The sequence below is a fragment of the Arachis stenosperma genome, chromosome 10 (genome assembly GCF_014773155.1).
Source record: "Arachis stenosperma cultivar V10309 chromosome 10, arast.V10309.gnm1.PFL2, whole genome shotgun sequence".
In the NCBI taxonomy this organism is placed as follows: Eukaryota; Viridiplantae; Streptophyta; class Magnoliopsida; order Fabales; family Fabaceae; genus Arachis; species Arachis stenosperma.
The window spans coordinates 134247784-134319872 of record NC_080386.1 but is presented as its reverse complement, the minus strand read 5'-3'; the positions used below and the strand labels follow the sequence as shown (position 1 = coordinate 134319872).

General features: G+C 38.6%; 1 protein-coding gene across 1 annotated transcript; it reads right to left on the bottom strand.

Moving 5' to 3' along the window:
• Positions 1-28454: 28454 nt before the first annotated feature.
• LOC130954287 (cytochrome P450 76A2-like) lies at positions 28455-55507 on the bottom strand. Its single transcript, XM_057881023.1, has 2 exons — positions 54530-55507; positions 28455-29489 (listed from the first exon to the last, which is right to left on the bottom strand). Exons 1-2 carry the CDS (start codon positions 55445-55447, stop codon positions 28863-28865), a joined length of 1545 nt encoding a protein of 514 aa, XP_057737006.1. The 5' UTR covers positions 55448-55507; the 3' UTR covers positions 28455-28862.
• Positions 55508-72089: the final 16582 nt, after the last annotated feature.

Here is a 72089-nt window from a genome sequence, read left to right as displayed (position 1 = left end):
AATTTGGCTTCAGTGGAATTCTTATTTGCAATTGTGTAAATCTCACAAGCAATCACATGATGCACCTCCACTGCTTTTCCAAGCATAATGCAGTGAATCATCACTGCTCTCTTGATGGTTACCTCAGAACGGTTGCTAGTGGGCAATATGGAACGCCCAATAAAGTCTAGCCAACCTCTTGCAATTGGTTTGAGGTCTCCCCTCTTGAGTTGGTTTGGGACACCCTTAGAATTGGTTATCCATTTAGTTCCAGGGAGGCATATGTCCTCTAGAACCTGATCCAACCCCTTATCTACTCTCACCATCCTCCTATTAAAGGAATCAGGATCATCTTGTAGTTGAGGCAACTTGAATATTTCTCTTATTTTGTCCAGATGGAAGTATATAACTTTCCCTCTGACCATGGTTCTATGGGTATGGTAAGCAGTTCCAGTCATTCTCTGCTTATCTGTTAGCCACAGATTTGAGTAGAATTCCTGAACCATGTTCCTTCCAACCTTTGTCTCAGGATTGGTTAGAACTTCCCATCCTCTGTTTCGAATTTGCTCTTGGATCCCCGGATATTCATCTTCTTTCAGATCAAATTTAACTTCCGGGATCACTGACCTCAGACCCATTATTTTGTGATAATGGTCTTCATGTTCTTTGGTTAAGAACTTCTCTTCATTCCAAAGATTCTTTGGATTGGTCTCTTTCTTTCCTCTTGAGTTGGTTTGTTTTCCCTTAGGAGCCATGATATTGATGAATCTTGGCTTAGTGATCACGGAAAAGCACACCAAACTTAGAGGTTTTGCTTGTCCTCAAGCAAAAAGAAAAGAAAGAAGATAAGAGAGGGAGAGAGGAGGAGAAAATTCGAATGGTGTGAGGAAGGAAGGGTGTGGAACGTTCATTTATAGAGTGGGGGGAGGAGAATTTCGAAAACAAAAGAGAGATTTGAAAGGAAATTTGAAAAGATATGAAAAATATTTGAGAAAAGGGTGAGTTTTTGAAGAAGATTTGAGATTATTTTGAAATAGATTTGAAAAATGGTTTTGATTTTTGAAGATTTGAAAGTGAATAATGAATGATTGAAGTGTGATTTTGTAGAAAAGTATGGGTGAGAAAAGGAAAGTTTGAAAAAATCTGAGTTGAAAACAAAAATGTGGTCCCCCCACCTTTCTGGCGTTAAACGCCCAGAATGGTACCCATTCTGGCGTTTAACGCCCACTTGGCACCCTTTTTGGGCGTTTAACGCCCAGCCAGGTACCCTGGCTGGCGTTAAACGCCAGAAAACCTTCCTCACTGGGCGTTTTTCTGAACGCCCAGTGATGCTGCACACCTGGCGTTAAACGCCCAGAATGGTGCCCATTCTGGCGTTTAACGCCCAGAATGGCACCATTCCTGGCGTTAAACGCCCAGAATGGTACCCATTCTGGCGTTTAACGCCCAAAATGCACCTTACTGGCATTTTTTCGCCAGTAAGCTCATTTTCTCTGCTTTTTGAGCTGAATCCTTCTGTAACTCTGTGAATTCCTTCATTTTTGATACTTGCCTCTGTAAGAACTAATCATATTCCTTCCTAATGACTGGGTTGCCACCCAGTAAGCGCTTCTTTACTGTCTTTAGCTGGACTTTTACTGAGAATCACTCTAGTCTCAGTTTTGAGCACTCCTGCTCAAAGTTTCCTTCAAGATAATGTTTGATTCTCTGTCCATTAACAATGAACTTCTTATCAGAATCAATATCCTGAAGCTCAACATATCCATATGGTGATACTCCTGTAATCACATACGGACCCCTCCACCGGAACTTGAGTTTTCCTGGAAACAGTCTGAGCCTAGAGTTGAAGAGCAGAACTTTCTGTCCTGGCTCAAAGACTCTGGTTGACAATCTCTTGTCATGCCACTTCTTTGCCTTTTCCTTATAGATTTTAGCATTTTCAAAGGCATTGAGTCTGAACTCCTCTAGCTCATTTAGCTGGAGCAGTCTTTTCTCACCAGCTAACTGTGCATCCATGTTTAGGAATCTGGTTGCCCAGTAGGCTTTATGTTCCAGTTCCACAGGCAAATGACAGGCCTTCCCATACACCAATTGGTATGGAGAGGTTCCTATAGGAGTCTTGAATGCTGTTCTGTACGCCCAGAGCATCATCCAAGCTCTTTGCCAATCCTTTCTTCGGGCCATTACAGTCCGTTCCAGGATTCTTTTTAGCTCTCTGTTAGAGACTTCAGCTTGCCCATTTGTCTGTGGATGATACGGAGTTGCCACTTTATGGCTAATTCCATATCTAACCATAGCAGAGTATAGCTGTTTATTGCAGAAATGAGAGCCCCCATCACTGATTAGCACTCTGGGGACGCCAAACCTGCTGAAAATGTTTTTCTGGAGGAATTTCAGCACAGTCTTGGTATCATTAGTGGGTGTAGCAATTGCTTCTACCCACTTAGATACATAGTCCACTGCCACCAGAATGTAAGTGTTTGAGTATGATGGTGGGAATGGCCCCATGAAGTCAATTCCCCATACATCAAACAGCTCTATCTCTAGTATCCCTTGTTGAGGCATGGCATATCCATGAGGCAGGTTACCAGCTCTTTGGCAACTGTCACAGTTACGCACAAACTCTCGGGAATCTTTATAGAGAGTAGGCCAGTAGAAGCCGCACTGGAGAACTTTAGTGGCTGTTCGCTCACTTCCAAAATGTCCTCCATACTGTGATCCATGGCAGTGCCATAGGATCCTTCGTGCTTCCTCTCTGGGTACACACCTGCGGATCACTCCGTCAGCACATCTCTTAAAGAGATATGGTTCATCCCAAAGGTAGTATTTGGCATCTGAAATTAATTCTTTCTCTGCACATAACTGTACTCTTTGGGTATGAACCTCACAGCTTTATAGTTTGCAATATCTGCAAACCATGGAGCTTCCTGAATGGCAAAGAGTTGCTCATCTGGGAAAGTCTCAGAGATCTCAGTAGAAGGGAGGGACGCCCCAGCTACTGGCTCTATTCTGGACAGATGATCAGCTACTTGATTCTCTGTCCCTTTTCTGTCTCTTATTTCTATATCAACTCTTGCAGAAGCAACACCCATCTGATAAGCCTGGGTTTTGAATCCTGCTTTGTGAGTAAGTATTTAAGAGCAGCATGGTCAGTGTACACAATCACCTTTGATCCCACTAAGTAGGATCTAAACTTGTCAATGGCATAGACCACTGCAAGCAACTCTTTTTCTGTGGTTGTGTAATTCTTCTGTGCATCATTTAGAACACGGCTAGCATAATAAATGACATGCAGAAGTTTGTTATTCCTCTGTCCCAACACTGCACCAATGGCATGATCACTGGCATCACACATTAATTCAATGGTAATGCCCAATCTGGTGCAGAGATGACTGGTGCTGTGACCAGCTTAGCTTTCAGGGTCTCAAATGCCTGCAAACACTGTGTGTCAAACACAAATGGCGTGTCAGCAGCTACAGGTTACTCAGAGGTTTAGCAATTTTCGAAAATCCTTGATAAACCTTCTGTAGAATCCTGCATGCCCCAGAAAGCTTCTGATTGCCTTAACATTGGCAGGTGGTGGTAATTTTTCAATTACCTCTACCTTTGCCTTATCCACCTCTATTCCCCTGCTTGAAATTTTGTGCCCAAGGACAATTCCTTCAGTCACCATAAAGTGACATTTCTCCCAGTTTAAAACCAGGTTAGTCTCTTGGCATCTTTTCAGGACAAGTGATAGGTGGTTAAGACAGGAGCTGAATGAGTCTCCATATACTGAAAAGTCATCCATGAAGACTTCCAGAAATTTCTCTACCATATCTGAAAAGATAGAGAGCATGCACCTCTGAAATGTTGCAGGTGCATTGCACAGACCAAAAGGCATTCTCCTATAGGCAAACACGCCTGAAGGGCAGGTGAATGCTGTTTTCTCTTGGTCCTGAGGGTCTACTGCAATTTGGTTGTAGCCTGAATAGCCATCCAAAAAGCAGTAATAATCATGGCCAGCTAGTCTTTCTAGCATTTGGTCTATGAATGGTAAAGGAAAGTGATCCTTTCTGGTGGCTTTATTGAGCCTTCTGTAGTCAATACACATGCGCCACCCTGTGACTGTCCTTGTAGGAACCAGTTCATTTTTTTCATTATGAACCACTGTCATGCCTCCCTTTTTGGGAACAACTTGGACAGGGCTCACCCATGGGCTATCAGAAATAGGATAAATAATCCCAGCCTCCAGTAATTTAGTGACCTCTTTCTGCACCACCTCCTTCATGGCAGGATTTAGCCTCCTCTGTGGTTGGACCACTGGTTTGGCATTATCCTCCAACAGGATCTTATGCATGCATCTAGCTGGGCTAATACCCTTGAGATCACTTATGGACCACCCAAGAGCTGTCTTGTGTGTCCTTAGCACTTTAATCAGTGCTTCCTCTTCCTGTGGATTTAAAGCTGAGCTTATAATCACTGGAAAAGTGTCACCCTCTCCCAGAAATGCATATTTCAGGGATGATGGTAGTTGTTTGAGTTCAGGCTTAGGAGGCTTATCCTCCTCCTGAGGAATTTTCGAAAATTCCTTTGCCTCCTCTGGCTCTTCCTGATCAGTTTGAGCATCTTTGAAGATGTTCTCAAGCTCTGATTCTAAGCCTTCAGCCATATTGATCTCTTCTACCAGAGAGTCAATAATGTCAGCGTCCATGCAGTCCTCTGGTGAGTCTGGATGCTGCATAGCTTTTACAGCATTCAACTTGAACTCATCCTCATTGACTCTCAAGGTTACTTCCCCCTTTTGTACATCAATGAGAGTTCGTCCAGTTGCTAGGAAAGGTCTTCCTAGAATGAGAGTTGCATTTTTATGCTCCTCCATTTCCAGCACCACAAAGTCAGTTGGAAAGGCAAACGGCCCAACCTTGACAATCATGTCCTCTATTATGCCTGATGGGTGTTTAATGGAGCCATCAGCAAGTTGGAGGCATATCCTGGTTGGTTTGACTTCTCCAATCAACCCAAGCTTTCTGATAGTGGATGCAGGTATTAAATTAATACTTGCTCCAAGATCACATAAGGCTACCTTGGTATAAGTGCCTTCCAATGTGCATGGTATCAGAAGCTTCCAGGATCTTGAAGCTTTTCTGGTAAGCTTTTTAGAATGACTGCACTGCATTCTTCAGTGAGAAACACTTTTTCAGTTTCTCTCCAATCCTTCTTATGACTTAAGATCTCTTTCATGAACTTAGCATAAGAAGGTATTTGCTCAAGTGCCTCTGCAAAAGGAATCTTTATTTCAAGAGTCCTTAAATAGTCTGCAAAGCGGGCAAATTGTTTATCCTGTTCCGCTTTGCGGAGTTTCTGAGGATAAGGCATCTTGGCTTGATATTCTTCAACCTTAGATGCTGCAGGTTTATTCCTTACAGAAGTGGTTGAAGAAGCCTTGTTAGAGGGATTGCTGTCAGCACTCTCAGGTGTCTGATCCTCCCTTGGCGTTTGAACGCCAGGAATGGGTGAAGTTTGGGCGTTAAACGCCAACTTCTCCCCCTTTTCTGGCGTTTGAACGCCAGAACTGGGCAGGGAATGGGCGTTTAACGCCAACTTTCCTTCCCTTTCTGGCGTTTGAACGCCAATAATATTCCTCTCTGGGCTCTTACTGTCCTCAGAGGGATTTTGAACAGTGGCTTGGTCATCCTCTGTTAACTGTTCCTTAATTGACTTCTTGCTCTTTTGAGCAGTGGCATTCAGTGTTTTCCCACTCCTAAGTTGAACTGCTTGACATTCTTCTGTTATTTGTTTAGATATTTGCTGTTTTGCTTGATTCAACTGCAGTTCTATGCTCTTGTTAGCAACCTTAGTATCATGGAGCATTTCTTTAAATTCTGCTAACTGTTCTGTCATCAGGAGCAATTGTTGATTAAGCTCATTCATTTGTTCTTGAGGATCAGGATCAGTGACTACTGCCATGACCTCTTCTTGTGGAACGAATTCCTTGCTAGAATATAAGTATTGGTTTCTAGCAACAATGTCTATAAGCTCTTGAGCTTCTTCAATTGTCTTCCTCATGTGTATAGATCCACCAGCTGAGTGGTCTAAAGACACCTGAGCTTTTTCTGTAAGCCCGTAGTAGAAAATGTCTAACTGTACCCACTCTGAAAACATTTCAGAGGGACATTTTCTTAGCATACCTCTATACCTCTCCCAGGCATCATAAAGGGATTCATTATCCTCTTGTTTAAAGCCTTGGATGTCCAGCCTTAGCTGTGTCATCCTTTTTGGAGGGTAAAAATGATTCAGGAATTTTTCTGATAACTGTTTCCATGTTTTTATGCTTGCTGTAGGTTGGTTATTTAACCACCTTTTTGCTTGATCTTTTACAGCAAATGGAAACAGTAACAGTCTGTAGACATCCTGATCTACCTCTTTATCATGTATTGTGTCAGCAATTTGTAAGAACTGTGCCAGAAACTCAGTAGGTTCTTCCTCTGGAAGACCGGAATACTGGCAATTTTGCTGCACTATGATAATGAGTGAGTTTAGCTCAAAGCTGCTTGCTTTGATGGGAGGTATACAGATGCTACTCCCATATGCAGCTGTAATGGGGTTAGCATAAGACCCCAGAGTCCTTCTGGACTGATTAATTCCACTTAAGTCCATGATGGACAAAAGGGAAATGATAATAATTGCAAAGAGATAAATTTTGTTTGTTTTTTTTTTTTTTGAAATAACCGAATAAAATAAAAAGAAATTTAAAATAAAAATTCGAAAATCAAAAGGAAAATAAAATAAAATTTCGAAAATTAAAAAGAAAATAAGATCAAAGCAAATTGAGCACTGAATCAATTAGTTAATTAAAAAGATTTTGAAAACAGCAATTAAGAAGATATGATTGAAAAATTTTTATGAAAGAGATTTGATTTTTAAAAAGAGGAAAGAGAAAAACATAAAAGACACCAAACTTAAAATTTTAGAAAATCAAACACTAAATTTTTTTCGAAAATTTTAAAGGAAAAACACAAAGAGGACACCAAACTTAGAACTTTTATGAATCAAAAAGGGCTAAGAACATGCAAAATTCGAAAATCAAAAGAAAAACAAAAGCATGCAAATGACACCAAACTTAGAATATGAAACTAGACTCAACTAAAAAGACTCTAAACCAACAAGAATAATAATAAAAAAAAATCCTAATCTAAGCAACAAAATAAACCGTTAGTTGTCCAAACTCGAACAATCCCCGGCAACGGCGCCAAAAACTTGGTGCACGAAATTGCAATAACACTTTTGCAATCCCGCACAACTAACCAGCAAGTGCACTGGGTCGTCCAAGTAATACCTTGCGTGAGCAAGGGTCGATCCCACGGAGATTGTCGGCTTGAAGCAAGCTATGGTTATCTTGTAAATCTTAGTCAGGATATCAGAAATTATCAGGATTGATTGTAAAAAGCAAAAGAACATGTAATGGTTACTTGTATTGCAGTAATGGAGAATGGGTTGAGGTTTGGAGATGCTCCATCTTCCGAATCTCTGCTTTCCTACTGTCTTCTTCATCAAACACGCATGTCTCCTTCCATGGCAAGCTCGTGTAAGGTCTCACTGTTGTCAGCAGCTACCTCCCATCCGCGCAGTGAAAGCTAATGCACACACTCTGTCACAGTGCTGCCAATCACCGGTTTGGTTCCCTCCCCTACCGGAATAGAATCACTCTTTTGCGTCTGTCACTAACGCCCAGTAGGTTACAGGTTTGAAGCACGTCACAGTCATTCATTCATTGAATCCTACTCAGAATACCACAGACAAGGTTTAGACCTTCCGGATTCTCTTGAATGCTGCCATCAGGTCCTGCCTATACCACGAAGATTCCGATTAAAGAACCCAAGAGATAACTACTCAATCTAAGATAGAACAGAGGTGGTTGTCAGGCACGTGTTCATAGTTGAGAATGATGATGATTGTCACGGATCATCACATTCATCCGGATTAAGAACAAGTGTTATCTTAGAATGGAAGCAAGCATGATTGAGTAAGAAACAGTAGTAATTGCATTAATCCATCAAGACACAGCAGAGCTCCTCACCCCCAACCATGGGGTTTAGAGGCTCATACTGTGGAAAGAAACGTGTACAAAATGTTATGAGGTCATAAGGTCCTGATTACAATGTAGAAAGGTCCTATAAGTAGTAAACTAGTATCCTAAGATTTACAGAAATGAGTAAATGACAGAAAAATTCACTTCCTGGCCCACTTGGTGTGTGCTTGGGCTGAGCAATGAAGGAAATTCATGTAGAGACCTTTTCTGGAGTTAAACGCCAGTTCTCATGCCAGTTTGGGCGTTTAACTCCAACTTTTATTCCAGTTCCGGCGTTTAACGCTGGAATTTCTGAGGCCGGATTGCTACGCGGGTTTGGGCCATCAAATCTTGGACAAAGTATGGACTATTATATATTGCTGGAAAGCCCAGGATGTCTACTTTCCAATGCCGTTGAGAGCGCGCCAATTGGGCTTCTGTAGCTCCAGAAAATCCACTTCGAGTGCAGGGAGGTCAGAATCCAACAGCATCTGCAGTCCTTTTCAGTCTCTGAATCAGATTTTTGCTCAGAACCCTCAATTTCAGTCAGAAAATACCTGAAATCACAGAAAAACACACAAACTCATAGTAAAGTCCAGAAAAGTGAATTTTAATTAAAAACTAATAAAAATATACTAAAAACTAACTAAAAGATACTAAAAATATACTAAAAACAATGCCAAAAAGCATACAAATTATCCGCTCATCACCCTCTCCTAGAAATGCATATTTCAGAGATGGTGGTAGAGGTTTGAGTTCAGGTTTGGGAGGTTTATCCTCCTCCTGAGGAATTTTCGAAAATTCCTTTACTTCCTCTAATTCTTCTTGATCAGGTTGAGCATCTTTGAAGATGTCCTCAAGCTCTGATTCTAGGCTTTCAGTCATATTGATCTCTTCTACCAGAGAGTCAATAATGTCAGCGCCCATGCAGTCATCTGGTGTGTCTGGATGCTGCATTGCTTTCACAGCATTCAACTTGAACTCATCCTCATTGACTCTCAGGGTCACTTCCCCTTTTTGTACATCAATGAGAGTTCGTCCAGTTGCTAGGAATGGTCTTCCTAGAATGAGAGTTGCACTTTTGTGCTCTTCCATTTCCAGCACCACAAAGTCAGTGGGAAAGGCAAATGGCCCAACTTTGACAATCATGTCCTCTATTATGCCTGATGGGTGTTTAATGGAGCCATCAGCAAGTTGGAGGCATATCCTGGTTGGTTTGACTTCTCCAGCCAACCCAAGCTTTCTGATAGTGGATGCAGGTATTAGATTGATGCTTGCTCCAAGATCACATAGGGCTGTCTTGGTGCAAGCACCTTCTAATGTGCATGGTATTATAAAGCTTCCAGGATCTTGAAGCTTTTCTGGTAAGCTTTTTAGTATGACTGCACTGCATTCTTCAGTGAGAAACACTTTTTCAGTTTCTCTCCAATCTTCTTATGACTTAAGATCTCTTTCATGAACTTAGCATAAGAAGGTATTTGCTCAAGTGCCTCTGCAAACGGAATCTTTATTTCAAGAGTCCTTAGATAGTGCAAAGCGGGCAAATTGCTTATCCTGTTCCGCTTTGCGGAGTTTCTGAGGATAAGGCATCTTGGCTTGATATTCCTCAACCTTAGATGCTGCAGGTTTATTCCTTACAGAAGTGGTTGAAGAAGCCTTGTTAGAGGGATAATTATCAGCACTCTCAGGTGCCTGATCCTCCTTGGGCGTTTGAACGCCAGGAATGGGTGAAGATTGGGCGTTAAATGCCAACTTCTCCCCCTTTTCTGGCGTTTGAACGCCAGAACTGGGCAAGGAATGGGCGTTTAACGCCAACTTTCCTTCCCTTTCTGGCGTTTGAACGCCAATAATATTCCTCTCTGGGCTCTTGTTGTCCTCAGAGGGATTTTGAACAGTGGTTTGGTTATCCTCTGTCAATTGTTCTTTGTTTGGCTTCATGCTCCTTTTAGCAGTGGTGTTCAGTGTTTTCCCACTCCTTAGTTGAACTGCTTGACATCCTTCTGTTATCTGTTTAGATATTTACTGTTTTGCTTGATTCAACTGCAGTTCTATGTTCTTGTTAGCACTTTAGTATCATGGAGCATTCTTTAAATTCTGCTAACTGTTCTGTCATCAGGAGCAATTGTTGATTAAGCTCATTCATCTGTTCTGAGGATTAGGATCAGGACTAATGCCATGACCTCCTCTTTTGGAACGAACTCACTGCTAGAATATAAGTATTGGTTTCTAGCAACAGTGTCTATAAGCTCTTGAGCTTCTTCAATTGTCTTCCTCATGTGTATAGATCCACCAGCTGAGTGGTCTAAAGACATCTGAGCTTTTCTGTGAGCCCATAGTAGAAGATGTCTAACTGTACCCACTCTGAAAACATTTCAGAGGGGCATTTTCTAAGCATACCTCTATACCTCTCCCATGCATTATAAAGGGATTCATTATCCTCTTTTTAAAGCCTTGGATGTCCAGCCTTAGCTGTGTCATCCTCTTGGAGGGTAGAAATGATTCAGGAATTTGTCTGATAACTGTTTCCATGTCTTTATGCTTGCTGTAGGTGGTTATTCAACCACCTTTTAGCTTGATCTTTTACAGCAAATGGAAACAGTAATAGTCTGTAGACATCCTGATCTACCTCTTATCATGTACTGTGTCAGCAATTTGTAAAAATTGTGCCAGAAACTCAGTAGGTTCTTCCTGTGGAAGACCGGAATACTGGCAATTTTGCTGCACTATGATAATGAGTTGAGGGTTTAGCTCAAAGCTGCTTGCTTTGATGGGAGGTATACAGATGCTACTCCCATATGCAGCTGTAATGGGGTTAGCATATGACCCCAGAGTCCTCTTGGACTGATTAATTCCACTTAAGTCCATAATGGACAAAAGGGAAATGAGAATGATTGCAAAGAGATAAATTTTGTTTTGTTTCTTTTTTTTTTTTGAATTTTAAACAAAAAAATTAAAATAAAACAAAAGGAAATAAAAAATAAATTCGAAAATCAAAAAGAAAATAAGATCAAAGCAAATTGAGAACTAAATCAATCAGTTAATTAAAAAGATTTTGAAAATAGCAATTAAAAAGATATGATTGAAAATTTTTATGAAAAAGATTTGATTTTTGAAAAGAGGAAAGAGAAAAACAACAAAAAGACACCAAACTTAAAATTTTTAGAAAATCAAACACTAAATTTTCGAAAATTTTAAAGGAAAAACACAAAGAGGACACCAAACTTAGAATTTTATGAATCAAAAGGGACTAAGAACATGCAATTTCGAAAAAACTAGAAGAAAAACAAAAGCATGCAATGGACACCAAACTTAAAATATGAAACTAGACTCAACTAAAAGACTCTAAACCAACAAAAATAAAACAGTCCTAATCTAAGCAACAAGATAAGCCGTCAGTTGTCCAAACTCGAACAATCCCCGGCAACGGCGCCAAAACTTGGTGCACGAAATTGCAATAACACTTTTGCAATCCCGCACAACTAACCAGCAAGTGCACTGGGTCGTCCAAGTAATACCTCGCGTGAGCAAGGGTCGATCCCACGGAGATTGTCGGCTTGAAGCAAGCTATGGTTACCTTGTAAATCTTAGTCAGGATATCAGGAATTATCAGGATTGATTGTAAAAAAGCAAAAGAACATGAAAAAGGTACTTGTTCTGCAGTAGTGGAGAATAGGCTGAGGCTTTGGAGATGCTCCATCTTCCGAATCTCTGCTTTCCTACTGTCATCTTCATCAAACACGCAAGGCTCCTTCCATGGCAAGCTGTATGTAGGGTTTCACCGTTGTCAATGGCTACCTCCCATCCTCTCAGTGAAAATACGTCCCTGATGCTCTGTCACAGCATAGGCTAATCATCTGTCGGTTCTCAATCAGGCCGGAATAGAATCCAGTGATTCTTTTGCGTCTGTCACTAACGCCCCGCCTTCAGGAGTTTGAAGCACGTCACAGTCATTCAATCATTGAGTCCTACTCCGAATACCACAGACAAGGTTTAGACCTTCCGGGCTCTCTTGAATGCCGCCATCAGTTCTAGCTTATACCACGAAGATTCCGATTAAAGAACCCAAGAGACATCTACTTAATCTAAGGTAGAACAGAGGTGGTTGTCAGGCACATGTTCATAGTTGAGAATGATGATGAGTGTCACAGATCATCACATTCATCCGGGTTAAGAGCAAGTGATATCTTAGAATGGAAACAAGCATGATTGAATAAGAAACAGTAGTAATTGCATTAATCCATCAAGACACAGCAGAGCTCCTCACCCTCAACCATGGGGTTTAGAGACTCATGCCGTGGAAGGTACAAGAAATGTGTAAAAAGTGTTATGAGGTCATAAGGTTCCGATTACAATGTCAAAAGATCCTATAAATAGTAAACTAGTATCCTAAGGTTTACAGAAATGAGTAAATGACAGAAAAATCCACTTCCGGGCCCACTTGGTGTGTGCTTGGGCTGAGCAATGAAGTAATTTCGTGTAGAGACCTTTTCTGGAGTTAAACGCCAGCTTTCATGCCAGTTTGGGCGTTTAACTCCAAGTTTTATGCCAGTTCCGGCGTTTAACGCTGGAATTTCTGATGCTGATTTGCTACGCCCGTTTGGGCCATCAAATCTTGGGCAAAGTATGGACTATCATATATTGCTGGAAAGCCCAGGATGTCTACTTTCCAATGCCGTTGAGAGCGCGCCAATTGGGCTTCTGTAGCTCCAGAAAATCCACTTCGAGTGTAGGGAGGTCAGAATCCAACAGCATCTGCAGTCCTTTTCAGTCTCTGGATCAGATTTTTGCTCAGAACCTTCAATTTCAGCCAGAAAATACCTGAAATCACAGAAAAACACACAAACTCATAGTAAAGTCCAGAAAAGTGAATTTTAACTAAAAACTAATAAAAATATAATAAAAACTAACTAAAAGATACTAAAAACATACTAAAAACAATGCCAAAAAGCGTATAAATTATCCGCTCATCACAACACCAAACTTAAATTGTTGTTTGTCCCTAAGCAACTGAAAATCAAAATAGGATAAAAAGAAGAGAATATACTATAGACTCCAAAATATCAAAGAAACATAGTTCCAATCAGATGAGCGGGACTAGTAGCTTTTTGCCTCCGAATAGTTTTGGCATCTCACTCTATCCTTTGAAGTTCAGAATGATTGGCATCTATGAGAACTCAGAACTCAGATAGTGTTATTGATTCTCCTAGTTAAGTATAATGATTCTTGAACATAGCTAGTGTATGAGTCTTGGCTGTGGCCCAAAGCACTCTGTCTTCCAGTATTACCACCGGATACATACATGCCACAGACACATAATTGGGTGAACCTTTTTAGATTGTGACTTAGCTTTGCTAGAGTCCCCAATTAGAGGTGTCCAAGGTTCTTAAGCACACTCTTTTTGCCTTGGTTCACAACTTTATTTCTTTTCTTTTCTTTTTTCTTCTCTCTCTTTTTTTTTCGAAAATATTTTTTTTCACTGCTTTTTTCTTGCTTCAAGAATCAGTTTAATGATTTTTCAGATCCTCAATAACAGTTCTCTTTCTTCTCATTCTTTCAAGAGCCAACAAATTTAACATTCTTAAAACATCAAATTCAAAAGACATATGCACTGTTCAAGCATTCATTCAGAAAACAAAAAGTATTGTCACCACATCAAACTAATTCAACTAGTTGCAGAGATAAATTTCGAAATCCTGTACTTCTTGTTCTTTTGTGATTAAAGCATTTTTCTTTTAAGAGAGGTGATGGATTCATAGGACATTCATAACTTTAAGGCAGAATACTTTAAATTTTATTAATTATGAACTAAAAACAAGACTCAAAACTAAATATAAGATTAAACTAGAAAAAAATAAAAATAGAGAACAAAATAAAAAAAATAAATAAAAAAAACGCAAAAACATAGGCTACTAATGATAGAGGTTTTCACAGAGTTAGGACTCAACAACCTTGATTTTGAGAAGTGGATGCTCCCTCAGCTTGAGAGGAGAGCTTTTGGCGTTTCAATTCTTGGATTTCACGCCCCTGCTTCTCTTGTTCCTTCAGCAATTTGCAGATCATGCAGTTCTGATTCTGCTGTTCTTCCTTCAGTTGCTCCATAGTCTCTTGCAACTTGTTAATGGATGCTTCTAGGCTGGCCCAGTAGCCAATTTCAGGGAATTCAGGGAGGAACTCATGCGCCCTCCTCTTGATAGAGTTGTCTTGCACTTGTCCTTCCATTGACTTCTTGGTGATTGGATGTTCAATGGGTATGAACTCATCTACTCCCATCTTTACCCAGCCTCTTTACAGAGCAAGGAGATCAAGCTTGGGTAGGCCAATTTGGCTTCAGTGGAATTCTTATTTGCAATTGTGTAGATCTCACAAGCAATCACGTGATGCACCTCCACTGCTTTTCCAAGCATAATGCAATGAATCATCACTGCTCTCTTGATAGTAACCTCAGAACGGTTGCTAGTGGGCAATATGGAGCGCCCAATAAAGTCTAGCCAACCTCTTGCAATTGGTTTGAGGTCTCCCCTCTTGAGTTGGTTAGGGACACCTTTAGAATTGGTTATCCACTTAGTTCCAGGGAGGCATATGTCCTCTAGAACTTGATCCAACCCTTTATCTACTCTCACCATCCTCCTATTAAAGGAGTCAGGATCATCTTGCAGTTGAGGCAACTTGAAGATTTCTCTTATTTTGTCCAGATGGAAGTATATAACTTTCCCTCTGACCATGGTTCTATAGGTATGGTAAGCGGTTCCAGTCATTCTCTGCTTATCTGTCAGCCACAGATTTGAGTAGAATTCCTGAACCATGTTCCTTCCAACCTTTGTCTCAAGATTGGTTAGAACTTCCCAACCTCTGTTTCGAATTTGCTCTTGGATCCCCGGATATTCATCTTCTTTCAGATCAAATTTTACTTCCGGGATCACTGACCTCAGACCCATTATTTTGTGATAATGGTCTTCATGTTCTTTGGTTAAGAACTTCTCTTGATTCCAAAGATTCTTTGGATTAGTCTCTTTCTTTCCTCTTAAATTGGTTTGTTTTCCCTTAGGAGCCATGATCTGAATCTTGGCTTAGTGATCACGGAAAAGCACACCAAACTTAGAGGTTTGCTTGTCCTCAAGCAAAAGAAAAGAGAGAAGAGAGGGGAAGGAAGAGGAAATTCGAATGGTGTGATGGAATGAGGGAGCCAAACGTGTATTTATAAGGTGGGGAGGGGAGTTTTCGAAAAAGAAGAGAGAAATTTGAAAGGAGATTTGAGAAGATATGGACAGAAATTGAGAAAAGGGTGAAATTTTTGAACAATGTTTGTAATTGATTTGAAATAAATTTGAAGAATGGTTTTGATTTTTGAAGATTTGAAAGTGAATGATGAATGATTGAAGTGTGATTTTGTAGAAAAGTATGGGTGAGAAAAGGAAAGTTTGAAAAAATTTGAGTTGAAAACAAAAATGTGGTCCCCCCACCTTTCTGGCGTTAAACGCCCAGAATGGCACCCATTCTGGCGTTTAACGCCCATTTGCTACCCCTTTTGGGCGTTTAACGCCCAGCCAGGTGCCCTGGCTGGCGTTAAACGCCAGAAATCTTTTGTCACTGGGCATTTTTCAGAACGCCCAGGATGCTGCACACCTGGCGTTAAACGCCCAGAATGGTGCCCATTCTGGCATTTAACGCCCAAAATGGCACCATTCCTGGCGTTAAACGCCCAGAATGGTACCCATTCTGGCGTTTAACGCCCAAAATGCCCCTTACTGGCGTTTTTTTCGCCAGTAAGCTCATTTTCTCTGCTTTTTGAGCTGAATCCTTCTGTAACTCTGTGAATTCCTTCATTTTTGATACTTGCCTCTGTAAGAACTAATCATATACCCTCCTAATGACTGGGTTGCCTCCCAGCAAGCGCTTCTTTACTGTCTTTAGCTGGACTTCTGCTAGGAATCACTCAAGTCTCAGTTTTGAGCATTCCTGCTCAATTTCCTTCAAGATAGTGCTTGATTCTCTGTCCATTAACAATGAACTTCTTGTCAGAATCAATATCCTGAAGCTCAACATATCCATATGGTGACACTCCTGTAATCACATACGGACCCCTCCACCGGGATTTGAGTTTTCCTGGAAACAATTTGAGCCTGGAGTTGAAGAGCAGAACTTTTTGTCCTGGCTCAAAGACTCTGGTTGACAATCTCTTGTCATGCCACTTCTTTGCCTTTTCCTTATAAATTTTTGCATTTTCAAAGGCATTGAGTCTGAACTCCTCTAGCTCATTTAGCTGGAGCAGTCTTTTCTCACCAGCTAACTGAGCATCCATGTTTAGGAATCTGGTTGCCCAATAGGCTTTATGTTCCAGTTCCACAGGCAAATGACAGGCCTTCCCATACACCAGTTGGTATGGAGAGGTTCCTATAGGAGTCTTGAATGCTGTTCTGTATGCCCACAGAGCATCATCCAAGCTCTTTGCCCAATCCTTTCTTCGGGCCATCACAGTCCGTTCTAGGATTCTTTTTAGCTCTCTGTTAGAGACTTCTGCTTGCCCATTTGTCTGTGGATGATACGGAGTTGCCACTTTATGGCTAATTCCATGTCTAACCATAGCAGAGTGTAGCAGTCTATTGCAGAAATGAGTGCCCCCATCACTGATTAGTACTCTGGGAACACCAAACCTGCTGAAGATGTGTTTCTGGAGGAATTTCAGCACGGTCTTGGTATCATTAGTGGGTGTAGCAATTGCTTCTACCCACTTAGATACATAGTCCACTGCCACCAGAATGTAAGTGTTTGAGTATGATGGTGGGAATGGCCCCATGAAGTCAATTCCCCATACATCAAACAATTCTATCTCTAATATCCCTTGTTGAGGCATGGCATATCCGTGAGGCAGGTTACCAGCTCTTTGGCAACTGTCACAGTTACGCACAAACTCTCGGGAATCTTTATAGAGAGTAGGCCAGTAGAAGCCATACTGGAGGACTTTAGTGGCTGTTCGCTCACTTCCAAAATGTCCTCCATAATGTGATCCATGGCAATGCCATAAGATCTTTCGTGCTTCTTCTCTGGGTACACATCTGCGGATCACTCCGTCAGCACATCTCTTAAAGAGATATGGTTCATCCCAGAGGTAGTACTTTGCATCTGAAATTAATTTCTTTCTTTGCACATTGCTGTACTCCTTGGGTATGAACTTCACAGCTTTATAATTTGCAATATCTGCAAACCATGGAGCTTCCTGAATGGCAAAGAGTTGCTCATCTGGGAAAGTCTCAGAGATCTCAGTAGAAGGGAGGGACGCCCCAGCTACTGGTTCTATTCGGGACAGATGATCAGCCACTTGGTTTTCTGTCCCTTTTCTGTCTCTTATTTCTATATCAAACTCTTGCAGAAGCAACACCCATCTGATAAGCCTGGGTTTTGAATCCTGCTTTGTGAGTAAGTATTTAAGAGCAGCATGGTCAGTGTACACAATCACTTTTGATCCCACTAGGTAGGATCTAAACTTGTCAATGGCATAAACCACTGCAAGTAACTCTTTCTCTGTGGTTGTGTAGTTCTTTTGTGCGTCATTTAGAACACGGCTGGCATAATAAATGACGTGCAAAAGCTTGTTATGCCTCTGTCCCAACACTGCACCAATGGCATGATCACTGGCATCACACATTAATTCAAATGGCAATGTCCAATCTGGTGCAGAGATAACTGGTGCTGTGACCAGCTTAGCTTTCAGGGTCTCAAATGCCTGCAGACACTCATTATCAAAGATAAATGGAGTGTCAGCAGCTAGCAGATTACTTAGAGGTTTGGCAATTTTGAAAAATCCTTTATAAACCTTCTGTAGAATCCTGCATGCCCAAGAAAGCTTCTGATTGCCTTAACATTGGCAGGTGGTGGTAATTTTTCAATTACCTCTACCTTTGCCTTATCCACCTCTATTCCTTTGCTTGAAATTTTGTGCCCAAGGACAATTCCTTCAGTCACCATAAAGTGACATTTCTCCCAGTTTAAAACCAGGTTAGTCTCTTGGCATCTTTTCAGGACAAGTGATAGGTGGTTAAGACAGGAGCTGAATGAGTCTCCATATACTGAAAAGTCATCCATGAAGACTTCCAGAAATTTTTCTACCATATCTGAGAAGATAGAGAGCATGCACCTCTGAAAGGTTGCAGGTGCATTGCACAGACCAAAAGGCATTCTCCTATAGGCAAACACGCCAGAAGGGCAAGTAAATGCTGTTTTTTCTTGGTCCTGGGGATCTACTGCAATCTGGTTGTAGCCTGAATAGCCATCCAAAAAGCAGTAATAGTCATGACCAGCTAGTCTTTCTAGCATTTGGTCTATGAATGGTAAAGGAAAATAATCCTTTCTGGTGGCTGTATTGAGCCTTCTGTAGTCAATACACATACGCCACCCTGTGACTGTCCTTGTAGGAACCAGTTCATTTTTTTCATTATGAACCACTGTCATGCCTCCCTTTTTGGGAACAACTTGGACAGGGCTCACCCAGGGGCTATCAGAAATAGGATAAATAATCCCAGCCTCCAGTAATTTAGTGACCTCTTTCTGCACCACCTCCTTCATGGCTGGATTTAGCCTCCTCTGTGGTTGAACCACTAGTTTGGCATTATCCTCCAACAGGATCTTGTGCATGCATCTAGCTGGGCTAATGCCCTTAAGATCACTTATGGACCACCCAAGAGCTGTCTTGTGTGTCCTAAGCACTTGAATCAGTGCCTCCTCTTCCTGTGGATTTAAAGCAGAGCTTATAATCACTGGAAAAGTGTCACCCTCTCCTAGAAATGCATATTTCAGAGATGGTGGTAGAGGTTTGAGTTCAGGTTTGGGAGGTTTATCCTCCTCCTGAGGAATTTTCGAAAATTCCTTTACTTTCTCTAATTCTTCTTGATCAGGTTGAGCATCTTTGAAGATGTCCTCAAGCTCTGATTCTAGGCTTTCAGTCATATTGATCTCTTCTACCAGAGAGTCAATAATGTCAGCGCCCATGCAGTCATCTGGTGTGTCTGGATGCTGCATTGCTTTCACAGCATTCAACTTGAACTCATCCTCATTGACTCTCAGGGTCACTTCCCCTTTTTGTACATCAATGAGAGTTCGTCCAGTTGCTAGGAATGGTCTTCCTAGAATGAGAGTTGCACTTTTGTGCTCTTCCATTTCCAGCACCACAAAGTCAGTGGGAAAGGCAAATGGCCCAACTTTGACAATCATGTCCTCTATTATGCCTGATGGGTGTTTAATGGAGCCATCAGCAAGTTGGAGGCATATCCTGGTTGGTTTGACTTCTCCAGCCAACCCAAGCTTTCTGATAGTGGATGCAGGTATTAGATTGATGCTTGCTCCAAGATCACATAGGGTTGTCTTGGTGCAAGCACCTTCTAATGTGCATGGTATTATAAAGCTTCCAGGATCTTGAAGCTTTTCTGGTAAGCTTTTTAGTATGACTGCACTGCATTCTTCAGTGAGAAACACTTTTTCAGTTTCTCTCCAATCCTTCTTATGACTTAAGATCTCTTTCATGAACTTAGCATAAGAAGGTATTTGCTCAAGTGCCTCTGCAAACGGAATCTTTATTTCAAGAGTCCTTAGATAGTCTGCAAAGCGGGCAAATTGCTTATCCTGTTCCGCTTTGCGGAGTTTCTGAGGATAAGGCATCTTGGCTTGATATTCCTCAACCTTAGATGCTGCAGGTTTATTCCTTACAGAAGTGGTTGAAGAAGCCTTGTTAGAGGGATAATTATCAGCACTCTCAGGTGCCTGATCCTCCTTGGGCGTTTGAACGCCAGGAATGGGTGAAGATTGGGCGTTAAACGCCAACTTCTCCCCCTTTTCTGGCGTTTGAACGCCAGAACTGGGCAAGGAATGGGCGTTTAACGCCAACTTTCCTTCCCTTTCTGGCGTTTGAACGCCAATAATATTCCTCTCTGGGCTCTTGTTGTCCTCAGAGGGATTTTGAACAGTGGTTTGGTTATCCTCTGTCAATTGTTCTTTGTTTGGCTTCTTGCTCCTTTGAGCAGTGGTGTTCAGTGTTTTCCCACTCCTTAGTTGAACTGCTTGACATCCTTCTGTTATCTGTTTAGATATTTGCTGTTTTGCTTGATTCAACTGCAGTTCTATGTTCTTGTTAGCAACTTTAGTATCATGGAGCATTTCTTTAAATTCTGCTAACTGTTATGTCATCAGGAGCAATTGTTGATTAAGCTCATTCATCTGTTCTTGAGGATTAGGATCAGTGACTAATGCCATGACCTCCTCTTTTGGAACGAACTCACTGCTAGAATATAAGTATTGGTTTCTAGCAACAGTGTCTATAAGCTCTTGAGCTTCTTCAATTGTCTTCCTCATGTGTATAGATCCACCAGCTGAGTGGTCTAAAGACATCTGAGCTTTTTCTGTGAGCCCATAGTAGAAGATGTCTAACTGTACCCACTCTGAAAACATTTCAGAGGGGCATTTTCTAAGCATACCTCTATACCTCTCCCATGCATTATAAAGGGATTCATTATCCTCTTGTTTAAAGCCTTGGATGTCCAGCCTTAGCTGTGTCATCCTCTTTGGAGGGTAGAAATGATTCAGGAATTTGTCTGATAACTGTTTCCATGTCTTTATGCTTGCTGTAGGTTGGTTATTCAACCACCTTTTAGCTTGATCTTTTACAGTAAATGGAAACAGTAATAGTCTGTAGACATCCTGATCTACCTCTTTATCATGTACTGTGTCAGCAATTTGTAAAAATTGTGCCAGAAATTCAGTAGGTTCTTCTTGTGGAAGACCGAAATACTGGCAATTTTGCTGCACTATGATAATGAGTTGAGGGTTTAGCTCAAAGCTGCTTGCTTTGATGGGAGGTATACAGATGCTACTCCCATATGCAGCTGTAATGGGGTTAGCATATGACCCCAGAGTCCTCTTGGACTGATTAATTCCACTTAAGTCCATAATGGACAAAAGGGAAATGAGAATGATTGCAAAGAGATAAATTTTGTTTTGTTTCTTTTTTTTTTTGAATTTTAAACAAAAAAATTAAAATAAAACAAAAGGAAATAAAAAATAAATTCGAAAATCAAAAAGAAAATAAGATCAAAGCAAATTGAGAACTAAATCAATCAGTTAATTAAAAAGATTTTGAAAATAGCAATTAAAAAGATATGATTGAAAATTTTTATGAAAAAGATTTGATTTTTGAAAAGAGGAAAGAGAAAAACAACAAAAAGACACCAAACTTAAAATTTTTAGAAAATCAAACACTAAATTTTCGAAAATTTTAAAGGAAAAACACAAAGAGGACACCAAACTTAGAATTTTTATGAATCAAAAAGGGACTAAGAACATGCAATTTCGAAAAACTAGAAGAAAAACAAAAGCATGCAATGGACACCAAACTTAAAATATGAAACTAGACTCAACTAAAAGACTCTAAACCAACAAAAATAAAACAGTCCTAATCTAAGCAACAAGATAAGCCGTCAGTTGTCCAAACTCGAACAATCCCCGGCAACGGCGCCAAAAACTTGGTGCACGAAATTGCAATAACACTTTTGCAATCCCGCACAACTAACCAGCAAGTGCACTGGGTCGTCCAAGTAATACCTCGCGTGAGCAAGGGTCGATCCCACGGAGATTGTCGGCTTGAAGCAAGCTATGGTTACCTTGTAAATCTTAGTCAGGATATCAGGAATTATCAGGATTGATTGTAAAAAAGCAAAAGAACATGAAAAAGGTACTTGTTCTGCAGTAGTGGAGAATAGGCTGAGGCTTTGGAGATGCTCCATCTTCCGAATCTCTGCTTTCCTACTGTCATCTTCATCAAACACGCAAGGCTCCTTCCATGGCAAGCTGTATGTAGGGTTTCACCGTTGTCAATGGCTACCTCCCATCCTCTCAGTGAAAATACGTCCCTGATGCTCTGTCACAGCATAGGCTAATCATCTGTCGGTTCTCAATCAGGCCGGAATAGAATCCAGTGATTCTTTTACGTCTGTCACTAACGCCCCGCCTTTAGGAGTTTGAAGCACGTCACAGTCATTCAATCATTGAGTCCTACTCCGAATACCACAGACAAGGTTTAGACCTTCCGGGCTCTCTTGAATGCCGCCATCAGTTCTAGCTTATACCACGAAGATTCCGATTAAAGAACCCAAGAGACATCTACTTAATCTAAGGTAGAACAGAGGTGGTTGTCAGGCACATGTTCATAGTTGAGAATGATGATGAGTGTCACAGATCATCACATTCATCCGGGTTAAGAGCAAGTGATATCTTAGAATGGAAACAAGCATGATTGAATAAGAAACAGTAGTAATTGCATTAATCCATCAAGACACAGCAGAGCTCCTCACCCCCAACCATGGGGTTTAGAGACTCATGCCGTGGAAGGTACAAGAAATGTGTAAAAAGTGTTATGAGGTCATAAGGTTCCAATTACAATGTCAAAAGATCCTATAAATAGTAAACTAGTATCCTAAGGTTTACAGAAATGAGTAAATGACAGAAAAATCCACTTCCGGGCCCACTTGGTGTGTGCTTGGGCTGAGCAATGAAGTAATTTCGTGTAGAGACCTTTTCTGGAGTTAAACGCCAGCTTTCATGCCAGTTTGGGCGTTTAACTCCAAGTTTTATGCCAGTTCCGGCGTTTAACGCTGGAATTTCTGATGCTGATTTGCTACGCCGGTTTGGGCCATCAAATCTTGGGCAAAGTATGGACTATCATATATTGCTGGAAAGCCCAGGATGTCTACTTTCCAATGCCGTTGAGAGCGAGCCAATTGGGCTTCTGTAGCTCCAGAAAATCCACTTCGAGTGCAGGGAGGTCAGAATCTAACAGCATCTGCAGTCCTTTTCAGTCTCTGGATCAGATTTTTGCTCAGAACCTTCAATTTCAGCCAGAAAATACCTGAAATCACAGAAAAACACACAAACTCATAGTAAAGTCCAGAAAAGTGAATTTTAACTAAAAACTAATAAAAATATAATAAAAACTAACTAAAAGATACTAAAAACATACTAAAAACAATGCCAAAAAGCGTATAAATTATCCGCTCATCACTTGTCATTTATCATATCTGCTCCTCATTCTCAAAACCCCGATTTACAAAACTCATAACCAATAATAAGAACATACCTCCCTGCAATTCCTTGAGAAGACGACCCGAGGTTTAATACTTCGATTATCAATTTATTTAGGGGTTTGTTACTTGTGACAACCAAAACGTTTGCACGAAGGGATTTCTGTTGGTTTAGAATCTATATCTATAACGCGAATATTTTTATAAAATTCTTTACTAGCAAAAATCCTAACGTCAGCGACACATCAAAAACGTGACACACTTAAAAGGCACATGGCCAGTGATTTCTAGAGTATTCTGGGCCCAATCCAACCAATTTCTAATGCTATTGAACTAGGAATTGAGGGGAGGATGAACCAAGTATTCATAATTGAGTTTTAACCATGTTTTAGGTTAGATTTGTAGAGAGAGAAGCTTTAACTTCTCTCTAAAATTTAGGATAGTTTAGGTCAAATTTTCTTAGATTTATGTTTTAATTCTTGTTTTAGTTCAACTCTCTTTATATTTTCTTGCTCTATTGTCTTAATTCTCATAGTTTTACTTGTTAATCTCTTTATTTTGTCAATTTTAGTTTTATGAACAATATTGTGAATTCCCTTTTCTTTAGTGCAATTTAATATTTTATGTTTTCTTGTGGTTTGATCTAGTTGTTGTTATGGATTTCTTGCAATTGGTAGTCCTAGATTTTATTATTCTTGCAATTTACCATGCCCTTCTTTTAGCCACTATGGATGCTACTTTGAGTTGTGAGTAATTCTGTTTATTTCAAATAGCATTCGGTCAGATTTGATGGAGTTTCTATATAAAAAGAGAAGAAAGTGAATGATGCTGTCAACTCTGACCTTCCTGCACTCCAACAGAAACTTGAGCTAAAGAGGTCCAATTGACGTGATTTTAGTGGCATTGGAAAGCTAACTTCCAGAGCTTTCCATATTACACACACCAATTTACTACTTGCTTTCTGATATTATGAATTTACTATTAAGGCTTTTGAACTCTCAAAACACCATTCTTTGTTTGTCAAACTAAGTAAATCATTCAATCATTATTGCTTAATCCATCAATCCTCATAGGATCGGCCCTCATTCACTTGAGGTACTACTTGGTATGACCTGTTGCACTTGCTGGTTAGTTTGTGGGTTATAAATTCCGCACCAAGTTTTAGAGCACGCTCTACGTTTACCTTATCATTAGTGACACCAAAGGGAGGTGGATCATCTTCATGGAGGAGGACAACCTGAGGAACGAGATGACCACCAGAATAACTGAGGTGGTTGAATTTCTTTTATTATATATTTTCTTCCGTTCTTATTTTGTTATATTCTTGTTTTCTGCTATTTTACTTGAATGTCTGCATAATCTTTAGTAATTTTGAGTCCTATGTTCTAGTTTAATTCTGTTATTATAAAATTTCAGTTATTTATCTTTTAATTGAAGAGATGCCTCATGTACCGTTCACTGAGCTTGAATCTAAAAAGAAAAAGAAAAGAAGTGATGCATTGCATGAGAAATTTAGTTTATGTTAAAGAGTAGTCTTATTTACTTAAAAGTGGTGGTATTATATATGATTCTAAATGCATGATATGAACAGTTCATCTTTGAATTTGAATAAAAGGATGTTGATGTATGAGGAACAAGAATTTAGAGAACTATTATGAATTCTCTGAAGTAAATAAAAGCTTAATCCTTGAAGAAAAAGAAACAGCAAAAAGAAAAATAAAAGCAAGGTCCAAGGCTCTGAGCATTAATGACTAGGGAGGTCAGACATGATTAAAAGCTCAAAGAGTTGTTTCCCTAGTCATATGCTTGTGGTGTAAATGTGTCACGTAATCCTTGAGACAGAGCACTAAGAGTCAAGACCAAGTGCATTTAACAGAGTATGCCAAAGGCTTTGAGCACCACTGTCTGGGAGCAACTGAAGGAAAAATCAAAACTAAAGAGAGTTCCCCAGTTAAGTGCTTGTGCTGTTTTTGTGCCAAGTAAAGCTTGAGACGAAGCATTTATAGTCACGGCTAGGCTCAAGGTTCAAAGCACCAAATAAAAGAGAATGAAAGAAATTTTGCTGTGTTCAAGGATTAATCCGAAGTAAAAAGATTATAGAATTCATAATATTATCCGGATTCTAATTCTGAATGACAGTGGCATTCCTCTTATTCAAACGATAGTGAGATGCCAAAACTATTATGGATTGTAGTTTATAAACCCCATTTTATGAAGGGACAAGAGCTTAATTGAACACTCACTTCTCATGGAAATTCACATCCTAAGCCTATATTAGTTTTGGTTGCTTGAGGACGAGCAACAATTCATGTTTGGTGTTGTGATGCGTGAGCATCTTTTCTATCTTTTTCTAGAGAATTTGCATTAAAATTGCTAAGTTTAATCAAGATTTAAATATCTTTTAGCCACTATGCATACTACTTTGAGTTGTGTGTAATTCTATTTATTTCAGATAGCATTCGGTTGGATTTGATGGAGTTTCTTTAGAAAAAAAGAAGAAAGTGAATGATGCTGTCAACTCTAACCTTCCTGCACTCTAACAGACATAACTTGAGCTACAGAGGTCCACTTGAGCTACAGAGCTTTCCAATGATATATAATAGTATACCCTTTTTCTTCATTTTGTTCGGCCAAGGTGGCGCCTAACTTGGAATTTCTCAAGTTAGGCGCCATGATTTCGAGGTTAGGCGCCAGGAAGGCCAAACTAGCGAAGTTAGACGCCATGAATGTGAAGTTAGGCTCCAGTTCAACGTGAAGCACTCCCCGGAGGCAGTGCAAGGGTGGCGTCTAACTTGGAATTTTCCAAGTTAGGCACTAGTTCATTACTACAGCATGGTCCCCACGCCAAATCAAGGCATCAACAAAGATTTTATTTATTTTGATTAAAACTTTTAATTTATTTATAAATTAGAAACGATATTATTTAGTTTTAGAAAATATATTTTACATTAATTAGGATTAGATATAAAAGGGAAAAGAATCAGGCCTTCGGGCTTGGCTCTCTTCTCTCTTACCGCATTCTACACTTTACAGTTTTACAGAACCCTAGTTTTTTCTCTGAAACATGAGCAACTAACCTCCACTATTATGGTTAGTAGCTCTATTTATTCTATGGATTAATACTATTACTGTTCTATTTTAATTCATGTATTGATTTCAATTTCAAGAATTGTTTTCGTTCTTTATCTTATGAATCTGGGTGGAACGGAAGTATGATCCTTGTTCTAATTGAGTTCTTGTAAAACTTGAAAAAACTCTTTTCTTGAACAACAGCTTGAAAATAATTTCTCCTAAATTTCTAATTATCTTGACTTAATGGGATACATGACATATAATCCTCTTATATTTGGATAATTAGGATTTTTGTGGCATATAAACTAGAATTGGTGGTTGATGAAGGTTAGAGGAGACTAAAAAGGTCTAAGAAATTAGGGTTTAGTCACATATAGTTTGCCATGAATTGAATATTGCACTTTTCATTTCTTGTTTCATGTTATCAAAACTCCGAAAAAAAATCCCATAACCAATAATATGAACACTTCCTTGCAATTCCTTTGAGAGACGTGATAAACCACTATTTCATGGTTCATCTTGTGCTCAATTGAGTGGTTTCTATCAACTCTTTACCCATTTATTCATACTAATCGCATGTTTTACGTTTTCCTTCCGGAATTTGTACTATGATTGGAAACATGTTTCTTTGGTTTTATATTTGCTAATATTAATCCTCTCTTATTACCATTAGATGCCGTGATATGTGTGTTCAGTGATTTCAGGGATTATAGGGCAGGAATGGCTTGGAGAATGGAAAGGAAGCATGCAAAAGCGGAAGGAATACAAGAAATTGAAGGAACTGCAAAGCTGTCAACCTGACCCTCTCGCACTAAAACGGTGATAACATGAGCTAAAGAGGTCCAAACGACGCGGTTCCAGTTGCGTTGGAAAGTTAACGTCCGGGGCTTCGATTTGATATATAATATGCCAACGTGTCATCCATGCGGACGCGTCGCAGTTACGAAAATCAGCGTGGCAGATTTCTTCTCCAGCGATTTCTAGGCTGTTTTCGACCCAGTTTGCAGCCCAGAAAACACAGATTAGAGGCTATAAAGTGGGAGAATCCATTCATTCATAAGAATGCTCTCATAATTCATATTTTAGTTTTAGATATAGTTTTGAGAGAGATAGGCTCTCTCCTCTCTCTTAGGATTTAGGATTAGGATTTTTAGAAATTAGGAATTTATCTCATCTTCTTATCAGGTTCAATATTCCTTTTTCATTACTTGCTTTTCAAATCAGTTTATGAATTCTTCTATGTTACCGATTACTCTTTCGAATTAATGTTATTTGAGGTATTCCAGTTAATATTGCTTTCTTTTATTTATGTTATTGATTATTCCCAATCTGAAGACATTTTTATTCTAGTAGATTTAATTCCTTTTCCTTTTGGTCTTGGTTAAGAAATCAGTAACTCAGGAGTTATCTTAGCTCAACATAATTGATAACTGTTATCTTTGCTAATTGAACTGAACTTCAATAATCCCAACCTTTTCTTAGCAAATAAATAGGATTCGAAAGTCAAACTAATTAGCCCTTGACTTTCCCTTTGCTTTAGCAAAGCTTAACTAAGTGGAATTAAGATTCAACTTTCATTATTATTGATAAGAATAACTAAATTTGGACTTCCAATTTCTTGTACCTTCTTCCCAAAGGGTTTGCTTTACAATATTTATTTATTTTAATTGCCATTTAAATTATTTGCTATATTAATTCTTCATTCTCAACCCCAATTTACAATCTCCATAACCAATAATAAGAACATACTTCCCTGCAGTTCCTTGAGAAGACGACCCAATGTTTAAATACTCGGTTATCAATTTTAAAGGGGTTTGTTACTTGTGACAACCAAAACGTTTGCACGAAGGGATTTCTATTGGTTTAGAATCTATATCTACAACGCGGCTATTCTTATAAAATTCTTTACTAGCAAAAATCCCAACGTCAAGACGACCCAAGATCTAATACTCTTGGTATTTTTATTGGTTTGACTTAACTGACAAACAAATTAAACTTTGATTGTGAGTTATCTATTGGTTTGTAACTATACTTGCAACGTGACTATTTCGTGAAAATTCCGAACCGACGATTTCACTCCGCATCAATTGTTAATGTCAAATCTTTCTAAAAACCCTAAATTTTGACTGTCTGACTAGAATAATTGATAACTATTGTTTACTTAATCGATTGACTCTTACTTGATATGACCTGGAGCACTTATCGGTAGTTTGTGGTTGTAAAATATGTATCATTCATGCATGAATTGAAATGATGAACACATACAATGCTTTTTTTTAACATAGATACCAACATATCAAACCACGTATATAATACATTAAAAGGGTGAAGATGATAAATATTTCACTACTTTTGCATAATACCTCATAAATCATAATTCATAAACTCTCAATGTTTAAATGAAAGCTAGACAGAATATTGACAGTTACTTTCTATCCCAATAAAATTCATACAATTAGTTTTCATTCCATCCAAATTCTCCATTTTGATGTGTTCATGCATGAATTGAAATGATGAACACATAGCGTGTCTTTTTTAACATAGATACCAACATATCAAACCACGTACATAATACATTAAAAGGGTGAAGATGACATAAATATTTCGCTACCCAACAACACCAAAGAAAGTGACAAGACATACATATAATAGATTAACCCATACGAAATGCAGTTGACGTCTTGATGAATTAACCTTGAGACTCACGATGGAGCAACAAGCTTCGGCACTGCAAGCAAGGGCTCAAGCTTCCTCATTGTAATTCCCAATTTATCCCTCATATCCATGGTTGATGGCGTGACATGGCTATCAAGCTCCCAATCAAAGCAATGTAGCAGTGACCCCAGCACCAAGTGGAGGACCTTGTGGGCCAGTGGGACCCCCGCGCACATCCTCCTCCCAGCACCAAATGGAATGAACTCATAGTGTTGACCTTTATAATCTACCTTTGACCCACCATCACAAAAAATAAACCTCTCGGGCTTGAAGGTCAAAGGGTCTTTCCACACATCTGGGTCCCTTCCAATGGCCCACGCATTCACGAAGACCTGCGTGTCTTTTGGTATGTAGTATCCTATGAACATTGTGTCCTGAATAGCCCTTCGAGGAACAAGCAAAGGAATGGGAGGGTGCAAGCGAAGTGTTTCTTTCACCACAGCTTGAAGGTATGGGAGATTTTCTATGTCACTCTCTTCGAGTTCCCTTGCGGTTCCAACCACTCTGTTGAGCTCGGATTTTACCTTCATTAAGCAGTTGCAGTTGCACAGAAGCTCTGTGAGTGCCCACTCTATCGTGCTGCTTGTAGTTTCTGATCCGGCCATGAATATTTCCTACATTTTAATTTGAAATAATAATTTTATGAATAATGCTAGACAACTAAGCTATAATAATAATTTTATGAATAATGCTAGACAACTAAGCTAAAATTTAGTTTGGATACCAATTCTGAAATGATATTGGTATCAGAAAGGAGATACCGTATCATTTTAAAGAAAGATCAGTAAAATAATGCTACTTGAATACTTTATTAAATTCTTATTAAATGAACATTGTAACGTTATTGTATTGTTGTTAGTAAAATGAGACTACGCATTGGAATGACAAATTTCACATTGAGTTTCAAATCAAATTTTATGATATATGGTCCCACAAATACTTATGTGGCACTTTGTAGGACCATAAAATGAAATTAAAATTATGCATTGGAGATGCTCTAGGTGTCAATTTTAACCAACATTATAACAAATTGATCAGTTCAATGGTGGCATAAAGAATGGTGGCTAAGGATGGTAAGAGATTAACCTACCAGTAGATGTGTGACACACATGGCAAATAAATTTTAAAGGAAAGTTTGTCTACTTAGTGGGGAGAATCACATTGGTGATTGGTGCTTAACTAATTCATTATTACCATGAGGACAAGACTAGAAAGTGAATGCAAAAAATAGAGTCTTATAGTGAGGACTATCGAGTAGGGCGACAAAAACATGAAAAATGAACCATTATTAGCCCAAAAAAAGGGTGTTAATGTGAAACCGTGAAAGGCGGTGATCGGGGCACATCCATCTGATGGGGATTTGGTGGCAGAAGAAACTTATCTTTTGAAAAAGCTTCATAGTCATTGGAATTCTGTAGGGAAGCGGCACTCTAGTTGGAGAAATAGTCCAAGCAGTGACTTAGGATAGATTCAAGATGAGTTTCCTAGGAATGATGAAGAGTTAGAATGTGGTAGTATTTTAGCGTTGAAGATTTTCGATTCAAAGATCATCAGCGATGACTCGGGATGCATGGCATCTTGCCAAGGTATTTTATCTATCATTGTGGTAGTCATCGAAGGCGGTCTTAGCAGTAGAAATAGAAGGCAGCAACGGATACCATGAATCGTCACTGAACAAGAAAGAAGATGACGTTTCTATCTGTGCTTGTGTGTGGATTCGGGTTGTCCAATGAAAATCAGATCTAATTCGGATCTGTTTTGTAAACTCCGCATAATTAGTGAATAATTAGTTAATAAATTAATTATTAATCAAAAAATTATGAAACTAAATTTTATTAATCCAACGGGGTAGAAATATTAAAAATATGAATTTTAACACTAATTTTAAAGGTTTTAGCCCAAAACCGAGCCAACGGGCCAAATTGGTTGAATTGGGCCCACGTTGGACCCAAGGCCCAACCCAATCCAACCCACACTTAGTGAACTCAGCCTCCATTCCCCTTCTTTATATGCATGCCCGCTAAAATACACAAGAGGGAGAAGAACTTGTGAAACCAAACCCTACCTTCCATTCAATCTCATATAACTTCCAATCTGGAGCTCTGATCGCTACATTGTTTGCGGCCACATGATCACTACGTCGAACTCTACAAAACCCACCAAACATTGTGGTATGGAAACTCAAATTCATTCTCAGCCTCTCCTTCCCCTAAATTTAAAAAAATTGGACATTTGTTATTGAAATTGTGATGTTTTGGTGTTCAGGATCAAGCTAACTTAGATGATTTTGTGTGATATTAATTTGTATTGGTTTAGATTATATGTGTTGGGATCAAATTGGTTGTAATGGAAGCTTGATGGTAGGCCATGGAAGCAGACTTGCTGTTGGTGTGCATTTTGGTGTTTGGGACATTAGTGGAATGGTGGTATTTGTGGCATTCCAGGCTTAGGGAGAAATCAGCCAAGGTATGATTTTAGTTTCTTGTAGGTAATATATAATGTTCTGTGAAAACTTAGGTTAGATTATCATAGGATAAGTTGGAATGTACAATTATGTTAATGTTTAGTAATCTTGATTAACAATGTTGAGTTAGCTTGAGAATGAATTGATGATCGATGCTTGTGATGAGAATGATGAATTTGAACTATAATTGTTGATATATTGATGAATTATGTTGCTTGATTTTGGATTGTTGGGAGAGGAGTACAAATTTTGTGTATTGACATATTGTGGAATAAATGAAGAGTGTTTATGCATGTTTTGGATATGGTTGGTTTGAGTTGGAACTTGAAACTTTGGTTTTGAAATGGAAATTTGTAAAAAATGGAGGTTTGTGATTTTGATGAGAAATCCAATTTTTTATCAAACTTTGGGGGGCTATAACTCGGCTTCCGGACCCTCAAACTTCACCAAACTTGATTCATATGAAAATTTGGTCCATGAAGTTTTCGTTGTTTGAAGAATGGACTAAAAATATTTTCCAATGAAAAAGTTATCATGTCAGAAGTTTGGTGTGTAAAAGTGTTTCTGCAGATTTGTAACAGGTTTTTGAGAAAATACAGGGCCCGCATACGTGGACATATGGCTGCGTATGTGAGAATTTGCCACTATCTTGGGGAACTCGGGTACGCGAGCGTATTAGACCCCCGCAAATGCGAGACATGGCATGCGTATGTGACCATTCGCTTCTGTCCAGTGTACTCGCGTACGCGGATAGATCTCACGTATGTGAGATCCTTTATTTTTGGGAAAATGCATTTTTATGAACTTTAGCCTATTTTCTAACCTCTAAACCTCTATTTTGACTCTCTAATATCCTAAAACTTAGTTTTAATCACAGTAAAGTTAAGTGAAGAAAGTTTGTGAAGTGAAGAAAGTTAAGTGAACCTTGAAAGAGAGGTAACTTGGAAGTGAAGAAAGTTTGTGAAGTGGTGAATTATGATTGAGAAGTGCTGAAACACTAAATATGTGATGAATAATGGCTAAGATGAAAAAGAATAATTGAACTCGAATAATGACTTGGCTTGTGCACTTTTTTTTTATCTAACATATGAGTTTCCTTGGGTAGATGCATTGGCTTGCCACCACTTTCTCCAAGTTGAAACTGATACTCTGTTGACCCTATGTCGCAAGATGTGGTCGGACACTTTAACTCCCCAGAAATAGTTTCAATGAGTTAATTTTGATAATTGATTGTAAATTTATGCATAGACTCTTAGGGATGCGTGCACGGAGGGATTGTCTAGGGTTAGCTACCAGACATGTCGGGTTTGACTATATAACTGACAAATGAGACTCATCAGCCATAAGGCGGGCATACATCAAGTGCATTTGTCTGTTTTGTTTGAGTTTGCATTACTTGGGTTTGCTTACTTGATAATCTATGCTTAACTATTATATGTTCTGTTTGCTATAACTGTAATCTATTTGTGTTTTTCTTGCATGTATTATATGTCTATGCAATTGAGATATCCCCAGACTGGCAGAGGAATGACAAGAGTTATTCCACTGGAGCTTGGAGGGTTAGAGGAAAGTGAAAAATGAGGGGTTAAGTTAGGATTTGGTTAGAACTTAAGGGCCTTAGATAACTTATCTGAGTGTCGGAGTTCTAGAATCACCTCTGACTTTTCTGAGGCCTTATATATTATGTATGTTGCCACCATTACCATGCTGAGAACCCTTGGTTCTCATTCCATACATATGTTATTGTTTTCAGGTATAGGTCGAGAGGCACCTCGCTAGGCGTATATAGTTTCTTTTATAGGCGAAGTCGGGCTGATGTATTTTGATATATATATATAGCTATTTATGTTTAGACTCTCCTTTGTGTATGTTTCACTTTTGTACCTCTTAGAGGCTTGACGGAGAACTAGGAGTTTATGTTATGTATTTTGAGTACTTTTGGGATGTATATTTATATATGATATTCTCCGGCTGGCCTTAGCTTCACAGGTTGATCATGAAGCTTGACATTCTATATCTTTTGACATTCCGCTCTTGTTATATATATGTGCATTTACTTTTCTTCGTACGCAAATTTCTGTTATGTGAGCATTGCGCTTTTCTTTTAATGATTTTACTTAAACTTTTCTTCAAGACTCCTCAATTATTAAATTCTTTCAACTACTATTATGCATATATTTTATTTTAAAGGTCATAATACCACACCACCTCTATTTTACGGTTCAAGCGTAAAGCTCTGTCTAGTAGGGTATTACATGTTTAGTAAGGGTTATATTTTTAACGATATCTTTAACAAAAGGTGGGAAAAAAAGAAAAAAAATTACATAAAATATGAGAAAACACCCTACATGATGATTATTTTGATAGCACAAGGATTGACATCAAATTATGTAGAACATAACCAAAGATGTCAAAAATCTAACTATGAAATAATGAATAATATAAACAAATGATTTCAAATGTTTAGTATTTTAAAATTTTTTAATAAAAGTTATTTCTCAAATAACTTATAAAATAGACTTTAATTAGTTTCAAATAAAATTATTACTAAAACATATATTTAGAAATCTTATAATTTTAAATTTATATACTCTTCAATCAAGTAGATCCTACATTTTATTGTAATTGTTTGTTAGTAAAAGCACTAAGATTTATCCTTATATTTTGATAATAAAAAATATTTGCAAAAGAAATTTAACTAACTTTTAAATAATATTCATATTGTTTTGAATAAACCACATAAACACTGTCATTTTAATGTAAATAAATATTGTTTGAGCCAACCTCTAATCCTTATCCGACCTGTTCTAGGGGAGGAGCTTATTCTCTACCTAGCAGTTGCAAGCCGGGCTATAGCCTCAGCGTTAGTTTGAGAAAACGAACACGGACAACAACCTATCTACTTTGTTAGCAAAGCACTGTAGGGGGAAGAACTAAACTATCAAAAGATAGAGAAGTTTGCATATGCCCTTATCATCCCTTCCAGAAGGCTCCGACCTTATTTTCAAGCTCATACTATAAAAGTCCAAACTAACCAACCCATGAAGCATATCTTACAAACGACAAACATTGTAGGAAGGATGCTACGATGGGTCATAAAACTATCTGAGTTCAACTTAAGGTATGAAACTCGGACAATAATCAAATCCCAGTATCTAGCCGACTTTGTGGCCAAATACACTACAGCCCAGGGAAGTCCTACTACCTAGAATCTATATGTAGATGGATCATCCAAAAAAGCTAGAACTGGAGTAGGAGTGATTTTGGAGAGTAAATAAGGAACTCGGGTGGAAGGCTAAAGATCTCAATATGAAGAAATACTTAGAAGAAGCAAAAGAATATTTAGTTCAATTCTCGAAGATAGAGGTCAGATATGTAGCTCGGGAATCCAATATACAAGCTAACCCCTTCTTCAAACTGGCCAGCACCAATCCAGGGGGCAACAATAGAAGCCTGAACTAGGAAACTCTCTACACACCATCAATATTAAAGAAAGATGACAAGTCGGGCATAATGACCATATCCAACCAAACCCTAGGATGGATGGCCATCATAATCGAATATCTTAAATTTGATATCATTCTTGGTGAAGAACAGGAAACAAGGAGGCTCATAAAAGAAGCACAAAACTATAACCTGGTCTATAATGTTCTCTACAAAAGAGGAATGTCTACACCTCTATTGAAGTGTGTCCCGACCTTCAAGAGTAACGTGGTCTTAGAAGAAGTTCATAATGACATATGTGGAAATCACTTAGGAGCAAGATCACTAGCTAAAAAAGTGATCCAAGCTGGCTTCTTTTGGCCGACCATGCAAAGGGAGGCGTCCGACTTCGTCAAAAAATGTCCGCCTTATCAAAAGTATGATAACTTCCATGCAGCATCTCCAGAGGAACTAATCAGTGTCACCTCATCTTGGCCATTTGAAAAATGAGGTCTTCACCTTTTCATCCATTTTCACAAGCATCCGAACAGGTAAAGTACTTCATAGTTGGGATTGATTATTTCATCAAGTGGATTGAAGTATAACTCTTGGCAACCATCATAGCTCAAAGAAGTTAAAATTTTCCTTACAAGAACGTTGTTACCCGATTTGGAGTCCCACATTCTATTACCACGAATAATAGAACTCAGTTCACTGACTTAATCTTTAGAAGCACCAGTTCATGTCGGTAGAACACCCCCAAGCTAATGGAGCATGGGTAACGAGCTCCCATAAGTCTTGTGGGCATATTGGACAACTCTTCACTCAACAATTGGAGAATCACCTTTTCGACTTGCTTACGGCATAGAAGTCGTGATTCTTGTAGAAATCACTGAGGAATCTCCAAGGAGATTCTATAATGAAGTGATAAATGTCCAAGCACAAAAGGAAAAACTCAATATTCTCCTAGAAGTTCGAGAACAAGCTCAGATAAAAGAGGAAGTATTGAAGCAAAGGATAGCCTTGAGGTACAACAAGAAAGTCATTAGAAGAAGCTTTGCCACAAATGACCTCATACTAATCCGTAACGACATCGGAGTTCAGCAGTCGGATGAGGAAAAGTTGGCTGCAAACTAGAAAGGACCTTATAAAGTTATTGGAGTCTTAGGAAAAAGGTCACTATAAAGTGTCTAACCTAAAAGGGAACAAGCTCCCAAGGTTGTGGCATGCATGTAAGTTAAAGAGGTACTACAGTTAGAAAGTGCACCTTGCTCCCTGATATACTTTTTTTTCCGACTTCATGGTTTTCTCCCAAAAAAGATTTTTCTGAAGGTGGTTTTAACGAGGCACCATAGAAAGGGCTAAGGGTAAAAAGAAAAATTCTTAATAGCAAGAGGACTTATGTAAATCTTTTTCTTTTATTAATAACAATACTTTTTCTACCAAAATTTCCATCCAAACGAGTTAATATAAGCTCGAAAAATCGTGAAAATTATTGCCTGATCTGAGTGGATGACAAAATGAAGGGACGATGTACAAATTAGTGTAAAAAGTTATGTAAGCAGTTCATGGTCCGGCCTTAAAAGAGTTAGACCTAAAATGAAATGTAAGAGGAACTTGATAAGCCCAACTACTTAAAGACAGAATGCAAACTTTTGAGGGAAAACAATAATTACATATGAAAGGTCCAGAAATGACCGACCTACTTCACCGACACCTTTCCCAACTTAGTGAAAACAACATCAAAAGTTATCAAAGCGACTTAATGGAAATTTATACTGAGTCACAAAGAGCTAACAACTGTACCAACTAATAAAAGATGATTAACACCGCAATTATTCAGGCAAAAAGCCACTATCAGAATAGTGAAAAGAAATTTTTTAAAACAACAGAATAAAAGTTGTTTAAGCTACAACTAATACAAAATAATTGTTCATTAAAAGACCCATAGGCCGGGTCATCCAAATACTTAGAAAGTAAAGACTAAGGAGGAGGAATTTGCTCGTTCAAAGTCATGTTAGAAATATCTTCGGGTTACATGGAAGAGGTCGAAAGAGTTTTAATATGAGAAAAGATTGGCTCATCTTTCATCCGTGTTGGAAAGCTCAGAGAGGCTTCCTCAACTCGAACTTTTGAGGTCTTTGAGTCGGGTACGAGAGTGTCTTCATCATCTTGAAGTAAAGGAACAATCTTTCCATCAACCACAATGTTATCAGAACAAATAAGGGAGAGGTCTGCCTTGGGAGCAACAACCTAGAACTGAGCCTTTAGATTTTCTACCATCTTGTCCACACCTTTGACTATGGTCTTCTCAACCTCCGCATATTTCTCCCTGGAGTTGGCGACTCATCTACTAAGTCAAGCTTCTCCCTGGAGACTCTGGTATAACTCTCCTCAGCTTTCTTTTTTAAGTCCTTCGCTATGGCTATGGTAGCTTCCACCAGTTTTACTCTTTCCCAAGATTTTCCAAGGTCAGAAAAAAGTGACTCCTTCTCGTCCTCCAATTCTGATTGTTTCCCTTAAGGACGCCACCACAACTTGAAGGTCAGCCAAAGCATGCTGGGTGGCACCAAGGAAATTCTTCTCTAACTCCTTGAATAATGAAGCACACACCCTAGCCACCCAAATTCCACCTCGGACAAGTATTTGAAGGTGGCTCTTCATGAAAACATCGTCCATACTAATAGAACTATTTGGAAGGATGTAATTTTTAGTCCAGGCCACCGCATCAAAGCCCTGCTCATAGACACTCCCTGAGTCGGTGGTCTTCTATTTTTTAGACTTCGGCTCGGGATTGGGTGGGTAAAGAAAGAGCTATTTGTTTTACCAACAAACACGTATGACATCCCACAGACCCAATAAACATGTAATACCATCTCACACACCCAACAACTACAATCATATTACCAGAAACAGAAATGGTGCCACCTTCAATAGCTAAGTTGACACCATTTGGGGGTAATACAGTAAAAACCCCACACTCAAGACTCACAGTAACAATCAAAAGTCCAAATTCAACAAAAAAAAAGAAGTAATTTTTTTTCAAAACATCTCCAATAAATAAAGCAACAACACCACTCAAAGAACAAGAAAACAGAGACAGAAATTAAAAAAGATAAGAAAATCTAACCTCGAAGGAATGGGAATAAAAAAAAGTGCTTGAACAACAAAGACACAAACATTTCACTCCAAAGACAAAGACAAAATCCTTTTTATTCAAGATGGAAAAAAACTTTGAATTCAAGAACGGATGCGGAAATGAAGTTCAAGAAATTTTTGAAAGAAAGAAAATGGGTAAACATTTCAGAAGAAGAATTGAAAAAAGAGAAAGAGAAATATTTTAGGTATTTATAAGACACAAGGGGCAAAAGAGTAAATCCACATGCCCTTGTTAATGAAATGCGCGGTTCCCAAGGCAACTACAAAAGTAACGTACGCCATACCATCAAGGGACATAACATTTCAAAATTTTTTCAAAAACATGACGAGTATCTGACCTACCAAAGGCAGTATACCGGACATGGGAGGCTAAATCTACAAATGCTCGAGTCCGACCTTATAAAAGTCTGGGTTCAAATAGGGCCTCTGTTCATACCCTTGCCCAAAATAAAACCAGGTCCAAAAGTAATAAAAACCCATCCAACGAAAGTGGCGTCATCTACTCCTACCCGACCTTATAGAGGTCGGGCGCAATGACAACAATTCAAGAATTCAGCCTTACATATTTGAATAAGCAACTAACTTCTAAGATATCTCCTACCCATATAGAAGGAAGATCTAAACAACTTCCCAAGAAAAAGGGAACGGCGATCCACCATTCAAGGTGGAACTACTCTAAAAGGTGGTTATCTTTTCTACTATAAATATACTGACATACTCAACTATAATTGGAACCCAATCTACTAAAAAACCTACTTTGAACCTTTGTTAACTTAGACATCAGAGTTCCTTGCAGATACTACCCCTGCCTCCTTCACGAGGAACTCGGACGGTGGTACCTCGACACTAGTATAAGTTGAATGTTGTCACCAAAGAAACCTGGACTTCACATCTAGGTCCAAATACAATTTAATTAAGATAACCCTCAAAACACAAACCAACTCCAACCAATTAAAATTTATTCATTTCAATTTTCATTTTTTTTCCAAATTCAAAGCAATCCTACACGCGAACTCCCACTACAAGAAAAAAGGTCTGTCAATACACTTTTTTCTTGCCACGCTCTTAAAGCGTGGCCAAAAGGGGTCTATGTCCACCCTTTTATGAGGGTGGCAATCGATTAGAGATTTGACCACATTTCTTTTGCCATACTTTAAAAGCATGTTGAAAGGGGTCAATGGCCATGCTTTTATAAGGGTGGCGATTGATTAAAGATTTTGTCATACTTTTTTTTGCCACCCATCTATAGAGAGCAACAGGCACGCTATTAAAGCATGCCTATAGATTTACGTTATGGTGACATTTTTAAAATGCTGTCGCCATGTTTTTTATTGCTACGCTTCAAAAGAGTGGCTTAAAGAAATCAATAGGCACGCTTTTGAGGCGTGACTATTTTGTTTTTATTTTTGTCACTTTTTAAAAGCATACCAATTTCCTACCCCATTATATATACTGATATATTGATATTTGAAAACCCTATTCTCTTAAACACTTTGACATCACTCACTCTTCTCATCTCTGTAACCCTAATATAGCTATAACTACCTCTCTCCCAACAACGCCGCTATCTCCCTCTCTCAATCCGTCACTGTAAACCCCGCTAAAATCGGTAAATAATTAGTAAATAGATTGAATTTTAATTAGGAAAATTAAAAATGCAAAACTAATATCAAAATAGGATAGAGCTCTTTAAATCGAGAATTTCGATACCAATTTTGAAAAATTTGTCCCAAAATTGGACTGGATGGGTCGAACTGGTTGGACCGAACCCAAACCGGGCCCGTGGGCCAACCAGCCCAGCATATAAATGAGCTAAAGCTCATTTTCTCTTCTAAGAACACAGCAGAAGCGGTACTAAATGCATAGAGAAGAAGGGAAGGGACGAAACCCTTGTCTCAATTTCCAAACGCGGTAACTTCTCCGATCACCGCGCCGTTCGCGGCCACGCGTCTAGCGCATCGAGCTCTACGTTTCTATTGGATCAATTTCATGGGTAAGCCTCAATTTTATTTCAGATTCTCATTTCCCCTTTCTATTTGTGAAATTAAGCTCTTGTGATGAAATGTTGCCAAAATCGGTATTTTAGGTTCGATTTAGCTTTCGAAGCTTATGGGCCCAAGCTATTTAGCATATGGGTATGTTAAGGACACCCTAACCCTAGCTCAATATTGTATTTATAATGAAAATACTGAAATTAGAACATGTATATGAATTGGGTGTAGATTAAGTGGGTATATATGCATTGGAATTGAATTGGGAGTATTTGGAGGCTTGTTGGTGATCAAGGCTTGCTTTGTGGCTGTTTTAATTGAGCTTAGAGGGGCTGTGTTTGGTGTTGTGAGGCTGCCTTGGGTGAAACTAAGTGATTGGCCAAGGTATGTTTTAAGTTTCGCACGTTTAATATTTACGGTGTTGTGAAAACTTAGGTTAGAGGAAGCATAGGATAAGTTGAATTTGTTAATTGCATTTAATGAGTAGTTTTGTAATGTTGTTAGAATAAATTGTTGATGAAAATATATTGGAATTATGAGGTATTGAAGTTATTAATTTTATGCTCTTGGACTTGCTTATGATGGATTGTGTTGGTGTTGATATATATTGATGGATTATGGTTGGTGTTTGTTAATAAAGAGTTGTTGTGTGAGTTGATGGAATATTGTGTGTGAAGGGTTGATAATTGCATTAATGGAATGGTATTTGTGAAGGGTTGTTCATATATGTATAGGTGATATATGCTCATGCAAAGTTGAGATTATGGCTCATTGGATTGGTTAAAGGTAGTTTGAAGTGGTTGTTGATGAGTTGGAAATGGATATGTTAGCAATATTCATGTTTTAGAAATAAGGATTTATGAATGTGGTGAAAATGAGGGTTGGAAGTCTTTTGGTAAAAAAGTGATTTTGATGAACTTTGGGCATCCATAATTTACTCCCTAAATTTCGGATTGAGTTGTGATTTATTGCAAATGAAAGATGGTTCTATGAGCTTTTGATTGATACCAATTTTATGAAAAACTGAATTTTGTAGAGAAAGTTATGGACGTTGAAAGTTTGATGTATGAATCTGTGTTACAGGATGGCAAAAACTGGTTGCTGTAAGCTTTCTGGGCATTCTGCCCATTTTTGAAAAAACTCCCATCCACGCGTATGCGTGGCTCATGCGTACGCATAGCGTGGAATTTTGGCGACGCATGGCTTAATGTACGCTCCACGCGTGCGCGTGGCCTATGCATACACGTGGATGCTGCCTGCTGCAAAAATCGGTTTTGGCTTTTTTTAAACAAATCTTCCACTTCTAAACCTCCATTTTCTACCATTAAGGCTTAAAGTATGGTTTTAGGTCCAGTGGATAAAAGAAGCTAGGAAAACAAGATTTCTTGAGGGTGAAGAAAGTTGTAAATGGTGGCTTTTATGAAGGAAATAAGTATGTTAACGAAGTTTAACGCTAAGGCTTGATAATTGAGGATGTATTGATAATGAAATTGCCATGGCTTATGAATAATGAAATCTGAGATATGAGTTTCCCTGGGTAAAATCCGTGGCTCGCCACCACGTGTTCCAAGTTGAATCTCGATACTCTGTTGACCCTACGTCGTAAGGGTGACTGGGCACGTATAAATTCCCGGGTATGGATAGCCCCCATTGAGTGATTATATGATAAATGAATGTGAACTCTATGCATAGACTCTTGGGGATGCACGACAGGGGATAGTCTAAGGTTTTTGGACTTGTCGGGTTGGCTGGATAATCGACAGATAGGCCCCATCAGCCATAGGACAGGCATGCTTCATATGCATTTGTTTGTTTTGATTGCTATGTATTTCCTTGGTTTGCCTAATTGATATATACCACCTGCTACCTGTTATACTTGCTACTTGTGCTATCTGTTCATTACTTGTGCGTAAACTTGTTTTGTTGCTTGTTTATGTTGCATTACGGATGATGGAGGAATGGAGGAAATGGAGAAATGGTTTGGTGATAGGTTAGGATTGAAATTAAGTAAGTTAGGTATTAAGTTAAGTAGATTTAGAATACCTACCCCTGTTTATGGTTTCTGTTTAGTAATTAAGTTGGATAATTGAATAATGGAGTTCTAGGATTGCCTAAGGCATTCTTAGGACCTTATTTATTATACGCATGGCACTTTTACTATGCTGAGAACCTCCGGTTCTCATTCCATACTGTTGTTGTTTTTCAGATACAGGTCGAGAGGCTCCTCGCTAGGCGTCTGGATCCTTGAAGCGAAGTAGTTCTTGGGTGTATTTTGGGTTTCTATTTGTATATATGTACATATGTATTTAGCTTACTCTCCAAGTAACTTGTGTATGCTGCTCCTCTTAGAGGTTGAGGGAGAGATAGGAGTTTATTCTGGTATTTTGATGTATTTTGGGGATACTTATGTATGTTTATATGTATATATATATATATATATATATATATATATCCCCCGGCCAGCCTTAGCTTCGCAGGCTAAGTCAGGGGCTAGTTATGTTGTTTCCTTGGTTTTCCTATACCTTTTGCTCATCTTTATCATTTTTCGATTAGGTTTCTTAGCACGCAAGTAATCATTTCTTTTGAGCGTTGCGCTTTTCATTTTGCGATTTTTGTTCACCCATTTTGTCTCAAGGCTCCTAGTGTATTATTTTCTTCTCTATTATGCATTTATTTTGCTGTTTAGAGGTCCGTAACACCACACTTCCTCTGTTCTACGACTTAAGCGTAAAACTCTGTGTAGTAGGGTGTTACAGTCACAGTCCCTTGATAAACTACTTTTTTATGGTTTATATTGTATTTAATTGAGTGGTTTTATCAAGCTTTTCACCCAATTATTCATAGGATTTGCATGATTTTACAATTCCTTCCTAGTATAGTTCTATGATTGAAAACATGCTTCTTTGGTCTTAATTTAGCTAATCTTAATCCTCTCTTATTACCATTCGATGCCTTGATCTGTGTGTTAAGTATTTTAGGCTTTATAGGGCAGGAATGGCTTAGAGAATGAAGAGGAAGCGTGCAAAAATGGAAGGAACACAAGGAATTGAGGAGATGACCAGCGAGAAGTCACGCAGTCGCATGACTCACACGACCGCGCGAAATGGAAGAAATCAGAGTGACGCGTTCGCGTGGCTGACGTGATCGCGCGGATTGGAAGCTACACAAACAACGCGAATGCGTGGACGACGCGCACGCGTGGTACGAAAAAACGCTGAGTGACGCGATCGCGTGGACGACGCAGACGCGTGACGTGCGCGATCTGCAGAATTACAAAAGTCACTGGCAGAGATTTTGGGCCGCATTTCAACCCAGTTTTCGGCCCAAAAACACAGATTAAAGTCAGGTAACATGCAGAGACTCAAAGAGGACTGGAGATTCAATCATTACTCACAATTTTAGGTTTTAGATGAAGTTTTTAGAGAGAGAGGTTCTCTCCTCTCTCTTATGATTTAGGATTAGGATTTATCTCATCTTCATATCAGGTTCAATATTCCTTTTACTTTGTATTTCTCTTTTATTTTCAGATACTTTGATGCTTGTATTACTTATGTTGCCTATTTGGCTTATGCACCATTCATGTTAGGATTTTCTTAAATAATATAATTTGAGGTATTTTCAGATCTATGATTTTTATCAAGCTTTTTATATTCTTGGCTTTAATAGATTAGTTGGTAACTCTTGAGTTGTCAAACTCATTGTCGACTGAAAATTGGAATTCTTCAAGAATTAACTCGAGTTCCAATAACTCTAGCCTTTTCCAAGGAAAGACTAGGACCTGAGGAACCAAACTTATTCCATCCACTTGACTTACCTTCATAGTTAGAGGTTAACTTAGTGGGAGAAAAATCCAGTTCTCATCAAAATTGATAAGGATAACTGGGATAGGACTTCCAGTTTTCATACCTTGCCAAGAGTTTTATTAGTTATTAATTTATTAATTCTTGCAATCTATTTCTCCTGCTTAAAGCCTTTTTCAAACCTAAACACTATTTTTTCCATAACCAATAATAAATCATACTTTCTTGCAATTTCTTGAGAAGACGACCCGAGGTTTGAATACTTCGGTTTATAAATGTATTGGGTTTTGTCACTTGTGACAACCAAAACGTTTGTACAAAGGGATTTTCTGTTGGTTTAGAATCTATACTCACAACGCGACTATATTTTACAAAATTCTTTACTAGCAAAAATCCTAACGTCAAAATGGCGCCGTTGCCGGGGAATTGCAAACGTGTGCCTTATTATTGGTTATTGTAAATATTTTTTTTACTTGTTTATTTATTTTTTCTCTTCCCCCTTTATTTCTGATAACTACTATGAATTCTCACCCCTCTCGCTTTGAGTTTGGTTCTAATTTTGTTGCAAGGAATGGAAGCTATAACAGGACTATGCATCAAGGTCTAAGCAATCAAAGATGGATGGAGCCACGAGGATCTGATCTTCCTTTTTGGCAACAACAACCTCCTAGATATCATGGACAAAGACCATTCTACAATGCATACCCAACTGATAGATTTGGTGGACCCCTTGTAGCTACCAACAAGCCCCACCCTATGCTCAGAGACCATCCTCTCAACATAGTTTCAACCCACCATACTCACAAGCTTCTTTTCACCATTCACTACCACATGACCCTTATCCACTCCAATGCCAATCCAATTACTCCCAAGAACCACCACTCCCTTATACACCATGTCCATATCCATCAAGCCAAGAATCACAGGTTGACTTCGAAGAATCAGTAAACCAATTTAATGCAACCCTTCATCAACTGGAGCAAGCAATAAATCAATTATCTTCCAGACGTTCAGCCCCTCAACAGACTCCCATGGCTTCATGTGGAGAATCCAATGAAGAACGCAGCACAAGGAAGATGCTAAAAACTCCAGTGGACAGTAGAGCATAATTTCGTATTGGAACAAGTGGAGGAAGCCGGAATTGTTGAAGAAGAAGAGGAGGCAGTGGTTGAAGACTTAGGAGATGCTGAACCTCCATGGGAAAGTCAAGTCATAGAACCTCCTTCAAAGACGTTTGAAATTGATGTTGAGGAGGGTGTACAACCTCCAAAGCATATCATGGTTGAAGACTTTGAAGGAGACAATCAAGAGATGGATTCAATTATTAATGAATTCTTATCTACATTTGAATCTTCTCCCATTAGACTTGACATGGAGATTAAAGAAGAAGAAGCACAACCTTCCATGCCCTTGGTAAACAATGAAGAAGAAATTGAATCAGAAGAAAGCTACCAAGAGGAAGAGGTTGAAATTAAAGAAGCTTGCAAAGAGGTGGAAGTTGTCAGAGAAGAACACAAAGGAGTGGAGCTTGCACATTCATTAGAAACACCTCCCCCTAAGTTGCCATCATCCTTCACAACATTCAAGTGGGTAAAATTCATATCCCTTAGCTTTCTAATTCCACTTGAATACGGGGTACTGTAGACGGATGGTCAACTTAGAGCTCTTTGTGGCATTAAGAGTAAGAGAAAGATGGTCAGTGGTAAGAATTGTCCTGCAAGGTTCATTATGGTTGGAAGCTTTAAGTTTAAATGCAAAGGTTGGTGTAGAGCTCAACTGACTGGTTCTAAGAAGTTGTTTGGCCGTTTCAGTGAGAATTCTAAAGCTGAACCACCCGGATGGCATCATGCTAATCAACTTGAAGACGGGTGTAGAAACAAGATTTGGGATCCGGGAATATATGATGATCAATTTTGGGGGCTCAAAGCTTGTGAAGAACTCCATCAAAGCTTGAGAAATTTACTTAGTATGGATAGAGCTTATTGGAAGACCAAGCATTGGTGGAAGTTTCAAGATGAGTTCAAGCACAAGCCACCATGACAAGGAGCTCGCCACATGTCCAACTTAAGGACTATAACTAAAAGTGCTAGGTGGGAGACAACCCACCATGGTATGACCGTTCCTTTTTCAGTTTAAATTTTAGTCTGTTTTTGAGTTTTGATTGAACCTGGAATTTTGCATAACATTCATTGCATTCTGCATACTGCATTTAAAAAAAAAAGAAAAAATCGCACGCGACGCGCCAGCGTCGCCGAGCGTCCGCGTCATAGGTGCGTTGAGAAGAAAACAAAATTGAACAGAGAGTCACGTGAGAGCGTGGCTAGAGGCGTGACTTTGGCACAAATTGATCCACGCAACCGCGTCGCTGACGCGTCCGTGTCATGTGGGAAAAATGCCTCCCAGGCGTCCGCACCACCCACGCAAATCTGAAATCGACATCAAAAGGGTGTATGACCGAAAGTTGAGCTAGAATTGAGCTGGACTCGTGCAAGAAGCACAAGCCCTGCCACGCGTACGCTTGCCCCATGCGTCCGCGCCGTTTTTAAATTTAGGTCATCCAACCGATCGCGTCAACCACGCAACCGCGTCACCCCGTATTTTTGGCAAAATGCATTTAAACAGAGAGTTGTGCGAACGCGAGGCTGCACTCGCGCCACTAGCACAAATCTAGTCACGAGTCCGCGTGCCACACGCGTTCGCGTCACTTCCTCGAAGCGCTATCCATGCGACCGCGTGCCTCGCGCGTCCGCGTCGCCTGCGCCGCACTGCTTATCCAAATCAGCCAAATATCTTATCTTTTCTTCCCCAAATCTAAATCTTTTCTTTCCCTTCTTATTTATTTCTTCCTTCCTTTCTTTTTCTTTCTTTTTTCCTTTCAATTGGTGTTAGAAATTTATTTGGGTCATTATTTTGCTTGTGGATTGTTAAGAAATTGCTTGACAATTATATATTATTTTTTAAGGGTGCTTGCATGTTCAATTTAATACTTTTCATACCTTATTTAATATGCATGCTTTGTGTTTGTGAAAAAGCCCGTATGACATTGTGCATTCTTAATTATTCTATCCTTCTACTCTAATGCCTATTTTTCACAAAACCCTTTTCAATATTTTATTAATTAAATATAATTGTCAATATAAACGTTATTGTTAGTTTCTCACGACTAATAATACATTAAGGCTTTTAATGCTTGATTTACGTTACTCATGCCTTTGCCAGCATGCCAATAAACATCTTGCATTTAATTGCCTCAATTTATCATGCTATGCTTCCATTGATGTCCTACTTTCATGGAATCGCGACCATGTGTTAACGACATTCTTCTTTATTTTGGCATGATTCTTACTAGTACTGCCCTCTCCCTTGCTCTATCCCTTTGACTTCATGTCCCTTTCTCTTCTCCCTTTTTCAGGCTGGCCACCGGGAAGAGTAAAGAGAAAGACTCTACAACGAGCACCGGCTGAGGAACCACAACCCCCGCCACCTGCACATCTTTGCATGCACCGAGGACGGTGCAATCTTTAAGTGTGGGGAGGTCGATACCGATCTCTATGGGTTAGTTAGTCCCTTCTCAACACCAATTTTTGTTTTTCATTGTTGCATTTGCATGTTTGATTGCATCTCTGTTTTATTTTGTGCATATTTTACCACTTGGTTGAAGTAACATTTTTTTTTTCAAGAAAATTTTTATAGCATTTCACTAATTTGAATTAAACTTTTTGAAAAACTTGTTTGAAGAAATATTATATTAGAACATGGTTTAGAGCTCGAACACACAAAACCAGTGAGATTTTGAACCTATTTGATTGGTTGCATTCTATCAACCAATATTTTATTTTTTTGGTTTGTGTTTTTTCTCTCTAAAATTGTGATCTTTGTCTTGCTTAATTCTATATTTCCATTATTTGATGTATGCATGCACTTATATGATTGAGGCCTTGTTTCACTAAGCTTACATACCCATATGGCCTTACCCTTTCATTATCCTTTGCAAACCAATGTTGAGCCTATTATATCCCTTTATTCTTTACTTTAGCTCATCACTAACTCTAAGCGGAAAATAATAATGTCCTTAATTTGAATCCTTGATTAGCTTAGACTAGTGAAAGTGCTCATGAATTAAGTGTGGGGAAAGTGGATTTGGAAACGTTTGGTTTGGGAATTGAGTATGTTAGACTTTGTGTGAAAATGTGCAAAATAATAGTTGAGCACATATTATTGCATTCAATACTTTAATCATATGCATTGAGAAGAGAAAAAAGAAAAAAAAGTGAAAAAGAAAAGAAAAAAAAAAGCAAATAATAAAAGGGGACAAAATGCCCCAAAGTAAGTGTTGGTATCAATACATATGTACTAAACTCAAATTTAGGATGCATGAATATATGAAAAACACAGTTAATGGGAAGTTAGATTTTGTATTTTAATTACATTGATTTTCTTTAGTTAGGTGGAAAGTTTATGTTAATTAAGGATTCAGATTTTAGTCTACTTGGCCAAATACAATCCTACCATGACCCTAACCCATTACAACCCTTAAAAGACCTCTTGATTTGTGTATTGGTGCATTAATTTTTTGTTGATTGTTAGATGAAGAGCAAGCTATAGAAAGCAAGATTAGTAGAGAATTGAGAGAATTAACCCTAGACACTTGAGAGTTAGAATGATATACACTACCAGTAAGGGTTCAGCGCTTAATTCTATGTTCCCTGCTTTTATGAGCTATCTTCTTCTTGCAAGTTATTTGTATTGTATTTTGTGATTTGAATTAGTAAAATCCAGTTCATATTTATTCTTGAAGGATTTATTTACTTTTTCACTAAGTAGGTAGAATCATTTTAGCATGTAGTTGCATTCACATTCATAGGTTGCATTGCATGAGTCCTGCTTTTTCCTACTCATTTATTTTGTCTTCTTGAGCTTAGCATGAGGACATGCTAATGATTAAGTGTGGGGAAGTTGATAAACCACTATTTTATGGTTTATATTGTATTTAATTGACTGGTTTTATCAAGCTTTTCACCCACTTATTCATAGGATTTGCATGATTTTACAATTCCTTCCTAGTATAGTTCTATGATTGAAAACATGCTTCTTTGGTCTTAATTTAGCTAATCTTAATCCTCTCTTATTATCATTCGATGCCTTGATCTGTGTGTTAAGTGTTTCAGGCTTCATAGGGCAGGAATGGCTTAGAGAATGAAGAGGAAGCATGCAAAAATAGAAGGAACACAAGGAATTGATAAGATGACCAGCGAGAAGTCACGCGGTCGCATTACTCACGCGACTGCGCGAAATGGAAGAAATCAGAGTGACGCATTCGCGTGCCTGACGCGACTGCGCGGATTGGAAGCTGCACGAACGACGCGAATGCGTGGACGACGCGCACACGTGGTACGAAAAAACGCTGAGTGACGCGATCGCGTGGACGACGTGGACGCGTAACGTGCGCGATTTGTAGAATTACAAAAGTCGCTGGCAGAGATTCTGGGCCGCATTTCAACCCAGTTTTTGGCCCAAAAACACAGATTAAAGTCAGAAAACATGCAGAGACTCAAAGAGGACTGGAGATTCAATCATTACTCACAATTTTAGGTTTTAGATGTAGTTTTTAGAGAGAGAGGTTCTCTCCTCTCTCTTAGGATTTAAGATTAGGATTTCTATTAGGATTTGGATTTATCTCATCTTCATATCAGGTTCAATATTCCTTTTACTTTGTATTTCTCTTTTACTTTCAGATACTTTGATGCTTGTATTACTTATGTTGCCTATTTGGCTTATGCACCATTCATGTTAGGATTTTCTTAAATAACATAATTTGAGGTATTTTCAGATCTATGATTTTTATCAAGCTTTTTATATTCTTGGCTTTAATTGATTAATTGGTAACTCTTGAGTTGTCAAACTCATTGTCGACTGAAAATTGGAATTCTTCAATAATTAACTCGAGTTCCAATAACTCTAGCCTTTTCCAAGGAAAGACTAGGACCTGAGGAACCATACTTATTCCATCCACTTGACTTACCTTCATAGTTAGAGGTTAACTTAGTGGGAGAAAAATCCAATTCTCATCACAATGGATAAGGATAACTGGGATAGGACTTCCAGTTTTCATACCTTGCCAAGAGTTTTATTAGTTATTAATTTATTAATTCTTGCGATCTATTTCTCCTGCTTAAAACCTTTTTCAAACCCAAACACTGTTTTTTCCATAACCAATAATAAATCATACTTTCCTGCAATTCCTTGAGAAGACGACCCGTGGTTTGAATACTTCGGTTTATAAATTTATTGGGTTTTGTTACTTGTGACAACTAAAACATTTGTACGAAGGGATTTTCTGTTGGTTTAGAATCTATACTCACAACGCGACTATATTTTTACAAAATTCTTTACTAGCAAAAATCCTAACGTCACCCCTCCCTCTAACCCGTCGCAGCACCTCCGTCCATCCCTTCATTGTCGCTCATGCCCTGCGCCGTCATCTCCCTCTCCCACACGCGTCGCGCCACCTGTCAGCACTAACTCGTCAGTGCCAACTGCCAGCGCCACCGTCATTCTACTACTCTCTCTTTTTCTCTCTACATGGACTCTCACTCTCCCTACTCCGTTATCATTGCCAGTGCTGGCGTCTCTGTGTTTATCCATGAATCTGCGGCAGGATTTGGAAGGAAAAAATCGGTGTCATCTTCGTCGAGCTCAGCATCGGATGCATCGCTGGCGTCGGCGGTAAAGCTTCAATTCGTGGTTTAGGATTTTTTTTCTAAACTTGATTTTCTATTTTTTTATTTGTCTAAACTTCTAATTATTTGATTTTTTCTCATTTTGCTAAGCTTTAAATTATTTAATTTTTGTTATGATTTTTTACTTATTTGTTCTGATTCTTTTTCTGAGAATTTATTTTTGTTTTGATTGTTTTTATGATTTTAGTTATGATTATTTCTTGTTGGTTCTAATTATTTGTTCTGATTTTTTTTTGCTAAATGGAACCCTTCTGATCAGTGGAATCTACATTAGAAAACCATTTGCGTGGAGGGATGCAGATTTTTGTGAAGACTCAAACCGGGAAGACGATAATGCTAGAGGTGGAAAGTTCTAATACTATTGATAACATGAAGGCAAAGATACAGGACAAAGAAAGGATTCCACCGGACCAACAGCAAATAATCTTTGCTAGAAAGTAGCTTGACGATGGACGCACCCTGGCCGATTACAACATTCAAATGGAGTCCACCCACCATCTTATTTTGAGGCTCCGTGGCGGTGAACTCTGATTGCTGATTATGCTGGTGTTGTTTTCTTTCTGATGTTCTCGTTATAAAATTTGGACTTTTGTTACTTTTTCTGTGCCTTATTGATTCTTGTGAATCTGTTACATGTAATTAAGATTGTTCCTTTGTTCTTCTGCTAAAGTATTGATTAATACAGAATAAGATTTATTTTTGCTATTACTCTGTGTTGTGCATCTTATGTCGTTCGATTTATGCATTTATCTATATATTAAGGTGCTAATCAACGTGCATTAAGTCACTAGTTACTTTGGCTTTCAATTCAGCTCACATACTTGTTATTCTCTCCTCAGATTCTTGCCAAGTGCGAGTTCCTTAACCCTAGTGTCAGCGTCAAAGATCGTGTTGCTTTTCAAATTATCCAAGAGGTACAAATCTTACTGTTTTTTAGGGTTTTCATTTGTTATATTCATATTTGAAGTCTGAATGAATAAAATTTTTAGATAAATTCATAGTTTGTGACAAATTACGCTACAAGAAAAAAGCCCTGCCATTAGTGGGATCTACATTAGAAAACTATCAAGTCACTACTAGTATATAAATTGTACTGATTTTTTATATTAGAGTATATGAAATTTATTTTAACTTGGATAAAAATTGAAGCATCTGAAATTTATTTCTTTATTATGACACACATACATTTGTTCGAATAGTACAGATACTTGATATAAGGTTTAAGTGATATGATCATTTGTTATTTTGTTTGGTTATGATATAAATTGCTTATCGGAGTGGTTTCTGATTTTTATCTTTAACTTTTTGGTAAAGAAATACTAAATGGGGGGTTTCTTGAGGGTGTGAGAGTGTCTGGTGCACCGCCACCTAGAACGATCTTGGTGCAGTAGTGTATTCGTGATAAAGGTGTATTGGAAGTTCTATGCAACTATGTGAGTGCTCAATTCATTTTCGTTTTTGTATTTGATAGTTGTCTAATGGGATTGAATAGTTAGATAATAGAGTTTCAGTTGCAGGTAACTCCATTAAAGAAGTTTCAACCTTCAAGATATATAATAGGCTTATGTACTGTTGTTTGCATTGAAGTTCTTGGTAGTCCCGTGACGATTAATGATGATATATTGATGTCATGCTTATTCATACAAAAATTGTTAGAAAATTGATTGATTCTTAACATAATTGATAACCTTGATCATCTTGAGAAAAAAATAAATATGATTTTGATGAGATTATTACAATTTGTGCTCTTGGAGCAGCTGCCCGCTGGTAGTTCTGTCGCTTTGCACAGCTTACATGGTTTTGGAAATTTAAGCGAGACTATTAAGGTATCATAATTTTTTTTAAATAGTATATCATCTTTTGTGCAATTTTTAGTGTGATCAATATCCATGTATTTTCTTTGTTATTAGGAGGCTTCCAAGAAGGTAAACATAGTATTTTAATATCCTATTCTAAGTCCTAACTTCAGCCATTGGCTCAAATTTTTAGTGGCTATTGATTCTTGAGCTTCACTTCAATTTAGATGTGTGTGCTTGGTTTTGGAAGCTTGTTTTCTTGTTCATTATTAGATATTTTGTATTGATTAGAGACTAGTTTTGCTTTCTAATCTTATTCACATGTTATTCTTGTCTTTTGTATGAAGAAAATAAACATGGTATATTTGATGCTATTCTTCATGGACGCATTGATTTCTCTTCGGATTCTTGGCATTCCATATCGAGCAGTGCCAAAGATCTAGTCAAGATGTTACATGTTGATACCAAGGAATGGTTTTCAGCTGTTGAATTCCTTAGTAAGTTAGTAAATTTGTATTATGTCAAAAGTGGTTTATATTTTATATTTAATTGTATTGCACTATTGTTTATGAAGACCAACTGGTTGTGTTATATCTTCAGCATAAATCTATAGTCTTATCTTTGAGATCAGATCTGTTGGAAAGATAATAAATACAACGAAGACTGAAAAACTGGCATGAAATAGATTTAATTGTGACACAAAGACCTTACTATATAGAGGTAAGCTTGACATGAAATATGCTAAAATTGATACACGCTCTATTTGTGACATATAGACACCATAGTTCCAGCCTTCTTCTATATTGAGGGAAGCTTAAGATTTTTAATTTTGATTCATTATGGCTACTTGCTATCGTTGCAGCCAATGCAATGTTTACATTCAATTTGTCAATGTTTTATGTGATTTTAATGCATACTTTTCACTAATGCTTCCTTGATGCTGGTATGAATTTTTACATTAATTCAGTTAATGAAATGATTAATGAGATGAGATGAAAATTTTCATTTGATCACTTTGCTATTAGAAAAATGTACCTATATTTTTTATTTGGGAACCTAGCGTATGAAATTGAAATAAGATTTTAGCCTCTAGTGTCTGAATTCTGATGCTATACTAAATCTTGAGAGTTAATATTAATATAATAATATGTTCAGGTTAGAGATGGCCAGCTATAGAGAATTAATGTCTACACATATGACTCTGATCTTGTTGCAGGTATGCATTATTATAAAAAAAGGCTACTAGTTTTGATTACTAAGTGACAAATTTAACATGCTTGAAATTAGTACTAATTTTACAATTTGTTGTATAGTTCTCATGTATACAGGTTACTGTCACTCAATAGCTTCTCCACCTCTAACAGCTATACAAGAGTTGCATGCAATCATTCATGTACTACAAATTAGTCTGAATGTTGTTTAGGAATTAAATTAATTTTTTTCTAATATAAAATTATAATTTTTTAAATATTTATTTTGAATGTTGAATTTATTTTTTTTTAATGGTTTCATTCATATTTTATTATGTACATATATAATTCAAATATATACATGGAAGATTAATTTTTTATTATTTTATTTTATTTAAAAGATTAACTTATTTATATTTCTATTTGATTTTTGATTTTTTGATTTTTTTTATTTGAAAAGGATTAGGCCACGCTCTAGAAGTGTAACGACAAGTTTTCACTTTTCGGCAAGCTTTAAAAGCGTGGCAAAAAATAAAACGTACCAATATATCAATAAAAATTTGGCGATAGATCAATCAGCACACTTGCAGATGTGACTCTCTTAAAAGCGTATCAATAACTTAAAAAACATGCCAAAAAACTATTAACACATTTTTTTACACTTTTCGACACATTTTAAAAGCGTGACAAAAAACTTATTTTCTTGTAGTGTCCTTCTTAGTTGAGTTATGGTGCTATCAAGAAAGTCAACTTAACTCCTAGTGTGAGACTACACACGTCCCTCTCCTATTAGTTTTAACGTTGAGGTCACCTTAATCACCAAATTATACAAGCCACTACACTACAGAATGCACCAAATAAAATTATCAATTAAATTCAGTATAAAATCTATTAAAAATAAAATTTTATTAGAGATTGACTGAAAAGTTATTTGTATTTTTTTTTCTAGTTTGATTCTTCGTCCATTTTTAGTCTTTTAAACTATTGATCATTTTTTTCCTCACAAAATTGATTAAATGTGTAAATGAAAAAAATAAGATGATTATTCACATGAAATGTTAGTCAACGGAAAATAATACTATGGTACCTACCAAAATGAATACGTTGAGGTCCTTGTCGGAGATATTCCGTGCCTCCTCACTGCCACCGCCCTGAAATTGAAGCAGCACATCCAAGAAATCCTTTCTAGCCATATCATCACTATGCTGCAACTGCAACCGCTCCTTCACGAACTTGGAAGCAATCTCAATGGCCTTTCCCATGTCCCTCTTCATCCTCCGCTGCAGCCCCTGCGGGTCCACCCACACAAGCCACGGGAACACGTCCGCCACGTTCGCGTGCCCCGTCCACTCCAAAAGCCCCATGATTGCTTTAAACAGATCCGACCCTGTTTCCGATTCCGGGTCAAACATGTCTTGGGAAAGCATAAGGTTCCCGAACAGATTGAACGACATCAAGAACACGAATCTTGCCACGTGGACACCTTCGCCGGCTTTGAGTTTTTTAGCTTCTTTTGCTACCCAGGAAACCATGTCGTTGACGCACCTGCGCCGGACGGGAGCGGTGTCGTTGATGCGTTTCGCCACGAGCATGTCCACCGTGACGAGGCGGCGCATGAGGCGCCAGTAAGGGCCGTAAGGGGCAAGGGCTAAAGAGGACTTGTCGTAGTTGTGGACTCGCATGGTTTGAATGATTGTCCTGTCGGCGAAGTTGTGGTCGTGGGACTTGAAGAACTCAGTGGCGGTTTTGGCGCTGAGGATGGCGACGGTGTTGATGGCTCCCAGCTGGAGGCGCACAACGGGGCCGTAGGTATGGCTTAGGTTGGCGAGGGTGCGGTGTGGCATGTCTCCGAGCTGGAATAAGTTGCCAAAAATTGGCCATCCTGGTGGTCCTGGAGGGTGGCGGTTGGAGGAGGAGTGGCGGCGGCGGAGGAGGAAGAATGTGAGAAGAGGCGGAAGGGAGAGGAGTACGAGAAGGAGTGAGAGAGGGTAATATGAAGGAGTGTCCATGATTGCTTCAGATTTTTGGCAATGTTGTCAATGGCTTCATCTTCATACATTACATTGTAAATTTGAGTGTAAATTTATAGGATTTGTAAACTCACAAAAATCATCTTCAACTTACAAAAAATCAAGATTTTTAGAATAATATTATTTGATTTAATATTTATAAAATGAATTCTCTCATTGAAAATTATTATATCAAAAAAGTTTAATAGTTAAATCAAGAGATTAATTTCTAATTAAAATAATATTATATTAGTCAACTTTTTTTATTGTAGAATTATTTTTAATTTTTATTAAAATTTTTTAATTTAAAATTTAAAATTTAAAATTTAGAATAAAAATATAATTAAAAAAATTAACTGTTATTGACTGATTTTTTTAATGTTAAATTCTATCAATTCAATGGATGAATTGAGATTTCAATATATAAATGATAAATCAGATGTAATTTAATTGTTATTTGATAAAATCTGATGTATGAATTGAGATTTTTGTTATTATTATTATTTTTATTTTTATTTTTTATCCAATATATTTTTTTAGGACTTTGACAAATTAAATCTATATGTTATTAGAATTTTATCATAATAAATCTAAAATATGATCATTGTTGTGGTGCTATGTTTACATATAAAAGCTCAGTTTAGGCAAATATAAGTGAACATGTATATATAATTCATATTTTATGCCCAAAAAGATAACTTTTGAGAAGATGCATGTATTTATAACATATTATTATTAAATAAGAGTAACTCGCTCATCCTCATCACAATAGTATCAAAAAAAAAAAAAAAAAAAAAAAGAGGAAGGAGAGAATACCCAAACGCTTCTACATATTGAAAATTTGAAACAGATTGTGACATGTGACTCTGCCATTCTACAAATTTTTAATTCTTTTTATGGAAAACGGGGCAACCGACCAAATAAAATTTTTAATACAATAATAATATCTGCATATTTTTTTATTCGATAATGTTAAAAAAAAATTCAAAATTTACTTTAAAAAAATTTAACTATTTTTAAAAGACATCTTCTTTTCTTTTCTTCTTGATATCTCTCTCTAACAAAGGACTTTTATACTCTGACATAGAGAATTTTTTATTTTCTTCTCTTCTTGCATTCCTTCTTTTGTTTTATGAACAGGAACAGAGATAAAGAATCTCTCTTTGATCCTGATCCTGAACCTGACTAAAGAGGCGTCTACAACAAGTTAGACAACAACATTCCAGAAAAAACCTCACAGAGCTTTTCGAACAAGAAATTGAGAATACAGACATGGCAGCCAATCTAAATGATGGAGGAGACGCAAGGAAGGTCCTTAGTGACTTCACTGCACCCACTTATGAATTATATGGAAAAAACATCTCTATACCTGCCATTGGTGCAAATAACTTTGAGCTAAAGCCTCAATTGATTACTCTAATGCAATAGAATTGTAAATTTCATGGACATCCAAGGTAAGATCCACATAAATTCTTATTTGAGTTCATGCAAATCTGTGATACAGTTAAGACCAATGGAGTAGATCCTGAGGTCTACAGGCTTATACTTTTTCCTTTTGCTGTTAGAGACAGAGCTAGGATATGGTTGGATTCTCAACCCAAGAAAAGTCTAGACTCGTGGGAAAAGTTGGTCAATGCATTCTTGGCTAAGTTCTTTTCACCTCAGAAGCTGAGCAAGGTCAGGGTTGAAGTTCAAACCTTCAGACAAAAAGAGGGTGAATACCTATACGAAACTTGGGAAAGATACAAGCAACTGATAAGGAGATATCCTCCTGACATGCTCTCCAAATGAACTATCGTAGGAATCTTCTATGATGGCCTATCTAAGATGTCCAAAATGTCATTGGACCATTCTACTGGTGGATCACTCCACTTAAAGAAAACGCCTAAAGAGGCACGGGAACTTATTGAAATGGTTGCAAACAACCAATTCTTGTTCACTTCTGAGAGAAACCTTGTGAACAATGGGGCAGCTCAGAAGAAAGAAGTCCTGGAGGTTGGCACTCTAAATGCCACATTCACTCAAAACAAGATCCTGACCAAACAGGTCAACAAAATCTCTCAGCATTTGATTAGATTACAAGTTGTAGCTGGCAGCACTCAAGACCCCTCCTATGAAGGAGATGCTTATGATCCAGATCAACTGATGATGAAAAAGGTTAATTATATGGGGAATCCCAACAATGAGCCTTATGGAAACACCTACAATTCATCATGGAGGAATCACCCTAACTTTTCATGGAATGATCAATAGAAGCCTCAACAAGGCTTCAACAACAACCAAGGTGGAAGGAACCAAAATAGGTTCAATAACAAACCATTCTCACCTTCTCAGCAACAGATGGAGATGATAAATCCCATTTTTTAGGGTTTATCTCGTATTGAATTTAGAGTATTTTATCAACCTTTTGTCGCATTTAGACTATGAATTAGCATGGTTTTGTTATCTCTCCCGTACTTGTGGTTAAGTGTAAAAACATGCTTTTTAAGCCTTATTTTGATGAATTCTAATTCCTCCTTGATTCCATAAGATGCCTTGATGTGTTTGCTAGCAATCTCAGGTTAAAATAGGCTAGGCATGGATCAAAGGAGCAAGGAAGGAAGCATACAAGTGGAGAGAAGCATAAAAAGCCAAAGAAAAGAATTCAGCCAAGCACGCGCACGCGCACAAGGCGCTCGCGTGCACATTGCAAAATCGGCCAGGGACGCGCACGCGTACCGTGCGTGCACGCATCGCAGTCCACATGCGATCTCATTAAAGCAACACGTGCCTGGCGATTTTGGAGGGTTTCTGCGACCAACTTTGGCGCCAAACCACATATAAGAGCCAATGAATGAAAGGGAAAGAGGAGACTTTTGACCATTAGTTTTAGTTTAGCTTAGGATTAGTTTTAGAGTTAGTTTCTAGAGAGAGAAGCTCTCACTTCTCTCTAGAATTAGGATTAGGTTTAGGTTAATCTCTCTTCTTAGATATAGGTTTAATTCATGCTTTAATTCACTTCTCCTTTATCAATTCTTACTCTTCTCCTCTTCCTCTCTCTAGTTATGTACTTTAATTCTTCCAATTCTTCATTTTGTTGTGGATCTAATGTTGTTCTTTTGTTTTCTTTCAATAATGCAATTTGAGGTAATTCATGATAATTGTGAGTTCCTTGATTGTTGTTGTTAATATTTTTGCATTCAATTGTAGGTAGAATTCATTCTTATTGTGATTTACTATACTTTTCTTTTGTGCCTTCCAAGTGTTTGATGAAATGCTTGGAAGGATGCTATAGTAGAATTTTGTGTTCTTGGCTTGAGAAGGTGACTTAGGATTTCTTGAGTTACTAGTGTCCAAATGATTGATAGTTGATAGCTATTGACTCTAGCCTTCATTAATCCAATTAGTGGAAAGCTAGGATTTATGAACTTGAATTGATATTACTCACTTGACTTTCTTTTGCTATTTGATTAAAGGATGACTAAGTGGGATTAATCCTTGCAACTACCATACTTGTGGCTAGTGATAATGATGAAGACCCTTGACAACCAAACCTTGCCAAGACCATTTTGTTAATAAAATTTCATTACCATTTGCTATTCATTTTTCTCATCTAAAACCCCAAAATAAATAAATCCATAACCAATAACAAGAACGCTATCCTGCAAGTCCTTTGAGAGACGACCCGAGGTTTAAATACTTCGGTTATTAATTTTAGGGGTTTGCACTTAGTGACAACCAAATTTTTGTATGAAAGGATTTGTGTTAGTTTAGAAACTATACTGGCAACGAGAATTCATTTGTGAAATTCTAAACCATCAAAAATCCAATCAGCAAAATGGCGCCGTTGCCGGGGATTTGCAATGGTGTTGTGTTATTGGTTATTGTACATATGTGAATATTGTGAATAGGTTTATCTTTTGTTTGTTTCTTAATTTTTGTTAGTTTTATTTTGTTCTCTCACTATGAATTCTCACTTTGGCTTTGAGTTTGGTTCTAATTGTGTTGTAGGAAATGTGGACTTTAATGGCAACATGTACCATGGATGGAACCATCAAAGATGGGAGGAGCCTTAAGGAAATGATCACTCCTATTGGCAATAACCTCCGGACACTTATAGGTATAATTCCCATCCTAATGCATGCCAATTTAACGGCTATGATGACTCTTTTTGTGACACTCAACAACCCCCATCATATGCCTATGAATCTCATCCTCAACATGAACCTCAACCATTCTCACAAGCCTTTCATTACCAAACACCGCCCTATGATACATATCCATCATATGATCAACCCATACCATACTCTTATGACCATTATGAGCAAGAACCCTTAGAACCACCACAACCCTATCAAGATTACTCCCAAGAACTACCTCAATACACACAATCTCCACAACCTTACCAAGTAGAACCACCTTCCTATTATGAACCTTCTCTCCAAAATAATGAACCTTCCAACTCACCCCAAGTCCAAACAGACGATCCTCTCACTTTGTTACTCCAAGGACAAGAAGCCATGAAGCGGGAGACACTTGAGTTTGTGACCAATTTGACCAAGGTGGTGCACACTTTAGCCCACCAATGCTTGAATACTCAAGGTACTTCTGTGACCACATGTGAAAAGTCAAAAGAAGAGCAAAGCATGAAGGAGAAATTGGAAAATTCGGTGGAAAAGGAGGAGTCAAATTTTGTGTTAGAACAGTTGGAGGAGCCTATGATCATTGAAGAAAAAGAAGAAGTGGTTGAAGATTTAGGAGATGTTGAAAGTCCAAGGGAATGTAGCACCATGGAGCACTCTTCCAAGAAGCTTGATATTGATGTTGAAGAGGGTGCGCAGCCTCCAAGGCATATCATAGTTGGAGACTTGAAAGAGGCCTATCAAGAGATGGATTCAATCATGGATGAATTTCTATCTACAATTGAATCCTCTCCCATTGGACATAAAGTTGAAGTTACAAAAGAGTGTGCACAACCTCCCATACTTTTGGTGAGCAATGAGAAAGAGAGTAAATCGAAAGAGAGCTACCAAGAGGAAAAAGTTGGCATGGTGTATATCGAAATTGAAGACTATGAAGAGGTTGATCAAGAGATGGATTTGTCCATCAATGAATTCCTATCCAATTTTGAATCACCTCTCATCGGGCAAGAAACCGAAGCTCTTGAAGACAACACCAAGCCAAGTAAAAAGGGAAAGGTTGAAATTGAAGAAATTTGTCAAAAGGTGGAAATACACAAAGGAGAGCACAAGGTAGTAGACCTTATATTGTCTAAGTGTGGGGAAGTCTCCCTTCCCAAGTTACCATCCAATGCAACATTTAAGTGGGTAAAATCTCTATCCCTAAGTCTTAATTTCTCACTTGAATATGGTTTGATTGAAACAGATGGTCAACTTAGAGCTCTTTGTGGAATTAAGAGTAAGAATGAGTTGTGTAGCGGTTGGAATTTCAGTGTTAAGCTCATCAAGGTCAAGGCTTTAAGGTATAGGGATGATGTTGGGACAAGAATCACTTTGTATGGGTCTAGAAGGAAGCATTGGTGGAGTAAAGAGAATTCTATGTGTCAACCACACTTAAGTCGACCACCCGTACGAGATAGTCATGAAATTCAACTCACGGATGGGTGCGAAGATAAGATATAGGATCCCGGTTCGCTATATGAAGACCAATTATGGATACTCATATCTTGGGTAGAACTTCACCCAAGGTCGATGAAGATGGTTGGAAGTTCTATCAACCATTTGAGAAGCAAAGATCCTTGGAGATTCAAGGATGAGTACAAGCACAAGCCACCATGACAATGAGTCTCTCAACATGTCCAACTTAAGGACTTAAAATAAAAGTGCTAGGTGGGAGACACCCCACCATGGTAAACTCTTTCCACTCTCTTTTAATTTTGCTTAATAAGTGATTTGAGTTGTGGTGCACGAAATTGCAATCACACTTTTGCAATTCCGCACAACTAACCAGCAAGTGCACTGGGTCGTCCAAGTAATACCTTACGTGAGTAAGGGTCGATCCCACGGAGATTGTCGGCTTGAAACAAGCTATGGTTATCTTGTAACTCTCAGTCAGGAGGTCAATAATTCTCAGGTTTAATTGTGAAAAGTAGAAGAACATGAAATAAATACTTGTTTTGTAGTAATGGAGAACAGGTTGAGGTTTTGGAGATGCTCTATCTTCTGAATCTCTGCTTTCTTACTATCTTCTTCTTCATACACGCAAGGCTACTTCCATGGCAAGCTGTATGTCGGGTTTCACCGTTGTCAATGGCTACCTCCCATCCTCTCAGTGAAAATGTTCAACGCGCTCTGTCACAGCACGGCTATTCATCTGTTGATTCTCGATCATGTCGGAATAGAATCCAGTGATTCTTTTGCGTTTGTAACTAACGCCCCACAATTGCGAGTTTGAAGCTCGTCACAGTCATTCAATCCCTGAATCCTACTCAGAATACCACAGACAAGGTTTAGACCTTCCGGATTCTCTTGAATGCCGCTATCAATTCTAGCTTATACCACGAAGATTCTGATTAAGGAATCCAAGAGATATCTACTCAATTTAAGGTAGAACGGAGGTGGTTGTCAGGCACACGTTCATAGGTGAGAATGATGATGAGTGTCACGGATCATCACATTCATCAAGTTTAGGAACAAGTGATATCTTAGAATAGAAGCAAGCGTGGTTGAATGAAAAATAGTAGTAATTGCATTAATCCATCAAGACACAGCAGAGCTCCTCACCCCCAACCATAGGGTTTAGAGACTCATGCCATAGAAGATAAAATAAGAACCGTGTAAAGTGTCATGAGGTAAAGATACAATGTCAAAAGGTCCTATTAATAGTGAACTAGTAACCTAGGATATACAGGAATGAGTAAATGACGTAAAAATCCACTTCCAGGGTCCACTTGGTGTGTGCTTGGGCTGAGCATTGAAGCTTTCATGTGTAGAGACTTTTCCTGGAGTTAAACGCCAGCTTTTGTGCCAGTTTGGGCGTTTAACTCCAATTTTTGTGCCAGTTCCGGCGTGAAACGCCAAGAATTCTGAAGCTGATTTGCAACGCCGGTTTGGGCCATCAAATCTCGGGAAAAGTATGGACTATTACATTGCTGGAAAGCCCAGGATGTCTACTTTCCAACGCAATTGAGAGCGCGCCAATTGGGCTTCTGTAGCTCCAGAAAATCTACTTCGAGTGCAGGGAGGTCAGAATCCAACAGCATCTGCAGTCCTTTTCAGCCTCTGAATCAGATTTTTGCTCAGGTCCCTCAATTTCAGCCAGAAAGTACCTGAAATCACAGAAAAATACACAAACTCATAGTAAAGCCCAGAAAAGTGAATTTTAACTAAAAACTAATAAAAATATAATAAAAACTAACTAAAACATACTAAAAACATACTAAAAATAATGCCAAAAAGCGTATAAATTATCCGCTCATCACAACACCAAACTTAAATTGTTGCTTGTCCCCAAGCAACTAAAAATAAAATAAGATAAAAAGAAGAGAATATACTATAGATTCCAAAATATCAATGAAACTTAGCTCCAATTAGATGAGCGGGACTAATAACTTTTTGCCTCTGAACAGTTTTGGCATCCCACTTTATCCTTTGCAGTTTAGAATGATTGGCATCTATAGGGACTCAGAATTCAGATAGTGTTATTGATTCTCCTAGTTAAGTATGATGATTCTTGAACATAGCTACTTTATGAGTCTTGGCTGTGGCCCAAAGCACTCTGTCTTCCAGTATTACCACCGGATACATACATGCCACAGACACATAACTGGGTAAACCTTTTCAGATTGTGACTCAGCTTTGCTAGAGTTCCCAATTAGAGGTGTCCAGGGTTCTTAAGCACACTCTTTTTGCCTTGGATCACTTTATTTATTTATTTATTATATTTTTTTTTGAACTGCTTTTTCTTGCTTCAAGAATCAATCTGATAATTTTTCAGATCCTCAATAACATTTTTCCTTTTCCATCATTCTTTCAAGAGCCAACAAGTTTAACATTCTTTAATCAACAAATTCAAAAGACATATGCACTGTTCAAGCTTTCATTCAGAAAACAGAAAGTATTGTCACCACATCAAAATAATTCAACTAGTTTTAGAGATGAATTCGAAATCCTGTACTTCTTGTTCTTTTGGGATTAAAGCATTTTTCATTTAAGAGAGGTGATGAATTCATAGGACACTCATAGCTTTAAGACATGAACCTTAAATTTTATTAATCATGAAATTAGAACAAGACTTAAAGATAATTATAAGAGAAGACTAATAATAATAGAAAATAGAAAATTAAAAACAGAAATTTAAATGACTCTAAAATTGATTCCTAATGATAGAGGTTATCACAGAGTTAGGACTCAACAACCTTGATTTTGAGAAGTGGATGCTCCCTCAACTTGTGGGGTGTTTGACCCTTCAAGGGAGAGTTTCTGGCGCTTCAACTCTTGTAGCTCACGCCCCTACTTCTCTTGTTCCTTCAGCAGTTTATAGAGCATGCAGTTTTGATTCTGCTGTTCTTCCTTAATTTGTTCCATAGCTTCTTGCAGCTTGGCAACAGATGCTTCTAGGCGGGCCCAATAGTCAAATTCAGGAAGTTCAGGGAGGAATTCCAGCGCCCTCCTTTTGATAGAGTTATCTTGCAATTGTCCTTCCATTGACTTCCTGGTGATTGAATGTTCAACTGGAATGAATTCATCTACTCCCATCCTTACCCCAGCATCTTTACATAGTAAAGAGATTAAGCTTGGGTAAGCCAGTTTGGCTTCAGTGGAGTTCTTGTTTGCGATTGTGTAAATCTCACAAGCAATCAGATGATGAATCTCCACTTCTTTTCCCAGCATAATGCAATGAATCATCACTGCTCTCTTGATAGTGACCTCAGAACGGTTACTAGTGGGCAAAATAGAACGCCAATGAAGTCTAGCCAGCCTCTTGCAACTGGTTTGAGATCTCCCCTCTTGAGTTGGTTTGGGACACCTTTTGAATTGGTCATCCACTTAGTTCCAGGGAGGCATATGTCCTCTAGAACTTGATCCAACCCCTTATCTACTCTCACCATTCTCCTATTAAAGGATTCAGGATCATCTTGTAGTTGAGGCAACTTGAATATTTCTCTTATTTTGTCCAGATGGAAGTATATAACTTTCCCTCTGACCATGGTTCTATAGGTATGGTAAGCGGTTCCAGTCATTCTCTGCTTATCTGTCAGCCACAGATTTGAGTAGAATTCCTGAACCATGTTCCTTCCAACCTTTGTCTCAGGATTGGTTAGAACTTCCCAACCTCTGTTTCGAATTTGCTCTTGGATCCCCGGATATTCATCTTCTTTCAGATCAAATTTTACTTCCGGGATCACTGACCTCAGACCCATTATTGTGTGGTAATGGTCTGCATGTTCTTTGGTTAAGAACTTCTCTTGATTCCAAAGATTCTTTGGATTATTCTCTTTCTTGCCTTTTGAATTGGTTTATTTTCCCTTAGGAGCCATGATCTTGATAAATCTTGGCTTAGTGATCGCGGAAAAGCACACCGAACTTAGAGGTTTGCTTGTCCTCAAGCAAAAGAAAGGAAAGAGGAGAGAGAGGAGGAGAGCAAATTCGAATGGTGGGGAGAGGGGGATGGCCGAATGTGTATTTATAAGGGAGGGGGAGAGATTTCAAAAATTTTAAAGGAGATTTGAGAAGATATGGAAAGAATTTGAGAAGATATTTGAATTTTTTGAAGAAAATTTGGAAGGGATTTGAAAGAGATTTGAAGAATGATTTAGATAAGTGTTTAATTTTTGAAATTTGAAGGTAAATGATGAAAGTTTGTAATGTATTTATTGGGAAAATGATGGATCAAAATAAGAAAGTTTGAAAAAATTTGAAGTGGAAAACAAAATCTCTGTCCCCTACCTTTCTGGCGTTAAACGCTCAGAATGGTATCCATTCTGGCGTTTAATGCCCAATTGGTGGCCATGATGGGTGTTTAATGCCCAGCCAGGTACCCTGGCTGGCGTGAAACGCCAGAAACCCCTTTATCACTGGGCGTTTTGTTGAACGCCCAGGATGCTGCATTTTTGGCGTTAAACGCCCAGAATGGTGTCCATTCTGGCGTTTAACGCCCAAAATGGTGCCTTTACTGGCGTTAAACGCCCAGAATGGTATCCATTCTGGCGTTTAACGCCCAGAGTGCCCTTTACTGGCGTTTTCTTGCCAGCAAGCTCCTTTTCTCTGCTTTTTTTCACTGAATTCTTCTGTAACTCTGTAAATTCCTTCAATTTTGCTGATCAACCTTGAAGAATATACATCAAACTTTTACTAGGTAAAACAAATGACCTGTCAAAGATTGGGTTACCTCCTAAAGCTCAATGGTGGACGAAATTGTGATCACATGTTCTTTTTTTACTTGTATGAATATACTCTTAGGGCACTGTTTATTTTCACAACTCCGTTCAACTAACCAGCAAGTGTACTGGGTCATCCAAGTAATAAACCTTACGCGAGTAAGGGTCGATCCCACAAAGATTGTTGGTATGAAGCAAGCTATGGTCACCTTGTGAATCTCAGTTAGGGAGATTAAAGGGTAATTGTGATTATTGAAATAAATAATAAATAAAAAGGAACAATAAAAGGGATAGAATACTTATGCAGATTCATTAGTGAGAATTTCAGATAAGCGTATGGAGATGCTGTATGACTCACGGACGCCTGCTCTCCCACTGCTTCTACTCAATCCTTCTTACTCCTTTCCATGGCAAGCTGTGTATAGGGGTTCACCATCAGCTGTGGCTACTTTCATCCTCTCGGGAAAATGATCCTATGCGGTTGTCAATCGCACGGCTAATCGTCTGGAGGCATCACCCATGGTTGATGGCTACATCCCATCCTCGCAGTGAAAACTAATGCTCACGCACTCTGTCACAGTACGGCTAATCACTGGTTGGTTCCCGCGCCTACTGGAATAGAATCCCTTGATTCTTTTGCGTCTGTCACTAACGCCCAGCACTTGCAAGTTTGAAGCACGTCACAGTCATTCATTACCGGAATCCTACTCGGAATACCACAGACAAGGTTAGACTTTCCGGATTCCCAGGATCCTACTCGGAATACCACAGACAAGGTGAGACTTTCCGGATCCTCATAAATGCCGCCATCCATCTAGCTTATACCACGAAGATTCTGTTGGGGAATCTAAGAGATACACATTCAAGCTCTGTTGCATGTAGAACGGAAGTGGTTGTCAATCACGCGCGTTTATCAGTGAGAATGATAATAAGGGTTATTTACTCATTATCTTCATCATGTTCTTGGGTGCGAATGAATATCTTGGAATAAGAATAAGATAGAAACCGAATAAAAGAAGATAGAATTGCATTGATACTTGAGGTACAGCAGAGCTCCACACCCTTAATCTATGGTGTGCAGAAACTCCACCGTTGAAAATACATAAGTAAAAGAGGTTCAGGCATGGCCGAATGGCCAGCCCTCTCCTTGATCAAGTGACCGAATATTCAAGGAGATTAAACTGTCAAAAGATGTCTAATACAATAGATAAATGTCCTATATATACTAGACTAACTACTAGGGTTTACATGAGTAAGTAAATGATGCATAAATCCACTTCCGGGGCCCACTTGGTGTGTGCTTGGGCTGAGCTTGATCTATCCACGAGTTAAGGCTTCTCTTGGAGTTGAACTTTGAGTTATGACGTGTTTTGGGCGTTCAACTCCGGATCATGACGTTTTTCTGGCGTTTAACTCCAGAAAGGAGCATGTACTTGGCGTTCAACGCCAAGTTACGTCGTCATTCTTCGAATAAAGTATGGACTATTATATATTGCTGGAAAGCCCTGGATGTATACTTTCCAACGCCATTGAGAGCGCGCCATTTAGAGTTCTGTAGCTCCAGAAATTCCATTTCGAGTGCAGGGAGGTTAGAATCCAACAGCATCAGCAGTCCTTTTGTCAGCCTTTTTCAGAGTTTTGCTCAAGTCCCTCAATTTCACCCAGAAATTACCTGAAATCACAGAAAAACACACAAACTCATAGTAAAGTCCAGAAATGTGAATTTAGCATAAAAACTAATGAAAACATCCCTAAAAGTAGCTTGAACTTACTAAAAACTACCTAAAAACAATGCCAAAAAGCGTATAAATTATCCGCTCATCACAACACCAAACTTAAATTGTTGCTTGTCCCCAAGCAACTGAAAATCAAATAGGATAAAAAGAAGAGAATATACTATGAATTCAGAAATATCAATGAATATTAATTATAATTAAATGAGCGGGACTTGTAGCTTTTTGCTTCTGAACAGTTTTGGCATCTCACTTTTTCCTTTGTAGTTTAGAGGGATTGGCATCTCTGGGGAACTTAGAATTTGGGATAGTGTTATTGACTTTCCTAGTTAAGCATGTTGATTCTTGAACACAGCTACTTTTGAGTCTTGGCTGTGGCCCTAAGCACTTTGTTTTCCAGTATTACCACCGGATACATAAATGCCACAGACACATAACTGGGTGAACCTTTTCAGATTGTGACTCAGCTTTGCTAGAGTCCCCAGTCAGTGGTGTCCAGAGCTCTTAAGCACACTCTTTTGCTTTGGATCACGACTTTAACCAATCAGTCTCAAGCTTTTTCACTTGGACCTTCATGACACAAGCACATGGTTAGGGACAGCTTGATTTAGCCGCTTAGGCCTGGATTTTATTTCCTTGGGCCCTCCTATCCATTGATGCTCAAAGCCTTGGATCCTTTTTACCCTTGCCTTTTGGTTTTAAGGGCTATTGGCTTTTTCTACTGCTTCTTTTTCTATATACTCTTTTTAGCCATTTTTTTTTCACTGCTTTTTCTTGCTTCAAGAATCAATTTCATGATTTTTCAGATCATCAATAACATTTCTCTTTGTTCATCATTCTTTCAAGAGCCAACAATTTTAACACTCATAAACAACAATATCAAAAGACATATGCACTGTTCAAGCATTCATTCAGAAAGCAAAAAATATTGTCACCACATCAATATAATTAAACTAAATTCAAGAGCTATTTTCGAAATTTATGTACTTCTTGTTCTTTTGAATTAAAACATTTTTCTTTTAAGAGAGATGAATGACTAATGGATTTTATTCATAGCTTTAAGGCATGGTTACATACTAATGATCATGAAGTAGAGACACAAAAACATAGATAAACACAATAATTAAAAACCGAAAACAGAAAGAAAATAAAGAACAAGGAATGAATCCACCTCTAGTGGCGTCTTCTTCTTGAAGGACCAATGATGTTCTTCAACTCTTCTATGTCCCTTCCTTGCCTTTGTTGCTCCTCCCTCATTGCTCTTTGATCTTCTCTTATTTCTTGGAGAATGATGGAGTGCTCATGATGTTCCACCCTTAATTGTTCAACATTATGGCTCAAATCTTCTAAGGAGGTATTGAGTTGCTCCCAATAGTTGTTGGGAGGAAAGTGCATTCCTTGAGGCATCTCAGGAATTTGTTGATGATGAGCTTCCTCATGCACTCCTTGAGGGCCGTGAGAGGCTTCTCTTGCTTGCTCCATCTTCTTCTTGGTGATGGGCTTGTCTTCTTCAATGGAGACATCTCCATCTATGATAACTCCGGCTGAGTAACATAGATGACATATAAGGTGGGGGAAGGCTAGCCGTGCCATGTGTGAAGGCTTGTCAGCTATTTTGTAGAGTTCATTGGAGATGACTTCATGAACTTCCACTTCTTCTCCAATCATGATGCTATGAACCATGATGGCCCGATCCACAGTAACTTCAGATCGGTTGCTTGTAGGGATGATGGATCTTTGGATGAATTCCAACCATCCTCTAGCTACAGGCTTGAGGTCCAGTCTTCTTAGTTGGACTGGCTTGCCTTTGGAGTCTATTCTCCATTGGGCGCCTTCCACACAAATGTCCCTAAGGACTTGGTCCAACCTTTGATCAAAGTTGACCCTTCTAATGTAGGGGTGTTCATCACCTTGCATCATAGGTAAATGAAACGCCAACCTCACATTTTCCGGACTAAAATCCAAGTATTTCCCCCTAACCATTGTGAGATAATTCTTTGGACTTGGGTTCATACTTTGGTCATGGTTCCTAGTGATCCATGCATTGGCATAGAACTCTTGAACCATTAAAATTCCAATTTGTTGTATGAGGTTGGCTAGGACTTCCCAACCTCTTCTTTGAACTTCATGTCGGATTTCCGGAAACTCATTCTTTTTGAGCTTGAAAGGGACCTCAGGGATCACCTTCTTCTTTGCCACAACATCATAGAAGTGGTCTTGATGGCTCTTGGAGATGAATCTTTCCATCTCCCATGACTCGGAGGTGGAAGCTTTCGCTTTCCCTTTTCTTGAAGAAACTCCGGCCTTAGGTGCCATTGGTAATGGAAAAACAAAAAAGCTTATGCTTTTACCACACCAAACTTAGAATTTGCTCGTCCCCGAGCAAGAAAGAAAAGAAGAGTAGAAGAAGAAGAAGAAGAGAATATGGTAGAGAGGGGGAGAAGTAGGTTCGGCTATGTGGGAGAAGAAGGGGTTCTGTTGTGTGAAAATGAAGAAGAATGGGAGGGTATTTATAGTGAGAGGGGAGGGTTAGTGTTCGGCCATTTTGGGTGGGAATGGGTGGGAAATTGAATTTGAATTTTATGAGGGTAGGTGGGGTGTATGGGGAAGAGGAGGTTGATGTGAATGGTGAATGGGGTAATTGGGAAGATGAATTGAGGTGATTGATGAAGAAGATGTTGGGAAGTGTGATATGGGGAAGAGTAAAATGAGATTTGGATTAGGAGAGTGTGATTAGGATTAAAAGGTAAGGTGGGAATATGTTAGGTGGGGATCCTGTGGGGTCCACAGATCCTGAGGTGGGGATCCTGTGGGGTCCACAGATCCTGAGGTGAAAAGAAATACCATTCCTTCACCCTATAGGCGTGTAAAATGCCTTCATGCATCATTCTGGCGTTCAAACGCCCATTGATGCACGTTCTGGGCGTTCAACGCCCATGTAATGCATGTTTCTGGCGTTGAACGCCAGTTTCATGCTTGTTCCTGGTGTTCAGCGCCAGCTTGTCCTCTTCGTGCACCATCCTGGCGTTTAACGCCAGGTTGTTGCTTGTTTTGGGCGTTCAGCGCCAGAATGGTGCTCTGTTCTGGCGTTGAACGCCAGACAGATGCATCTTACTGGCGTTGAACGCCAGTCTGCGCTACCTCCAGGGTGAAAATTTTTTTTTCTTCTGTTTTTGACTCTGTTTTCAATTTTTTTGATTTTTTTCGTGACTCCTCATGATCATGTACCTAATAAAACACAAAAATAACAAAGAAACAAAATAAAATAAAATTAGATAAATAAAATTGGGTTGCCTCCCAACAAGCGCTTCTTTAATGTCAATAGCTTGACAGTGACTCTCATGGAACCACAAGGTGATCAGGTCAATGTTAGTGTATAGTCCCAACACCAAACTTAGAGTTTGGATATGGGGTTTGAACACCAAACTTAGATTTTGGTTGTGGCCTCACAACACCAAACTTAGAGTTTGACTGTGTGGGCTCTTCTTGACTCTGAACTGAGAGAAGCTCTTCATGCTTACTCTCTTTTGTCACAGAGGGATGGCCATGCGTCTGAAACACAAGGTAGTCCCCATTCAATTGAAGGACTAACTCACCTCTGTTGACATCTATCACAGCTCCTGCTGTGGCTAGGAAAGGTCTTCCTAGGATGATGCATTCATCATCTTCCTTCCTAGTGTCTAGGATTATGAAATCAGTAGGGATGTAAAGGCCTTCAACCTTTACTAGTACGTCCTCCACTATTCCATAAGCTTGTCTTATGGACTTATCTGCCAATTGTAATGAGAATAAGGCAGGTTGTACCTCAATGATCCTTAGCTTCTCCATTACAGAGAGTGGCATAAGGATTATCCCTGACCCAAGATCACATAGAGCTTTTTCAAAGCTCATGGTGCCAATGGTGCAAGGTATTAAGAACTTGCCAGGATCTTGTTTCTTTTGAGGTAGAGTTTTCTGAATCCAAGTATCTAGTTCACTAATGAGCAAGGGAGGTTTACTTTCCCAAGTCTCATTACCAAACAGCTTGGCATCAGCTTCATGATAGCTCCTAAATATTGAGCAACTTGCTCTCCAGTCACATCTTCATCCTCTTCAGAGGATGAATATTCTTCAGAGCTCATGAATGGCAGAAGGAGATTTAAAGGAATCTCTATGGTCTCTAGATGAGCCTCAGATTCCTCAGGATCCTTAATTGGAAACTCCTTCTTGCTTGAGGGACGTCCCAAGAGGTTTTCCTCACTGGGATTTTCGTCCTCCTCCTCCCTAGTACATTCGGCCACTTTGATTAAATCAATGGCCTTGCACTCTCCTTTTGGATTCTCTTCTGTGTTGCTTGGGAGAATGCTGGGAGGAGTTTCAATAACTTTCTTACTCAGCTGGCCTACTTGTGCCTCCAGATTTCTAATGGAAGATCTGGTTTCATTCATGAAACTGAAAGTGGCCTTTGACAGATCAGAGACTATATTGGCTAAATTAGAATTGTTTTGTTCAGAGTTCTCTGTCTGTTGCTGAGAAGATGATGGATATGGCTTATTATTATTCAGCCTGTTGCGTCCACCATTATTAAAACCTTGTTGAGGTTTTTGTTGAT

Excerpts from the sequence above, each read along its gene's own strand:
- LOC130954287 (XM_057881023.1), bottom strand. The coding sequence starts at position 55,447 with ATGGACACTCCTTCATATTACCCTCTCTCACTCCTTCTCGTACTCCTC. Across the intron at positions 29,490-54,529 it reads ACCTCAACGTATTCATTTTG|GAAATATTCATGGCCGGATC; the intron begins GTAGGTACCATA and ends ATTAAAATGTAG.